Source organism: Candoia aspera, chromosome 5 (genome assembly GCF_035149785.1).
Source record: "Candoia aspera isolate rCanAsp1 chromosome 5, rCanAsp1.hap2, whole genome shotgun sequence".
NCBI classification, from domain to species: domain Eukaryota; kingdom Metazoa; phylum Chordata; class Lepidosauria; order Squamata; family Boidae; genus Candoia; species Candoia aspera.
The window spans coordinates 6,419,387-6,491,475 of NC_086157.1; positions in this window are offsets into that span (position 1 = coordinate 6,419,387).

Genomic DNA, 72,089 nt, shown 5'->3' on the forward strand with positions numbered 1-72,089 from the left:
CTTAATTATGTCATGTCATGCTGTACTGTCAATGTGATTCTAAGATATACTGTCTAAAACTCTTTTTCAGCTGAACTTCTGCCCTTTCTCCATTCCTTTTCTTCTATCAGCACTGCATAGCAGACCTCCATTCTGTAAAATAATGGCCTTTCCTTTTACAAACTACTACTGCATGCCTCACCAAATGCCAGTCGTAGCCTGAAGGAAAACAGAGCATGTGCTTTTATGTATATTGCCCAAAGCCTTTTGCTTAGGGCCCAGCTATCAAAGATGCCTACAGAAGAACCTGGAAACATAGAGGCTTAAATCCAACTCAAAGGGGTGGAACTTAAAACCTGGCAAGGAGAGAGGAGGTGGGGGTGGGAAGGGATATGCCATTAAGCTTCCCACATTTGTTTGGGAAACCAGCAACCACCCCAATTCCTGAAATGCACTGTTCCACCAGTTCAGGACACTTCTATATAAAAGTATACATAGGTTCACAGTCAGCTGTGGGTCTATCTATTCATTCACAAACATTCAACATGTTCAATAGCTGTGTTGATTTATTTCTGGCTTAGCAATGACTGTTCAAAATTGTAGCAGAAGTGAAGTTTCTTCTTGAATCACCTCTACTGATCTTGAAATATAGCACTTTCCCACAGCAAGGACTCTTAGTTCATCCTGCTTCTTAGCTCTTATTTCACAGGATCTTTTAAGTGCCACATAGAATAGTGGCTTGGGGGCTTAGCAGCTACCCCTCACGGCAATTGTTCAATGAGTTTTTTTTTTTTTTTAATCACAGTGAAAATAAAATGTAATGCAAACCAGCATACTGTGCTGACATATGAGGTTTTAAAGTCTGATTTTCTGAAAAGGATCCTCTCCCTCTCCACATTCACAACCTCCCAATTAAAATTAGAGACTTACCATTTTAAACTGGTCTGAGATAGATAGATAGATAGATAGATAGATAGATAGATAGATGATAGAAAGATAAGATAGAAAGATAGAAAAAAAATACAAAAATAGTTAAAGTGTATTGCATTGGTTATATATGAACTTTTCTTTTTTTAAAAAAAAATCTAGATTTCCTTTTATGGTTGCATTTGGCAATATTTTCACTTTTCAGACATTGACTATTTTTTTATGGAACAGGAAGCCATTTCACAATTCCATTCCCCTGGTCTTTTTTGTTTGCATGGTCAAGAGGCATTGATGATGATTTAAAGTTATGTAAATGTTCTCTTTAGTGGCAAACCAAGATATTTTAATTGGCACAACAATCAATTCATATGCTCATGTTTGTTCAGAAAATGTATGATTTGTACAGTATTGATTTATATCAGCAATTCTAAACAGGATGGTGATTATGTGGTAGTTTAAATCAAACTCTTTAAATCATCTTGATTAAATCAATCTACCATGTTAATTGTTCTCCCTATAACTTTACAATATCCAAATAACTCAGCACTGATAACACCTACAGTATACTATAACCTGGGCTGAGGGACCACCATTGTCTACAGTGAACTTACAGCAAGTTTGATGCTTTCCTAGAAGATTCCTGCCAGCAAAAGTGGAGTGTGAGAGCAGGTGAGGGAAGAAAGAACACAAAACTCAGAAACAACACAACAATGATACCATTAGGACTAAATTTCAGGATCAAAGTGAAAGCTTCTCCAGAGCTTTCTTTTTCCAGTGAGGGATTGGCACCAATGGTGATTAAATTGCGACAGTTTCAGACTCAACTTTTGCTCAAGATAGGGAAGAACTTTGGAACTTTTTTGCTGTTTAAGGTATTAGACTTGGCTGTGATGTCTGGCACGCCTCCTCCCTTCCACTCCACAGCTCATCCTGGGATTCAACCTGAAAATGAGGGGGAATTTCCTGACAGTGAGAACTATTCAGCAGTGGAACAGCTTGCTTCCCGGAGTTGTGGGTGCTCCATCACTGGAGGTTTTCAAGAAACGATTGGACAACCATTTTTCTGAGATGGTATGAGGATTCCTGCCTTGAGCAGGGGGTTGGACTAGAAATCCTTCAAGGTCCCTTCCAACCCTATGACTCTATGACTCTATGTTGGGCTACTATGATCTCTGCTAGTCAGCAGTTTTCTTCTTCTTTTTAAAATAATATTTTGATTGAGAGAATAATGGCCCATTAGGTCAATGAACTATCCTAAGCCATAGAAGCACATGCTCACTCAGCCCTTACATCTCCCTGTAGGCACCAGGTATTGCAGAACTAATCTTCCCATTCCTTTTTATTCTTTTGAAAATGTATTTAAGTTGCAATGTAGGAACATTGGTGTTTTGTTTGTTTGAAGGTGAATTCTTGCTACAAAGTTTTCATGGACCTATAGAGGAGAAAGAACAAAATAACAACTGATTCCCTATTGCTTTGATTACTGTATAATTGGAATGATAATGATACCATAATGGGAGGGAGGGAAGGGAAGGAGGAAGGGAGGGAGGGGTCTGCATTATTTTTAAAGGAAATATGTGGGAAGAGGAAGTGAAGAAGTCCATTGTGCAAACATCTGGGAAAGCAAAGCAAAGGCCATAGTCCAGAATAAACAGCCTGTTGCCAACCCACTGCAATCCAGACTTCTGAAATTGGCTTAAAATGTTCTCCATGAAGTAAGCTCAGTTAATGAAATAGGATTTCTTTCCAGACAGGTGCATATACTTACCCAAGAACATGTTTTCTTGAAACCAATGGCATGTGTGAAGCTTGCTTCTGACTAGAAATGCATAAGATTGTCCAAGACCTGATTGATCATCTACACAGTTCTCCTTTTCCTGTTAAAAAAAAAAAAAATACAATCTAAATGCTTCCAAAGACAGCACCACTTCATTATTGCAACTGAAGTTGTTTGTAAACATTTAGAGTTCCTAAGCATAACGTATTCTGTAACAATGTGTTGATTGAACAGCAGAAGACAATGAGTTTTGATTAGATTGCAATCTCTTATTAATAAACAGAGATTTGTACTCATTTGTATATTGCAGCTTGAGAAAGGGAAAATCCACTCCCTCCTTTCATTCTTCTTTCTTCGGACTGACTCCAAACTGCAAATATCTATACCCTTCTTCCTCCTGCTCTGTGCAAAGCAGTGACTATGTTAAGGCATTTAATAGTAGGGCAGGACAGAGTTTCAAAGAGATCCTTCTAGCTGATGAAGCTGTAACTGAAGTGTCCCTTCAAACCTGCACCACAAGAAGAAGGGCTACATCCCTCTGAAGCACCATATTTGAGTGACTGCTATGCCTCAATCCTTACACAATCAGAGGCAGTTTCCAAAAATGTCCTCTCCTTCTACCAAAGTCCATTTTAAACCTGAGGAATCCAGCATGATGTGCCTTCTTCAGATTTAATTGCTCCACCAACACTGTCTCTACAGAGTCCCATGACATGTGGAAGGATGCCAATTCTTGACCACTGTAAGGATTGCCTATTCTAAAACACCATCAGACTCATAAACAGGATCATAAAGATATCTGATTTATTGAAGAATAGTATGCAGGATCACAAAGAAAGCTTAGAATGGAAAAAGCACATCAAATGCAAACTAGAAAACCCTCAGTACAAACGAAATCCCTCCCCCCGTAGAATCTTCCCAGGCTCACAATCCCAGGTGCTCCTAATGGCTTCTGATGGTTCGCAGGAAAAGACCTTGAGCAGAGCACATAACCCAAACACATTCCATTGAAATGAACATAGATACAGAGCTTGGCACAAGGTTTCACAGCAGCTCCCTCCCAACAGAAATGCGCGTCAGCACCATGGCATGTGAAACATTACGATGTACAATGCACATTGAAACAGTGAACATGACAACCACTGCCTTAGCTAATTCCTTGTCCTTGAGGGTGAGAGACACACTTTGGATTTTGGAGGAATCTCAGTTCTGGAAGCAAGGTTGGGGTGATGGTACAAATCTGTAGGATTTCTTTTCCCTGCTAGGTTGGGCTGTACACTTCCAGGTGACCTCTAAATGGCAGCAAAGGGACAGAGACCACTTTAACTCTTTGCTGCTTTCTCGTGGTCATCCAAGATTTAAGTTCTGCTACTCTTCCTTTTCACTTTTCCCTCCCTTAAAATATCAAGAAATCATGCCACCAATTTTCAGTTGCAAGAACAATGCTTGGGTGCTCCATAGCATCTTTACCTTTGTCTTAAAAGTAACAGAAGTAAGGTACCAAAAAGAGCAATGGTCTGGATCCTTGCTTAGTCAAGCTTAGAGATGGATGCAGTTGAAAAAGCAGGCCAAACTTTTTCGAACATAAGGAAGCCTCCAATTTAGACATTTTCTGGATTCTTTTTTGCTTAAATGTGTTAATGTTGGCCACTCATGTAAAGAGGCTGCATAAGCTGGGAAAAAGTTGCAGTTGCTTTAAAGAGTTGCAGACAGTATGTGGCCATAGGTCATTAAGAGGACAGTCAAGTGTGTCATTCTTGAAGCCTTTAAGCCAATGGGTTTCTCCTAGGTTTTGGAAGTATTGCCTCCTCCATGTTCTGAGGGGTATCATACATTTTCACTTATCTCACCTCTGAAAGAAAAAAAAAGTGAACTTCTGGTCTAACTTGATCCAGATGTTTCAAAAGAATATAGTAAGAGGTCCCTCTAAGCAGTAATGTACCCAAACTGGACAGTGGAAATGGCTGGAGTGATCTCCATTGTGCAGAATTTGATCACTGACATTGTAATCATGGAAAATCCCAAAAGGTAGCTGTTGAAAGCTGAATTGTGGCCTTGAAAGAGAACATTCTGGTATTTAGTTCTCTGTAGAGCTATTCATAGAACAGTGGAAGAAACTTTCCCCATATAACTGCTTAGAATTTAGCACGTTCCACCCAACCTAGTGCAGAATTCCATGTTCTTTTCTAACCAACCTGACCAGACAGGGATGCATGCCAACAATACAAAGGGAACTATGGGGAATGGATGGACTCTATGTACTTCCATAAATTGTCTTGGACACTTTGCATGTATTTTTGTAAACTCTTACTGAGTCGAAGTTGAACTGCTGCTCAGCTATAGATAATCCATGAACAGGACTACAGAAATTCTGCATGCTTCCTTTCCTTGTCACCTCCAACCTTCCCCACCCACATTGGTTTAAATTGTGTAATTTTGCTACTCTTTATGAGGCAACAAGAGAAAGTAAATGTTGTCTATAACATCTGTTGCTCCTGCTGTCCAAAATTAAGCTAACTCACTTTAATCATTTCATAAAAGCAATTGCGCTACCTTTCCAGGTAGAATACTGACATTTAAAATAATATTTTGATTTGCTGTTGCAGTAGATTCGAACACACACACACACACAGAGTACATACGAATCAAATTATATTTGTGAATGAAGCACATGGAGTGGCAGATGTAGTTGTGTCTGCTTTTACTCCCACTTGACCTACAAGAAGTAAAAATAGATGAGCTTCTAGGTGATGTATCTGTCATGGTATGCCCACACTGCAAAGTGGGCAGAAGCATGCTTTTATACACAGTCATTTTTGTTTCTAAATAAATATATAGTGCAATGGATTTGTTGATAGGTATTAACTAATATTTGCTTTAAAGGTCTCAGCCAACAGAACAACATTGTCTCCATACACCCAGGTTCTGAGAGAACACATCTCTATCAGTACCTAAACTTGTGCTGCTCAGTCTTAGTGATTTCCAGGTGTGTGACTTCAACTCCCAGAATTCCCCAGCCAGCATAGCCACTGTTGAGAATTCTGGGAGTTGGAGTCAACACATCTGGAACTTGCCCAGGCTGAGAAATGCTGACCTAAGTCGTTTCTTATATGCTGATCCATAACTGCACCAAACAACAAAGGAGAAATCATCCATCCTTGTCTTACTTCCTCAGTGTGAGCTGTTTCATTTAGCACTTCCAGAAGATAAAGGGCTTTTGCTTTTATTTTTGGTGTTCATGCTGCCTTTTCTTGCTGGGAAATCCTCGAAAGGTCCAGCAGCCAGATGTGTAGACTATTTAGCCATGACAAGTCACGTTGCCTGGAGTGCACCATGAGGAGGCTAGTCTACGTTGCACATTGCTAGTCTACGTTGCTTTTGTTAACGTACCACCTCCACACCTTAGAAGACAACTAGCCTTAAAAAGGGAGTGGCAGAAATGCAAGGCAAACCAACTACTACCTATACACAAGTATTGCCAAGATCAAATATTTAGACTTAAATCTCAGAACCTGCCATGGAAACTTGGACAGTACTTAGTCAGAGAAGACTTTGACATTGAGACAGCATGATGCCAGGAGTGGGCAACTTCTAATCCAGTTCTGTTTAACTTAGTGTCTGATCCAGCACAACGCCCCTATGGCTTTGGTCTCCCAAGGAAAAACTGAACTGCGCTTAACCGGATTCTAACTAATCATGGCAGGTGCCGATATTGGAAACATAAATGGGGGCTGGTCGATAATTCTAGCTGTGACCGTGGGAACGTCCCTCAAACTTTACATTGAGTCACGATGGAATGCCCCCTCAGAAGGTTCCCTGGCTCCCTGCAAGAACTATATCATCTTGAGGACACTGCTGTCCAATGGCTAAATGATCTAGATATTCGGCCATAGTCTTAGCCACTTTAGTAACTGCTCATACATAACTTAATTCTATTTATAATTTTACTCAGTATTGAATTTTTTAAAATAATCTACTGTCCCAATGTTTTATATTTTATACACATTTTATATATTCTGTGAACTTTTATGCAATAGCTGCATTCTACGCCATACAAAATAAATAGATAGATAGATAGATAGATAGATAGATAGATAGATAGATAGATAGATAGATAGAAGGGCTTTTGTTCCAAGTTGTGGATATAGCCTGATTCACATTAATAAGAAGTATTAGTACTTTACATTAAACAGTTGTCCTAAGATTTCCTAGTTGAGACCACAGCATTGTGACCACTGCTGTTTGCTTGTCATATTTTCTACTACAATGATATCTCATCAGTTCAAAGTAGTGTACATTCCAGAACTCAATTCTGTTACATCAGATTTTTTTTTATTGTGTTTTGGCTGTCTTTTTGTCTCAACAGCTGTTTTTTTGCAAAAAGACAGCTTTTCCATTTAGAAGCATCCTGGAGAAGTAATTAACACAAATATAAAGCAAAATGAGGAACAATATTTGTATCTGTTGATTGATTCTCTGCAATAAAAAATGATTGGGAGGGGGAAAAAACAGATTTCTGGTTAAAAAAACCCCCACAAGGGCCACTTTTAAATAAAAGGAAATATCTATATCTATATCTATCTATCTATACTATGTATGTGTGTGTATTATACACAGAGAGAAATATTATATACAGTATATTATACAGAGAGAGAATATATCTGTATCTGTATCTATATCTGTGTCTAATCTCTCTCTCCCTCTCTGAAAATTGTTGGCTCAAGTTGTGTTTTAAGCAATTGTTACCATTATTGCAATGGCATACTACTATGAAAAATGCTATAGTCAAATTGGAATGTGCTTCTGTTTAGGCCAGTCATTCTCTCTCGAAGCCCAGCCTACCTCGCTGGCATGTTATGGGGAAAATAGGAGGAGAGGGCATTATGTTTGCTGCCTTAAATTGCACAAAATACAGGCAGGATATAAACAAACAAACAAACAAACAAATACAGTTCTCATAACCTTGATGTCTGGTTTTATACTGTAGGGAAATTGGTTATCATTTTATAAGGTATGTTCCTCTACTTCTTGTCACTTCATTGTTCCTCACCTTGTTTTCATTTTATGCTGCTGGAAAGCTTTTATATCACACCAGATCTTGCAGATTCACATCCATGCATGCATGCAATTATCATAGCCCAGATAGCAGCAGCAGCAACAAGTGGAGAAGCATCATCATATCAATCAGGTTTTCTCTTTGTCTTCTGAAAAGTCAGTGAAGCAGGATGGCCTATGGAATGTCAGCACAAGGAATATTTCCTTTCTGCCAGCACATAAAGAAAACAGTTTATCTCCTAGGCTAGGAGTAGGCAGAAGGTAGTGCTGGATCAAGTGCTAGCCTACAGGTGATTTTCAGGAGATTGCTAAGAACTTCTGAATTTCAATTTCAAATTTTCTGCAGATACATCAGTGACCAGGGCTGGTAGAATTTATACGTCTCTGCCCATGCACATCAAAAAGTGTTCATCTTGACTTTCCATTTATCTTCTGGCAGACATTCTATCTAAGGAAAAAGAAATCTAGACAGAGCTTGCTGAGTAAAATGACTAAGGTTTATTCCATTCTGGAACAACATCTTTCACAGTGAAATTCTCTGGCATCCGAACCACCAGATAGTTTACACTGCACCTAGGAGCGAGATGGGTTACTGCTGAATCAATACAGGACAGGACACATGCTATGAATAAAGAAGATCCAAGAATCAGTGAGTCCGTGGAATCTCCAGGTTGAACTGCTGAAGACACCTGATTAAAACAAAAGACACCCACAGCCATCACTATGGACAATCTTATGCTAAATATATATGTGGTTTCACAAGATATAAGAAATTCCCCATGTTTCTATTTGAGTTCAGAGCTTTGGAATCAGAGGGCAGAAAATCCAGGGCACAGCATCTTTTATAAGTAATGAGGGCCTTTCTAGCTTTACAGCAGCCCTTGTGGGATTAAAGCTACCAGCCTTGGAAAATTTCAAATCCCCATATTGGCCCCCTTAGCTGAAAACAACACATTGCATGTCCTTGAACTAATAAAGTCTCTGAAATGGGTCAGCTTCTGTGACATTGCTTCCCCCTCCTCCTCTTTGTGACATAGCTTTAATTGTGCAGGATGGACAGCCAATGGGTATAGTTTAGAAAGCAGAATCAGTATGCCTTTGAGGATCTGCACTCTTGTCTCTGATGCAGAAACCGTTTCTTAAAGCAGAGAAGTTTGAATCCAGGTCCAGCCATGTTTCTCTGTGCTTTGATGATTAACTGCATGTTTACAGTTTGTCAAAATCCCCGAAGACACTTTATTCTAGCTCTAAGGTTTTGAAGTAGATCTGAACTCCAAGACCACTCTCTTTCATTCATACGGGAAATCCTGAATGAGTTAACTGTCAACATATTCCGCTTTTTTCCCCTTAAAGTGCCATTCTCAAAGTAATTACTTTGAGCAGAAACGAACAGCAGGATTTTGGTATGTTATAGAGGCATAGCCCCTATTGTAACACAAAAGCTGGGCCCGAGTCTGAGAGTTGATTTCCCTAAAGAATCTCCCAAACACGGTCTTTTCCAGCTCTTACGGAATTTGTTCTTGCTGAAAAACCCTTCCAGCACCAGAGAGGCTTGATGGGAAAAGTACTCTCCTATCTGGGGCTTCCTCCTAAAAAAAACCCCCTCATAGTGAAGATTTTGACAGTATACTTAATGTTGCTGCCAAGAAATCTAGACTGATGTGAACATGAGGTCACCAATGGTCCAGCTGATCTGGAGGAGAACTTATCTTTCTCCCAGCAAGTTGATTGATCTTGTCAGGGCTCAGAAGCCAAACATGGGTGGGCCTGGTTCATTACTAGATGGATGATTCAGAGAATTTCAGCTATTGGCTAGACTGGGAAGAGAAACTAGAAATTGGTGGTTACCATTTCTGTATTGCTTCTAAGAAAACCACATACAACATGTCTGTGGAAGCACCAGGAGCTAAGGTGAACTTAAAAGAGAGGATGTTTTACTATAACATCTGTAACTGAGCTCAGTTTTACAAAAGAAATGCAAGCTACTTGGACAAGGCATAGAATGACTTGGTTCTGGCAAAGAAAATGTTGTCTTAACATTTGGGATATATTTATGAAGTCTATCCATCACCTCAGGCTGAAAAGGGCCAGGTTAATCTCAGACAATAGCTTCCACGTTTGTAGAATGTGGAAGATTTTTATTTTTATTTTTTAAACCAAGCCATTAAAACAATAGAAACATTAATTCTTAGCTTCTTTTAGCTTGTCATATGCATCAGAGGTGCTTGCAAAAGATTTTCCCCCTTTTTATTAAAAAAATAAATAAAAATGATAATGGAAGCAGAGACATTCTGCCTCATTTTTCATGGCTTCAATACCCTCACGCAGTTCTTTTCACCACCTTGACTACCTCAGATACCAAAAGCGATTGCAGTAAAATTTCTAAAGCATGGCTTGGCAATTCTCTGGTCTCCAAAGCAGGATCAAAGAATGAAAGTGAACTTGAGGGGCAGGGGGAGGGTTAGTGTTATTATTATTGTTTTGTATCTGCTCAAAGGAATGACCTTTTGATGGTTGGCGTTCAGCTACCATTGTGATGAGGGCCATAGAAATGCCCATAAATAGATAGATAGATAGATAGATAGATAGATGATAAATAAATGGGAATAAATAAATCAGAGGTCTGTGAGAAAGCAAGCCTTTGCCATTTTTTCCCCCTTCTCTCTTTTCTCACTTGAAAATGTTGTGTTTTCAGCTGAGAGATGAACTATATACCTTTGAAGAGCAAACGAACAACAGTAACTGAGAGCTGATTCTCACACCCACAGAATTTTCTATTGTTCCAAACAATGCAACATTTTAAAGAAAAAAAATAGCTGCTGTTTTTGGTCTGCTGTGGGAATTGGCTACTTATTTACAGTATTTTTATCTGCTCACAGCTAAAGTGGATATATAATTAAATCCGTGGAATGACTGATATGAAAGATTGTCTGCTTGTTAAAATCAACCTATGGGAGCTGAAGAGAGTCTCCCCACAACACATACACACACACACATGCACATTCACAGGCACACACACAAAGGTTTTTGCAAGAGGAGATTGAAGACTTCTGTTCCTATAGTTGAGGGTTCCCAGTTCTAGGCCACCCTTTTAGTCTTCCAGAATGCCATAAAGAGTTGGCTTTTCCCCTAGATGCTGAGATAGGGAAGGGTAGAGCCCAGGGATTGCATAGATTGCTGGACTGGAGATGATAGCTTTTTGTGGTTTCCTTGTTTTGCTGTTTGTGGTTTTATTCTTGTTGTGAGCTGCCCAGAGTTGTGTTTCACAAGCTGGCTGGCCATATACTGTAAATCTTTTCAATAAATAAAACAGGGGAGGGGAGGGGAGGGGAGGGGAGGGGAGGGGAGGGGAGGGGAGGGGGAAGGAAGGAAGGAAGGAAGGAAGGAAGGAAGGAAGGAAGGAAGGAAGGAAGGAAGGAAGGAAGGAAGGAAGGAAGGAACTCTCTGGTCAACCACATGATGCCAACGAAGTAATACAGAAAACTTTCTGCTGCCATCTGGTGCTCATCCAAATCTGCAGCCCAGATCTGGCAGTTATAATGTAGGCTATGTTTATATGATACACTTATCCTGGTTTTTGAATTTGGGTTTTTTTTTTGGTGCTGGTAGGGAGAGATTCACACAATGCAACTGACTGTATGAATTGAAAGAAAAATGTACCCAGTGTGCCAAGGCATTAAGGAAACCACATGATTAAGATTAACCAACGTTAAGTCATTCAATGCCAGGTTTTTAACAGACCTGCTTAAGTGTGTAATAACCAGCTTTACTCTGATTTTAACTAAACCATGATGGAGCCAGGAAAAAGGCAGTGATAGTAACAACACTTGGCTCTCAAAATCAAATTGCATGGACCTGGAGCTAGTTCTGGACCTGTGTAAAGGTTTGGTCTAGTGGTAAAGGCACCAGGCTAGAAACCAGGAGCCCATTAGTCCTTGCCCCCCTGAGGCATGAAAGCCGGCTGGGTGACCTTGGGCCAGTCCCTCCCTCTCAGCCCAAGAACCAATCAGGCGTGGTAGAAGAGTTCTAGTCCCGCCTTAGGCATGAAAGCTGGCTGGGTGACCTTGGGCCAGTCCCTCTCTCAGCCCAACTCACCTCACAAGGTTGTTGTTGTGGGGAAAATAGGAGGAGGAAGGAGCATTAGGTATGTTCCCTGCCTTGAATTACTTATAAAAATAATAAAGGCAGGATGGAAAATAAATAAATAAAAAAAAATATGGAAGTTTCCTGAACAAAATTAGGTCCTGGGGAGAAATGTGTGCTTCCTGAATCGATGCAGGAACATGCAAACATATACCAATATTAGAGTTTTGGGGAATCCATGATGCAATTGGCATCTAAGAAAAGTATGAAAATGCCCATGTTAGGGGAAAATGTTCTCCTGGCCTTGCTCCAGGCACCCTGCTGCTGGTGCTGAACATTTCTTTACGTGGACCACTCCCTCCCTTGTTTTTGGCCATGCTGGCTGAAGCTGACAGGAGTTGAATCAGAAACCATTTGGAGACACCAAGTTGACAATCCCTGCCCCAACCCACTTGTCATTTATTACTTCATTCAGACTAGGCTCATCCATTTCATTCAGCTTCTTTTCCCCCACTGAAATAACTGCTTCTTGTATCACCATCACTGCCTTTGTGGAGACAAAAAAGTGTGATACTGGATACAATAGGAGTTGGCCTTGGATGTGCACAACATATGCCATTTTACATTCTTCACTAAATAGGGATGAAGCATGCTAAACTACAACAGTGATAGCAACAGATCCATGGTCTGAAAAATAATGTCAAGGATACCTACATATCTCTCCTGTTAGATTTCCGAGCGATAGAAATACAACTGGGGTTGGCAAACAATGGCTCTTGAAGTTCTCATCCATTCTGCTTCTCACTGTGCTTAATTGTATTCTCCATTAAACCTCTGCCTTATTACCATAATATGCCAAAATGCTAAGTAGAAAATCCACAGTAGTAACTTGGGCTGATGTTTGACTCTCATTATTAAATACTATTAGCAGCGTGTTCTTCAAAGATGTTCATGAATCCTATACCTGTCCTCTGACAAATTAGGCATGTGGATTGCACGGTTGGCCATTTCTCCCAGATGATTAGTTTCAGAGTTTGACATTTCTGTTTGTTTTAAGGCCATTACTTTCCATTATAGGAGGAGATATAGAAAGCATTGTCCTCCAATTAATAGCAGCATTGTGCAGAATGCAGCTCGTCAACCAAGCAGAGAACTCTTAAAGGTGAAAATGAAAGGCAGGGAGGTGGAAGAAGATGACAAAATAGTTTTGCCCTTTGGTGATAATTTATGGAACATAAAAGTAATCTAAAAACACATTTTTTCTTCTGAGGCCCAGAAATCAAAAATTGTCACAGTGTTTTGTTTGTTGGGATCTCCAGAGAACTCACTTAGTGATATTCCATGGAATTTTAATTTTACTTGTAGCTTTCCCACCTAAGCTGATTATTGATTTTAGATAAACTCACTTTTGGGACATCTTTTATTTCTCTCTTCACTCCATCATCTTCACTTAAAAAAATACAATAAGCTTCCTTTCGGCCCTTCGGATCCCTCTTCAGAGTCAGAGGCACAGAATTAAGACAAACATTTTTGAATCAGAATCACAGGCTGGTTCAGCCCCAATAGCAATAAGGCAGAAGTTCCAGCCAACAGTTTTCTTTTTTAAAAGTATTTATAAACGGTTCTGGCTGTAAAAAAATCTTACCCAAATTTCATGCTATAGTGATTTCCGGGAAGAAAATATATTCCTACTGGTAAAATAGATTGTATGATGCTGATTGAATATTACAGAGGGTTGCAATGTTACTGTTTAGGAATAGGATTGTCCTGCTCAGCACAAAACTGACCATGGAATTCTCTGAGTGTTTGCCTTATCAATAAGCCACGTTATTAACTTTAGATGTCTTGATGATGGGCAGCCCTTATTGCAATTCATGGAGTATTAGGCTTTCACATGCTATCAGATGCTGCATACATTTGTTTTATGGGCTTGTCTTGTTCAGCAGTACCTGTTCTGAAAATTGTTCCTAGGATGACTCTGCATATCAGCCAATTTACTGGTAAATATTATTAGTAATTCCTGAATTGATTTCCAAGTGGCTGCATGCTATTTTCATTATAGCAAGGGTTCACAAGGGAAAGCATGGTTCCCCATCCTGGTCTAGGATAGCCAAGATAGTGCAATGGTTAAAATATTAGGCTGGGGCTCGGCTTTCCCCAATGAAAGTATTCCCTTCACCATGGAATTCCCTGGGTGACTTTGGGGCAGTTACTCTTTCTTTCCAAAGTACTTTTGGAGGATGTTGGTAATTATCTGGCTGGATTACTCTAATGCTTTTTATTACCCTTTGGAAATAACCCAGAAGCTACAACTGGTCCAGAGACTACTGGTGGGTCAATCCATCATTGTAGAAAAACAGGCTTCCTCAAGTCCCTTGACTGGTTACCAGTAGTCTTCTGGGTCCAGTTCAAAGTGCTGGTAATGAAGATAAATGCATAGAACTGGGTTACATCAGGCAGTGCCTTACCAGAATTAAATATACTGAGAACATCTAGAAGACCCTCATTTTGTGTATGTTGCTGAATCCACTTTATACTGTTTTAATCATTTTGATGTTATAGATTCTTTCCAGCTGTTTGTTAATATTTGACCATTCAAGAGATCAAAAGGAATGGTGGGAAGGAAAACAACATAAATGTGTTTTAAAATATTTACTGTATTTTTTTCCACTTCTGCATACCACCATGATTTTAATAAGTGTGAACATTTCTGGTAGACTGGTTCCATCTGAAATCCAGTACCTGAATGAGTTAATGTATTGTATCAGGTGGTGAAAAGACGTTTTAGCATGGTGAGCACATTGTGAACCACGCCAGAATCCTAGACCACTTTCTGCATAATTTGGTAGCATCAATGGCTAATATGGAGGCAATTCTGCTTGTGCAGACATCCTCTGCAGACAACTTCCTCTATAGGTTCTTAGTCCACAACTAAGTCCTTAACCAAAAGGAAAGAACAGGGTCCAGTTCATCACTACTAACAATAGCTCTTCAAGGTCTATATGTGAAATATATGGCATTAGGAGGACCAACTAATTTTAGACAATAAGGTAATATCCTCTCTTGAGAACTCCACAGCAGTTCAAAACATGCTAGTTTGGCACATAGTCTGCCGCTTCCCCACTTTTGGAATCTATTTGGTAATTACTTCTGCATGTTAACATTTGTTAGCATCTCTAGCATTGCTTTTTAAGCTTAATCAGGATGAGTTCAGCTTAACCAAGATGTGGCTGTTTCTTGCACACCAAAGCCCTCTAATAGAATTACATGGAAATACTTCACTTGCTATGATCACTTGCTATGATCACTTTTCAGAGATCCAATTAATACATATCAAGATTTGTCCTAATGTGAGTACAAATTAGTAATATAAGACAAATACACTTTTTTTTTCATTTATGCAGACATTATTTTACAACTTACCCTTTTCTCTGTGTTTTCTTTGAATTTGTTTCTTTTTGTCCGAATCTCAACTGGAAACTTTTCTTTGCTTCCTTATGTTGTTGCCGTGTTGTTTCCTTATTTTGGAAAGATATCCAAATATCCAGATATCAAGAGGAAACACTATATTTTTCTTTTATCCCTATCCTGTTAGATGATACCATGCTAAATTGTTTTTTTTTTTTAAATCCATTAAATCCGATTCTCAAAGACTGCCTGGATAAGTCCCTGCAGTTTTCTTGGCAAGGTTTTTCAGAAGTGGTTTGCCATTGCCTCCTTCCCAGGGCTGAGAGGGCATGACTGGCCCAAGGTCACTCAGCTGGCTTTGTGCCTAAGGCGGGACTAGAACTCACAGTCTCCCAGTTTCTAGCCTGGTTCCTTAACCACTACCCCAAACTGGCTCTCATGCTAAGGTGACAGACCTGTTCAGATAATGAAGCTGGCCAAAAATGGTACCTTTAATTTAACTTGTGAGTCCATGGTTACTACAGTCCTCCAGGCTTTTCTCCTGCTACTTACACCTTCTCTCTCTCTCTCTCTCTCTTTTAAATGCCTTCTGCAAAACTGAATAAATCCTACCATTGCTAATATTTGAAGGCAGGGCCATAACAAAGCAAACAAAAAACTGCTGGTAAAAAAAATCTCCATATCAGAGGCAATGTTTAATTGTAAAGTTGTCAGTATGTTTTTGTTCCTGGAGAAAATCTATTTATGAGGTCCAAGGGTATCCACAGAGAGGGGGTCAAAAACGTCAAGATGGCAGCCACAGCCAGTTGAAAGCCCACTCTTTTTTTACTTGTGTACGTATGTAGAAGGAGGGGGGGCTTTGATTGCATGGCTTCCTTTTTTGACCCCTCTGCAGACACTCCTGATGTGGTTGCTAGGAGTCATCTCTTTTTTTAAAATTATTTTTATTGCTTTTTAAAATAATAACAGAAAAAGAAAACAAAAAAAGAAACAATGCACAAAAATACATACATACATTTACTTTTTCTGTTATATTTTTCTTACTCTTTAAAGCACCTGTTATGAATTTCTTGGTTTTTTTTCCTTTTTGCTAAGAGTCATTCCTGTCCTGATGACACATTAGCAATCAATCAATGTTTGTGTGCATGAATATGAGACATGATTCATGTGCTTACTCCCTTCCCCATGCAGTGTGAAGTGCATACTCTAGGAACAGACAGGACATTTGGTCTGCTGATCATGTAGCTCCAATCAGAGTTATTCAAATAAAAGCCTCATTTCAAATAATTATGGCATGGACGGGAAGGGACTTCAAGATGCTTCATCAATAACTCTCCACTCATCACAGTTAAAGTAACATTGTCTTTTGTTAGGATAAATTGATTGGCAGTAAAGTACAGATGACAGCAGAGAGCTGATGGACTATCATGGTGGTTGACTAAAGATAGACAACAGAGAAGAAGAAATAGGCAGTAGATTGCAAATGGTGGGAGATGGGCTACCATGACAAAAAAGAGGCAATAGGCATTTCAAATACCAATATTTGGTACACTAGCCCCACAGTAGATCATAAGTGGCTGGTTCCTGCATTAAGCAAGAGGCGTCACAATCACAGGAGGTGATCAGTTATTACAATGGGCTTCCAAATGATGCATCTTCATGTATTGTGATGGAACCTGCAGACTACAGGTTGTTCTCTCAATGCTACCAAAACACTTTGGAGAAAGTACAGGAAAAAATGCAGCCTTTGCCTATTTTTTCTTTTTTTGTGGTAATTGCAAGAGCTTTTCGAAATGTGGGATTTCTTGCTAATATACTGTCTCACTCCCCCACCTCCATAAAAATACAACACTTATATTGTCTCTGAACTATGTTCAATTTTTTATACTGTTGTTTAATGAAGCTTAATAAATTTTCTCCCTCTTTTTTTTCCCCCAAGTTTTTCAAGCTTTTTTGGCCTCTTTTGGCAGCCTGGTTTAATTAGCTGATATTCCCCTTTTTCTTTCTAATCCCATCGACAATTCAGAGGCACGTAAAACCACAAAGCAGGATAACAAGCAATAAATGGAATAATTAATTCAATGTGCTGAAACTAATTTTAGTTTATATTTCTCAAAGATTCTCAGTAGGGAGTGAGAACCTGGGCTTTTTCATTTCTGATGGGACTCTATGGTGGACAAGAATGGACAACATTATTCAAGGTTGGAACTAGCAAAAATATAAATTGGAGATGAAGAAGGAAGGAAGGAAGGAAGGAAGGAAGGAAGGGAGGGAGGGAGGGAGGGAGGGAGGGAGGGAGGGAGGGAGGGAGGAAGAAAGGGAGGGAGGGAGGGAGGGAGGGAGGAAGGAAGGAAGGAAGGAAGGAAGGAAGGGAGGGAGGGAGGGAGGGAGGAAGAAAGGGAGGGAGGGAGGAAGAAAGGGAGGGAGGGAGGGAGGGAGGGAGGAATAGGGGAATGGGGAGTGGGGAAATAAAAGCCTGTAATTAAAAATAATAATAATTAGAAGAGAAAAAGTTCAAAAAGTTTTGGAATTTCAGCTTGCAAAACCTGGTAATGGGAGCCTATGTGCTTTCTAGCCATCTATTCTATAACATGGAAAGAGGTTGTCTGTATGCCAGCTGGACAGTCTGCCAGACAAAGCTGCCTTCAACAGCTCTCTATTCCAAAAAGTGAAGCAATTGTTCCACTTTATCTAAGGTAATTTTGATGCATTCTGATATAATACCAAGGAGTTTTAGAGCCAGCAAGTGTGGGGGACTTGGAATGTGGGTATCCACAACACACAGGAGCAGAAACATCACTGGATAAGAAAGAGAAAGATTGCTAGAACACTGAGTCACAGTGGTTCTCCTAGCATCGTTGTGACAAATAAACTCATTTTAATTTGGCTTTTTTTGTTTATTGTTGCAGAAAAATCTTAGTATGGCAGCTACACTTCTTATGACCTTCTCGTTTAGAGATTGAATTTGGCTTTCAATTCTGAGATCCTCTGTAGCGAGTTATTCACCTGGTCCAACCCTGGTTTGCTTCTTGGTTATTCATTTAGTCACTTCCAACTCTTCGTGACTTCATGGATCAGCCCACGCCAGAGCTTCCTGACAGTCATTGCCACCCCCAGACCCCCTAAGGTCGGATCCGTCACCTCTAGAATGTCATCCATCCATCTTGCCCTTGGTTGGCCCCTCTTCCTTTTGCCTTCCACTGTCCCTAGCATCAGCATCTTCTCCAGGGTGTCCTGTCTTCTCATTATGTGGCCAAAGTATTTCAGTTATGATTCAAGTATTCAGAATGATTTTAATATCATTCCCTCAAGTGAGAAGTCTGGCTTTATTTCCTGGAGTATGGACTGGTTTGATCTTCTGGCAGTCCAAGGCACTCTCAGAATTTTCCTCCAACACCACAGTCCCAAAGCATCTATCTTCCTTCTCTCAGCCTTCCTTATGGTCCAGCTCTCTCAGCCATATGTTTCTACTGGGAATACTATTGCTTTAACTATGTGGACCTTTGTTGTCAGTGTGATGTCTCTGCTCTTAACTATTTGATCGAGATTTGTCATTGCTCTTCTCCCAAGGATTAAGCGTCTTCTGATTTCCTGACTGCAGTCAGCATCTGCAGTAATCTTTGCACCTAGGAATACAAAGTCTCTCACTGCTTCTACATTTTCTCCCTCTATTTGCCAGTTATCAATCAAGCTGGTTGCCATAATCTTGGTTTTTTTGAGGTTTAGCTGCAAGCCAGCTCTTGCACTTTCTTCTTTCACCTTCATCATAAGGTTCCTCAGTTACTCTTTGCTTTCAGCCATCAAAGTGGTATCATCTGCATATCTGAGATCGTTAATGTTTCTTCCAGCGATTTTAACCCCAGCCTTGGATTCCTCAAGCCCAGCATGTCGCATGATGTGTTCTGCGTACAAGTTGAATAGGTAGGGTGAGCGTATACAGCCCTGCCATACTCCTTTCCCAATCTTAAATCTGTCCATTGTTCCGTGGTCTGTTCTTACCGTTGCTACTTGGTTGTTATACAGATTCCTCAGGAGGCAGACAAGATGACTTGGTAGGTTTGCTTCTAAGCCTAAGCAAAGGCAACTAGATGTTGTTACCTGCTTGGCTGCTTAGCTAGCTAGCCAGCTAGGCAGACAGATAAATAAATAGTTCTATCTCAGATTTGAAGGTTGCCTTTAAATCAATCTAGGGATGGTTTGTGATCATTTATAGCATCAAGAGACAGGAAAGCTCTGTAATTTTTGTTTATGCTCCCTTCTTCAAAGACACAAGTACATCATTTTTAAATGCGAAAACCACCAATTTGTCTTTATTGTGTCATTTTTTAAAGATAAAAGATCTACTGTAATGGTGAAATTTCACTGCTTGTGAAATCCTTACGGATACAAATTATTTCACGTACTAATTCAAAAATACTGGATTTTCAATATAAAAGCAAAACAAATGTGGGGACAGAAAGGAAAGGAAAAGCTACTAGAAATTTGTTTAAAGGAAAGGAAAATAGTGACAAGGAAAATGTTATCTAAAAGATTGCATGTGAGCCTCCTACTTTTATAAGGATTCATGTAAGTTTTAAATTTTCATCATGGAGTGGAAAAAAAGTTGGTTTAACAATAATTTTCTGAAATGGGAAATAAATTTGCCATGCTAATGGAAGGTAAAATCATGCAAAGGTTTTAAGTATATATTATTATAGTTAATAGTACTGAATTTAGAAAATACATTTATTTAGTCTGGGAGTCATTCCACACATGCAGAGAAGTCAGTCCCATGGTGCTGCAATTGCCATACAATTTCCATTTTAAAAAATACATGCAAATATATATATATATCCCCACACAGACACACACACACATACACACACACACACACTGTATATACATCCCAAATGCATATATTAATGAAAAGTAAACCAAAGTACAGTAATTATGTTATGGTAGATTGTGTTTTAAATGCCTATATTAGGCATCCAAAACCCATATCTCTATCTGGGCTAGAAATAGGGGTGTCTGCAGGGTATGGGCAAAAATATCAAAAGGAGAGTTGCAGGGATGTGACCAAAGCTCTGCCTGTTTTTACGAGATGCACTTTCATGGCCATCGTCTTGAGTTTTTTACCACTCTCTGTGGAAACTCTTTGTCGGGAAAGCTAAGCAAGGTCAGGCTTGGTTAATACTTGAACAGGAGGCCCCAGAGTAGATCTCAGGTCTATAAGCTAGGCTAGATATGGAGGTTGAAAACAAAATAATGTGGAATGCATACATAGCTGTAGAATTCCATAGGAGTGAAGCTCAATCCAATTGTATCTCCAGAAAGGTAGCATCTGACCAACTTTAATCATTTCGTAAGGGCAATTTACACCAACTTCTTTCTGAGTAACTGTGCCTGCAGTTGCACTCTCTCCATTAAATTGACATTTTCTAGCCCCTGGTTTTACATCTGTCCAAAAATGTTATCATTTATTTGCCTGAGAAGTTTTGCTGTCTTCAATTTTTCAACCCACCTCTTTTGGGCTTATTGATGTTTGCTGACAATAATGCCTTTTACCGCTGTACATAAACATTGTTAATTTATCTTTAATTTATTACTTTAACTGGTTAGAGCTGTTTCAAAGGTACTTCTTTGAGTTGGGGGAAGACATGACCACAGGGAGTTTATTATTTTGGCACTCGGCTGTCTGCACTGACTTTTAGCTTCATCTCAGAAACTTTGAATCAATACAATCCTCCATTGTCTGCAGTGTTGTTCATTTTTAAATCCTCCATTTCTGCTGCACAATTACAGCATTTACGATCAGCCAAAGAGTTCTGGAGCAAATGAATATAGTATCTGGAATAATGTAGTAATATTTACCCATCCAGGCTTCTGGGAAAAGACTGGAAACATGTGTGATAGTTTAAGATAACAGTTGACTTACTAGTCTTTAAATATTGCTGTATTTGGAACAACACTTTGTTAAACCTGCAAGAAAGGGATGTATTAATCAGTAGATAAGAATTGTAAGTCAGTACTCCACTTGATCTACAATGTATACACTGTGCAGATGTGGGAGGATGTGATTGTTTGGGAAGATCTACAGGTAATTGGCTGAGGTTCATATTGCTTTTTTTGGAGAATCCAAAGAGGGAGACCACTTTGGAATTCTTATGAGGGTAAGATATTGGACTGCTCCATACTGTATGCTAAATAATGGCCAGTGGGTTCGTACAGTAAGTTAACAGAAATGTGGATGCAAGAAAGCATTAAAATGTGCTCTACTTTATATACTATATTCCACTTGATTGTTCTGAGTGACCACATGTAAAATCTTAGGAAAGCTGGTGGCACTGATTCAATAGGGCCAGGAATACTGTAAAACACATTGTTAGGGTAATATTATATACTTATAATTGATTGCTTATGTAGTATGTTTCTTGCCTTCTGCTATGCATAATATCATAATGCAAGGAACATACTTCATTATATGTATTTATATTGTATTTTATAGCTGTAACTTGTTTTTATTTTTATAGGATTTTAATTGTTTATTATTATAGGATTAATTTTATTGTAAACCTCCCAGAGTCCCTCTTTTGGGGGCGATGGGGAGTAACAAAATTTGAATAATAAATAAATGAATGAATGAATGAATAAATAAAATAATCACAAAATGTAAAGTATAGATTTAAATGGACCTTATAATTGTTTTCTAACCTTAAGAGGTAATTCCTAGAAATTTGCATCAGAATTCTCAGCTTCTACATCATCATTCTTTAATTCTCAAGACAATCTGGAGGAAGAAATTTAAACTAAATGGACCCAGCAGTCAATTGATTAAATTGATACTGTAGTTAGAACTGCCCCGAGTGTTCACACTGGCCTTTATAAGTTATTCAAGTCAGCTCAGTTAAACTCAATTCCATAAATCAATAACCTAGTTCTCCCCCTATCTAAAAGAAACTGATTTTCCCATCTTTTCTGAAAACACCTGGCAATTCAGATTCCAAATCTGAATAGCGTTTGGGGTTGAAAACCATCTTTTCTCACCATGTACAGTATACTGACTCGTTATTTAGTGCAAAGTCTGGCCAAAAATCCTCCACAACTTGTATCAAAGCACCCAGTTTTGAATGTAGCAAACAACAAATGGCAAGGTCTCATCAACTGAAGTGACTTTTATTGCTACAGTGAATAATTTCTGCTCATGCCTTCAGAATAAAGTGCTTTTATTTTATTCACGCGCAGGGGTCTTTTCAATCCTCAAGCAGTCTTACAGATTTAGACTGTTACTCTTAGTTTTTTTTCCTTTTTTAAATAAACTAATTTGTAAGTAGACTAGCACCTGAGGTCCTTACTTATTCACCTTATTCAGATTCTTCCTCTGCCAATACTCTGCCTGCCTTCTACAGCTGCTGACATTGGGAAGGTCCTGGCTTCTATTGTATACCATTTGCTCCATCCATTCTCTCTGAATTCCATCAAGGTCTTCTGCACAAACTTCTGCTTGTGACAGTCTTGCTTCTAATTTGCCCCATTACATTCTGCCAGAATATACTCTCTCCTACTGTCTCAGCTTCCTCCATTCTGCTGTGTGCATGGATAACAAAGATATTTTTCAAAAAAAAACAAAACAACCCTCAGTATTGGCTGCTTTCGATCTTATCTGCTATCCTTAGTTAAAAACTGCCATTTAGCATACTAGCTTTATTATCATTAATGACAAAAGCAATCAGTCTTATTTTCCTAGCAGGAACTTGGCAAGAGACAGCAATAAGCAACAATGATACATTTTACCTCTGTACACAAATTCCACAATAGAATGTACGGATAAAATAACACTCCTTCCTGATGAGACCAAATATCTGTCTACTTCTGCTTTTCCCCAGTGACTAGCTAGACCTCTGAGATCATGCCTGCAATAGAAGCACTATTTTGGGCATGTTCTTCAGCAATGGAAGGGGATAACATTCACTGATAGCTTTATTCCCCACAAATTTGTTTCATTTAAAGACAAGAGATTGGCAGCCATCATTACATCTTCTGGGATCTTCTGTAGTTGAATTATATAGTGTCTGAAGTACTATCTCTTATTTCTGCTGAAACTCCAACTATCCAGCTTAATTGGCAACTCCAGAGAAGAAATGTACCGTAGACCTCTTTCTTTATCATTTTGCTCCACCCCCCTCATAATTCCCCAGCTTCTGCAATTTTCCCCTTTACATTTTTCTAAACTGAAGCATCTGAAATGATGTAATGCTTGGGGAGTTTATTTACTATTTGTTATAATTTATATCAGTTGGATAATTAGCCTAACAAACTATGCAACAGAATATATAAGAAAGTCATTCCAGCAGAAGATGTATAATTATCTATATAAATATCAAATCAGAGTCCAAGCAATTTAAAGATGAGGCTTCATAGCGAAGACTATCCTCTTTTTTTGTGACCACTTACTAATTTCATTCAGCAAATGAATTGAGATAAGGGTCTCTGAAGATTTTGTAAAGATCAAGGGAAATACAAAAACATCAAGACATGTTTTTCATGTCCTTTCAAGCTATAAAAATCAATGCCACCATATTTACTTGGACCTGAAAATCGACTGAATGCTTTGGGAAGCTCCTTCTTTGCTGCAACTAGCTCTATGATTTAATTTTGCAGATGCAGAGATTAGGACAGTGCATGGTATATATTCAGCCATGTCCCTTGAACTGTACATCCCAAAATATTTCTTTGCTGGCCAAAGAGGAAAACCTTCTTCAGCAATGGAGAACTTGGTTAGTGCTTCAAATCTCATCAGTTGGAGAGGTGTAGGTGCTGGTCCTTCAAGATATGGTGGGAACCTTTACAGCCAGCAATACTTTTTCATGCTCTTAGCAAAATACATTGTGGCTTATGGGTCTTCTGCAAGCCAGTTAGAGAATAGCCAGCTGTGAAGATTTGGCTAGCTCCCCAAGAGTCCTTTTCATGAGCTGGGCTACAAAAAAGATCTTCAAGGAGATAATACTGATTTCATTTCAACTAACTGACACACTGATAAATCTGACACATCTTTCCGCTTGCAGACTTTCCATCAAGGACATTTGTTGGTGTCCATATGGCAACCTCTGATTTGGGTATTTAAATCTCATTAAGAGGAAGGAAAAAGAGAGAGAAGAAACGGCATGTTTCAGAAATAGAGTTTACAAAAACATTGCTATAATTTTATCCAGGAGGTGTCTAACACCTCTTTGCTTAGATTTTCCCTGAATGAATGCTACAGTGTATGTGAATGCTTCTTCTTTCTCACCATACTTTCCCCCCGCCCTGCTTTAAAAGTCTATTTTATAATTTAACTAGCATGATTTCACATGCTTATGTGTTAATGAATATTCCTTTATTTAACTGAGATCCATGAACTTGTCTTAGAGGTGTTTTAATAGAGAAATATGGGGCATTTGTCAGGCAAAGTATGGGCCAAACTGTGAGAGAAATCCCCAACTAGTAGTGTTGACCTTAAATGCATTGAGTCATCTCTCTACCTTTCCCCCAGCTCATTTTTATTCCGGTACTGTGTTCTGACTGGGAACGAAAAGAAAGTAAAATATAAAATTAAAAGTAACAGATAGGATCATGAGATATATTCTCCAGAACAATAACAACAACAAAAAAATCTGTTGGCAAATTTGCCATATGGTTTGCAAACTTACAGAAGTACTAGTTTAGTAAGGACTAGTTTGCAAACTTACAGAAGTACTAGTTTAGTAAGGACAGTTGGGCTGCAGATATTTAGATTGCCACTAGATGGCAGGGTTGTCTGTGTTTGCTGCCATCTAGTGGTCATCCCAATGTTTGGAATGCAGATATTGTACTGCCAGTACTGTACTGCCAGTTTAGTCTTGATCTTTGTGTTTGAACTTTAAGCATAACCCTGTATTTTGTGCTTTTTGAAAATGATGCCTTTAGTTTACCTCTAGAATTGATCCAGTTAGAATTACTCTTTCCCTACCAAAAATCTAGAGAGAGATGGAAGGTAGGAGATAGAGAGATGACAGATCAATAGACATAAAGGGTCTACATTTAAATAAAGATACTGTATGGTACTTAAAATTCTGTACAAACCTTGGAAATGATATTGAAAATAAATTTTACACTTTTTTCTATTAAATGCTATCTTCCATGCACCAAAGAATGAAAGCTTTGCAATTTGCCATCGTGCTCAGATTACATTATCAGCCACATGCATTAGGAAAAGATAAGTGGAAATACTCTCCATGTTAAGGGGCATTGACAATATAAACTGTGTCAAACTGTTTCTATTTTCGTTTTTTTATCTCTAAAAATGTTGGAATAGAATTGACAGCAAAATGAATGGATTTTTCCTGATTCACATGTTTGGGAACTGATCATGGTAGATTTGATATGGACCCACCTGGGACAGGCTCTTCTTTGAATCAAGCTTGGCCCCTGTCCATGTTTTTGCTTGGTAACCATACAGAAATGGTTTATCACCACCACCTTCTGGGATGGTTTCTTTCTTTCTTCCCACTCTAGCCTATCTTCCTGGAATTTCCTGGTGTTTTCCAATGTAAGAACAGCCAGGTCCAATCCAGCTTAGCTTTTTGAGATCAACCAAGCTTCAGCAGAAGGCTGATGTAAATGTTCTGAATAATACCAGCATGGTCTAAGGTGAAGAAATACGTAACTCTCAATACTGAGAAGTCTCTGTAGACCAGTGAGAAAAAAGAGGAAGGATGTCTTCTTACCTTTAGAGCTCTCTGTCATGCGCTGCCTGCCTCTGAATAATACTCAGACACTGGTTCGTGGATCAGGCTCTGATTTATTTGCAGGGCAGGTACAGCGTTGGTAGAAAAAAGCTGAGAGTGACAGGAGCGCGCCGGTGCGGGGTTTAAATACCCCGCGCCGGTCAGCGCCCCCTCGCTCGCGGTCACGTCACCCCCCTTTGTCCAATACGTTGCCCTGCCGGTGGGTGAGGGTTTCCGGGATCGCCCATCATCAGGTTTTCCATTCCTCTGCTGATTGCTTTCAGCTGGGCGATCCCCGTTGTATTGGCGCTGATGGCTTGGGTGTGCTCTGTGATCCGTTTAGTTATTGTTTGTTGGCCGTTAGTCGTTGTGGGTTGATGGCTACTTATCTTGCACCCCTTCACCTATTTCCTTGCCATTGTCATGTGTGCCATTGCGCTGATGACTTTAGCTCAACGGCACTCATGACACTCTCTTTCTTCTTGATCCTGTCTGTCCCCCAAAATGAAATGAGAATGCAAGTGGGATCAACCAGAGGCAAACTCAACAATGTCTTAAGGATGTGCAGTAACTCAATACTTTGTAGAATGTCAGGCCTTATTGTCCCCAGAGAAGTAGCATTGTTTTTTTTTTTAAAATGAACATTCCGGACCTAGGCCTGGTATTTTCCTGCCATGGAGTGAGAAAGGTTACTGTATATCTCAGGTTTCTGTTCATTACTGGGTCTGTAGTTAACTCAACACACAAGCCTAATATGACTGCAGGATATGCTACATCAAGATCAGCATCAAAGGATCACTGTAGCCCCTTTCTCTTGCTTTCATAGGCTTACGTGTATCTCCTTCCTTAGAGATTTTAAACTCTGATAACCGTGCTGCAATTGTTACCAGAATATCGTAGGAAACAGCACATAATTTGGATAACTGAAGCTGAGTCACGTTCTGAATTATTTGCCATTTAAAAATAGGGAAGCTTCAAATCCAGGATACACTTTAATATTAAATTTAGTGCTATTCTCCTGTGGTAGCATCTCTTGAATCAAGGCTAACTTTATTTATTTGTTTTTTTTTCCCTTTGAATAATTATATGGGTGATATAATAAACAATACGACACTTCCCCCCCCTAATTCAATTACTTATCTTCCTTTATAACTCTATTTTTATCCCGACACTGTGTACAATTCATTTGTATATACAAAATATGTGGAGTTGACAATGTGAAAGACACCCCTGAGTTCATGCTACCTCCTGGTTACTACATGGACAGTTTTGTGAAAACTTTTATGGCCGCAATAAGGAAGTGGTTTGCCACTGCCTTCTGGAAGTTTTGATTTCGTCTTTTGAGTTTAACCTACAGTTGTGGCATTCCATGATTTTCTCTTAAACTTAGCTTTTTGGGTTTAGACATGATCAGCTAGTTGGGAAGCAAAATTGTAGTCTACTCTTGTGATGGACTTCAGTAACACTGCTTGTTCTCAGGAAAGAGGGAGCATATTCCAAGGAGGGGGGCTAGATAAGAGACAGCATAGCCCAGAGTTGGACTGTGGGAATAATAAAAGATTCAGATTAGCCAAGCCCTAGAACCTTCCAAGGTATATCCATGTAGGTTAGAATAGTATAGGTTTAGTCTGGCAAGATTCTGTCTATACAGAGTAAGCAAATAAAGAACTGAAGTTTGGCTGGATTGATTCTTTGTTGTTCTTGGGCTGGTCCTGACAACTCTAACTAGAGCTCCACTTCCATAAACGTACTGAGAAGCAAACAACTTCAGTGCATGCATAGATGCTCTTTGTTTTCCTGATTAGACCTATGCAACCTAGATGGTGTGAGTTCTATCTAAAGATTTGACTTAATGCATGGATACTTGCCATCCCCTATAGTCCCTCTTCATGCATTTGGTCTGAAAAAGTAGTCTGTTCATAATGCACCTTCTATTTTAGGCAGCCGACCTGAGGGGGGGAGGTCTACCACTTGGGACCTGACCCTTGCCTGATATGTTTTCAAACTTCTTTGAGCATTGCTCACTGCAATGCCGCACTCTGAACCTTGCTGTGGAAAAAGCCATTTGGTTGGAAATCAGACTCTTAGCACTAGGCATGGTGTTCCCTTGATGCCTTGTTCTCAGGCCACTGTCTGTTTCTGGAGTTGCCAGATAAATGGCAAAAGAGTTATTCATCCTGCCAGAGAATCGGTACAGTTTTCTATAGATTCAATGGTGAAGTGCAGTAATTTGTTTTACTAATCCTCTACTTTCAATCAAAATTGATGAATAAACACTCAGAATAGATACATGATCAATCAAGATGGGTTGGTACTAGGATTTTTTTCTAGGACTTTTTTTCCTTTAGACAGCTAAATTTGAAGCATGTAGGAATATAGTTCTTCAGCTGCTATTCATAAAATATATTTGTGATCAATGAAATATATTGGCTATTAAGAAAATAATATTGCTATTAAGAAAGGAATGGAATGGGATGGAATTCTCCTCCCCGCTAATCAACTTTGGAATTTGCTACCATAAGATGTTGTGCAGGTTACCAGCTTGGCTGGCTTCAAGATAGGTTTGGGCCAATTCATGAAAGTTGTGAGAATCAGTGGCTATTGGCCTTGATGGCAGTGTGGCTGCCTCTGAAGACCATCTGCTGGGAGACTATTGGGCTTCCTTGTGCAGTTGGTTGGCCAATGTGAGAACAGACTGCTGGACTAGATGGGACTGGGGTTTGATCCAGCAGGGCACTTCTTATATTCCTCTGTTCTCATGACTTTGAAGGACACAGCACATCTAAGACAGATAAAAGAAATCAAGTGCCCTTCAGATATTAACTTCAGGTCTTCTGGACTTTAGCTTCCATAATCTTTTGCCATAAGGATGAGAGCTGATGTCCAAAACATCTGGAGAGCATCAGGTTGTCCAACTCTGATTTAGAATTTAGACTGTCCTTAGCTCAGAACAGATTGTACTCACACTGGATAACTGGACCAACACTTTCTGGATCTCTTAAGGTTAATTCAGGAATTATTGGCCATGATTTCTCAAACCTTTTTCATGCCTGTGTGGTCCATGATTTAGAAGAGGACTAGTTACAATACAATATAATATTACAAAATCACATTTTCTGCACAAAGAATATGTCTCCCTTTCAACAGTTTCCTCCAACCATTATTCTTTTATTGAATTAGTTCCTTTAAAACTGTAATTGTATTTGATAAAATGTAATTGCTTTACATTTATCAAAATAAAATCACCAGCTGCTTATTACTAATCACAGACACCAGAATTAGGGATAATCCCAGAAAATGAGGTATATATTTAGATGGCCTGGCTTCTTTAGTAAAATTAAAGATAAAGGGAGTTTAAATTGTACATTATTTCTCAGTTCAACTAATTTGAATCTTCCTAATCCAATCCAATTCAAATGACGTAATCCAATACTAATCCTATTCATATACATTCACAAAATGCTATATATTTTTGAACAGTCGTAATCATAATATCTGGATTGGAATTCATTCCGACACATATCTATGGTTATAGAGGTCATCATATTAGAAGTAGAAATGTTGGCAATATTCTTGGATCTACTTTTATATGCAGACTGGCCTAATGTATACTTCCTGGGTTTTTATACCAGCAGGAATAAAGCTGTCTTCCAGATCTGCATTCCTCTGTAGTTTGCAATGCACGGCTCAAAAATTGTGGATTAAATGGATAAATAAATAAATAATAAAGCAAATTATTTTTTTAAAAGAAGTTTATCAGGGACAAATGTTGACAAAAGTGCAGCTTTAGAGAACAATGTGAATAAAACATTACAAATAAAAATCAAACATTATTCTGCTTTTTTCTCCCTAGCTTTTACTGGAGAACAATGTAAAAACTGGATGAAGTAGATTTATAGCGGAATACACATAGAACTGAAACTGATGGATACATCCATAATTAGATCACCTTTTCTCGATGCATATCTACAGTATGCTGAACCCCTATTAGAAAAAAATGGAAAGACTGTGTTCCTACAGCCAGTCCCTCTGGTTACATGCAAGTTACTCAAGATAGGATCTAGACAAGTGGGATAACACAAATGTTTTAGCCTCCTAAAGTCTCAGTTGAAGTTTGCAGCTGTGTATTCTTAGCTGGACAAACAACTCAGTGTAAATGGGCTGTAGCTTGATCTCTCTCTCAATTGCTGGTAACGCTAGTCAACAGTATGGGAAATAAATGTTAGATAGTTTAAATACTACCTGGGTTCAGATATTACATAATCTGTATATTTTGATTAGATGAGATGGAATGTAAAGATGTGTGTATCTTTTCTAATGATTCGTGTTTTGTTTTTATAAACTGCTACCATTGAACATAAAATGTACTCCTTTCATCTAGAAACACATAGAACCTCAGATCCCAATATGAGTATTTTACATGAAAAGTGAATCACCTTTCAAATGTCTTTCAAAATTACTTGAAGTTTAGCATAAATGATTATGCCCAATATAGCAACACGTTTTACTTTAGGAAAACAAATCAGCTGTAATTTAAAGAGAAAAATAATCTGATTTTTTTTTTTTTTGGTCTTTTTGCTTTCCTCAGATATTTCACTCAAGCATGAATTTCTTTAATCTCTATATCAAATGAAACAATGATAGAACGTTGCAGCTTTATGAAATAAAACCTTTACATTGGGAATAAATAGTAAAACAATTTAATTTAAAGCCATTTTTCAGTGGGAAAGATGAACCTGCTTAGTTTTACCTAATTCTTGAAATCTGGGTTTTATTTTTGAGATGGCCACTGTCTTTTCTTATTCCATATTTATTTTTGATTGATGATTGTTCTTTATAGCATCACCTTTATAGCAAACCCCATGCCCCCCCGCAATTCCTGATTTTAGTTTTAGTTAGGCCTGGCAGAGTGGGAATAAATTCTGATAGCAATCCAGGTTTGGATGTGCAAGTCATGAAGGATGCCTGTATGCAAATCTGGAGCCCTGTCACTCAGTCTGTCACTCAGTCTGGTCTTTGATTGGACAAGACAGCTAGGGACAAGGCAATACATTAGGTTTTGCATGTAAGGGCACAATCCTGACAGCTTGTTTTCCTCTGTGGTTTGCTTGGATAAGCCAACAGCAGACTTGGACAGGCAAAACACAAGTAAGTAGTAACGGAGATCTAGCTTTCCATATTTGTGGAGGTAAAGCCAGAGACTTGTCCATCTGTTTTCTGGTCTTCCTTCTTCATTTTATTTGGGCAAGCCAACAGCCAGCTTGCTCAGGAAGAGTAGAAGTTAATTCTGACAGGGGTCCAGTTTTACTGTACATACAAATTTGCAACCCACTTCCAATTTGGCCACGTATTCCTATGGTCCACAGACTGAACCTACCCATGAAGTAGGCTATACTGTTTGAAACAAGTTTGAATCATTTGAGGAAGACATGGGTTGTAGGCAGAACATAACATATATTTTGCACATAACCTTAAATATGAAACTAGTTGATTGGAAACCTAACATGTTTTTGTTCAATGGAAAGATGTTTCATAAGGTATTGATTTCTTAATGGATTCAGTTATGCTACTATTGATATGCCAACTGGTTTTGAGAGAGATTAAAATTAAAGAAAGCAGCAGTGGAAGTGAGGGATAATAGATCATACTAGAGCAGGAGGAAAAAGAAAACTTGCTGAATTCACTATCAATACCAGTATAAAGTAAGAAGCAGTATAATGGTGACACTTGAACTCCCTTACACTGTGCTAGGCCAAAGCCTGAATAGAAAATACAGTAGACTTTCAGTTAACCAGCACCCTTGGGGATTGGTAGATGCCAGATAAATGTAGTTTCTGGTTGCTTGAGAGTTTTTATTAAACCCTAATACCCACTAGATGGCAGCAGAGAGATACAGATTTTTCTGTCGGTTGCTTGAGAGTGCCGGTTTTTTGAGTTCCAGTTAACTGAGAGTCGACTGTATAGAAGTTTCTTTAACTGACCTGGTCATAAGAAGCAAAGCTAATCCCTATGTGTTTGGATTATTGTCCCTGTGGAGAATCTAACTCTCTCTATCAGGCTTAAAATTCAAGTCCCATGTTCACTTCATTTTCACTTGGTTTATGAGTATAGCTGAGGAAAAGAATTAAGATTTGGTTTCGGGAAAGGAATTTGTAGAGGAAAATTTGGACTTGACTATATTTAGGGATTGACATCTCCAGCTAACCCAAATTTATCTCTGAATCACACACAGAATTTTGTAAGACGAGTGTGTTTAGTTTAAACATGAAGGGAGGGAGGGAGGGAAGCTGATCTGAGTTTTTGATCTCTTTCCTGTTCTTGAACATTTCACTCTACATGTGAACGACTATAAGAAATAAAACAGTGATAGAACTTTACAACTTTATGAAATGAAACCTTGAAATTAAATGAAAATGACACTGGAAATAAACAATAAAACAATAATATTTATTTAGGTAGCAACACATCTCCATCTCAAATTTCTCTTTCAATCACACATAGAGTTTTGTACAACTAAGTTTTGTACAACAAAAATACAACTAAGTATTTTTGGGTTAAAAGGTGACATTTTATGTAATCTTTTGAATCCTATATTAGATTTATTTTCCTTTCTAATATATGCACTAAAACACTACTGGAAATTATAAACAGTACATTTTTGGTCCCTTTTTCTTAAAAGAAACAATAATGGCAGTGAATATCGGTGAATAACAAAAATATTGGTGAATAACAAAAAAGTAATGGTGTACATATTCCAGATGGAATAGAAGCATAAATATAAAACTGGTTGATTTGAAACCTAACATGTTTTCGTTCAATGGAAAGATGTCTCAAAAGGCATTGATTTCTTAATGGATTTAGTTATACCATTATTGATATGGCATATTTTCTAGGTTCCAATTTTTTTTTTTTGAGGGTTTCTTTTGTTTTGAAGGAAGCTGGACATACCTTAGAAATTAGTTATAGTCCCAGATCATGACAGAGAACACACAGGGGTCAGGAACAACTCCTTCTGCAGATATGCTCAACTAAACCTTGAATGCTAATGGAAGACATAAAACTATTGTCTTGAAAGATAGAGCGAACCTCATATCACTCCCCAGTGCATTGTTATTTTACTTCTATTTTCCTAAAATGAGAATCACAGTAGGATGTAATGCATCTGGAGGTCATTAAAATGAGACGTTGTAATTCCTGAGTACAGAGAAGGTAACAAGTTTGACTTGTTATGTGCAAAGTGTGCAACGTAATTGCCCAGTTACTATAGATGGATTTCTAAAAAGCCAGGAGTGTTTTACATTGTGTGAAGCAAAGAAAGATAGAAGATGCATATCGAACAATCTAACATCCAGAAATGATGATTGAAAACCACAGTACCATTGTGTCTTTTGAACCATAATGTTTTCAGATGACATGTAGCATTATTAGCACAACTTATGTGCTATGTGTTGCTTGGCTGAGACATTGGTATCCAATGGATAACATTTGACTTCTATCTGGAAAGACCAGATTTATTTTTCTGCTCAGTGATAATGCTCAGTCTATAAAGGTGATTCATGTGATATGCTACAGGCCAAATCCAACTTAAAGTTCATACAATCATAACTTCCTAGTCTACTGAGACTATATATGTGTTTATTCCTGTGTTCACAGTTTAACATGTTCTAGGAATGCATCTAAGTGTATAATATGTGAAGAAATCCATAATCCATGAGCTACTGTGCTTGCCGTTGCACCTGCATATTTATAGTATTAAATATTGTATAGTGTGAAGAGGACCCATTCGCTAATGGTTGGTGACATTCAGGAGTTCACTATGTGGCCATGTACCAACGAAAATCAAGTTTCTGCATGCTATATTTTGTGCTGAAAATATTCTGTAGGCCAACTTGGGAAGTTAAAAATAATTCCAGAAGGAAGTAATGACAAACTGTTTTAGTATCAGTTAGGAAGTGTCCATGAAGCCATCAGAGACTGAGCTTAGTCCAGTTATTTTCTTACTGAATGGTGTGTTAACCACATCTCAACTTTAGTGTGAATGTGATGAATAAATGGAAACCTGGAACAACAGCAAGAACACTGAACTCCACAATTAAAGTCAGCAAAGCTAATGTGAATATATGTTGCAATGAATGAACCAAATGCGTCAAGACGAAGATATTCTGGCCCTTGAGATGCTGTAGTGTAATGCTGAGTCATGGATGTTCTATATTTGATTTCTGAATTTTCCAAATATTCCATATCCAATTTCTGAAATTCCCAAATGTATCTAGGGAAGGACCTTGTTTAGAACTTCAGAAAGCAGCAGCCTACCAAGCAAATGATTCCTATCATCCATTTATAATACACAGATATTTGCACACTACCAGCATCAAACCTTGCACCCACAGTGGAATGCACATGTAGCATGTAGAGCATGAACATGCTGACGGATGGATTGTAAATGGGTTCTGAGAATCAAAATGCATACCCCACTATGAATACTCTACCTAAAATGTGTCATCGTTTTTCCCTGCTCGCCTTTATGCCTAGGAACATCCTCTTAAGGCTATGAATTGCTCCACCAGAAAAAAACAGCCGAGATGTCCTCATGAACTTATGCTTGTTCATCAACTCTGTGTTTCTATATGACATGTAGTGTAATGGCTGCCATAGGTAGAGAGGAAGTATCCTGATGTGATGATGCCACGGAACCGGATTAGCACTCCCAGATCTTTTAGCACAGAGAGGAAGGAACTCTCAGCATGGGGGTTAGATTTTCTTCCAGTTGGACACAATGATTTCCACAACAGAACCTGTGTGTACTAATGTTCCTCCAATCATTGGATTATGAGAGGAAAAAAATAATGAAGTCAACGCATTAAATGGATCTAACCTAATTTGCTTAGTGTACACAATATTACATAATTTGATGTAGGATACTGGGGTTAGTGATGTTTCCATACAAGGAAAAACCTTGTCATCATTCCATTATACTTAAGTAAAATGTAACCAATACATTTTACCTAATATGAAGCAGCATGTCATTTGCTGGTGGTGAACTTTCCAGATCTGTCTGTAGCTGTCATGATATTCTTCACTGAGCTAAAAAAAAAAAAAAAAAGGAAACAAAAATGTCAGTGAAATGGTGTCCATCAATCTAAGCATTTAAGCAACAGTAGGACATGATCTTAAAGATAAGGTGTGTATCTGTGTCCTCCTTTGTCTTTGAGATGTGAAAACTAAGCTGACAATATTTGGTTCAAACAAGAAGCTGGCAGAGAAGCATTCCTCTTTTTTTAGCTGTTTGTACTTTCTAGCAAAATGTGAAAATGTGTTACAATGACAAAGTCAAAAAAGGACTTTATTTCAATAGTTGACCAGCCATGCATAATATAAAACATGCAAATAAAATATAAGATAAAATAAGATAAATTAAACAAAACAAAGTGATGGATAAATTGAACACAACCCCCATTTTCTGAGCTCAGGCAAACCACTGTTAGAATTGGCTACTATGGATGAATTGTTGGGTTTCTCTAGCCATCATCTTTTTGTCTGGCATGAAGAATTAATTTCAGACATGTCTGATGTAGAAATCAGGAGGAGACAAAGAAGTTTTGAAGGATATCTTGACATTCCATTTGAGCTGGCATGCACCTATCTAGTAGTGCTGTCTGTGGTGCTTCGCACTAAAATATCCAAGGGGGGAGCCCGATCTTGAAATGCCTGCAAACCATATACAGTATTTTGAGTTCCTCTGTAGATCTGGACTGCAAAAACCCAGATGACTACTACTTGCTAACCCTTTGCCACCACTTAGTGGTCATCAGTTTTTTTGTATCCAAGATCTGGTAGCCAGTCCAGCGGACACAAGCTTCTCTCTGCTGCTGCTGTCTTTGTTACTTCTTACCTCTGGTGACAGATAAAGGAAGCAAAGGGGAGGCAAAGATATTTCACCTGTAAATATTTCAAGCTACCTTTTCACTAGTGAAGCCCTGGTCCATGGGCATTCTGATAGGAAACCATTCTGACCTCAGTAGTTCTGCTATTCACTGCCCAATGAACTCTTCATTTGCCTTCCAAATGTACAGAAATGGATTCTCTAGGTGATACTTATTTCAAGTTATGAGGTATTCGCCTTTCCTTGCTACAAAACCCTAATTTCTTTTTAAAATGCTGAATACTGCTTTCTCTGTTCACTGTATGCCTTTCTGAGGATTACAAAGGTGACTGAACTCCCTGAGAGGATGTAGAATACCATCAGTGGCAGAGCTGTTCCAAGGTAAAAAGACTCAGGAGCATAGACGTTGCAATAAATGTAACTGACAACCAGCAGATTTTCATTTGTGTTGACTACTAAACTGTGAAAATTGTGCACTGTTTATGCAAAACTGCTTGTTTAAGACAGATGAACTGCCAAAGTCACTAGTCTTTAGATGCCTGGGAATGCCAATTCTGTGTCTAAAAACATGGCAATAAGACAGCAAGGACTGCCACATTACTGGCTGTTTGACTTTCAAATTATCCCCAACACCCCTTAACACTGCCATGCTTTCCCCCTCCTTTGTTTTCAACATGTGCGATGCAACTCTCAAATGTCTTTACGGATTCTCCCTGGTCTGGGCTGCAAAATGAATGCTCGGAGGCAGTAGGCAGAGCAAACAGTCTCTGCAGTGTAACTTTCACAAGCACAGGAGGTATGTTCCATATGAATCTGAAGCAAATTAAAAACAAATTAAGGACAGTGTGCAAGGAAGGGCTTCTGGAATTCTTTCCATACATTGAACAGAGAAAACAGTTTCCTTAATTTACCATCAGTGGCTGCAGGGGGCCTTATATTTTCCTCTGTGTAAAGAAGAAACGAATTGCCTCTGTCTGTGTGGTGTCTGTGTCTATGTTTGCTGTCTCCCCAGGGATTAATTAGGGAGTGTGTATATATGTTGCCTGTAAAAGAGAGAGGGGGAGAGAGAGGCTATTCCGAACAGTGTGTATTTGTTCCATCTTTGTATACATGCTTCTGCTGTCTTCTCACATTGCATCTGTGGATGTTGATGCAAGTGCTGGGAATCACAAGACAAGCAATATGTTCTGCCTGTCACATGACTAGAGGGAGGGGCTTAGAATGGAATAGTCAGCAACAGTTGAGGCCGCTGGAATGTTTCAGAGAATTTGGGGAGGGGGGATATTTTTCTTTGCAATCCCCAGCTGAATCTGGTCCGTTTCTGAAGTTGATCTTTACTTTGCTGGCTCTTCCCCAGTCTGAACAATTTCAACTGATAAATCAATAAAAGAGTCCTGAGCCTTTTTATGTGCTACTCAGTATGCTACTGCATATAAACAGGCAGCAAACCCCACACTCCCTCTCACAGATGATATTACCTAGTTGGGTCATGGAACGTCTGCCAGCAAACAACCAAACTCAGGGAGCACCAAAGACTCCACCCTTTTAGGTAATTTGTTTCCAACATTCTGTTGGGTGGGGGAAAATTAAAACAAACAGACTTTTTCTGTAGGGCTGGACAGAGACCAGAGAGAGAGATAGACTGCAGATGGCAGAATGTCAATCACGCAGTGGCCAAATGTCCCAGCAGATACAGATACAATCCTCATGCACATTGAATCAACAGGGTTAAGTTCCATTTCACACAGCGTGTGAGGAATAAAGGTGCAGAAGATAATTACAGCTGTATTTGACAACAGTGAGGCTGGAAGAGGGAAGAAAAAGAAATCCAAATATGCAAACTTCACATTGGTAAGAAATCTTTTCTGCTTTAAAAGACATAATGTTAAAGAAAGTTCTTGAATCTTAACTCCCCCCCCCCCTCTTCAAGCTATGGGTGGGTGAGAATATGTTTCAGAAACCCTCCTGGTGGGTTTCTCCAAATTCCGTGCACCAAGAAAAAGAACACAAGGAATGCTGGTTTGACTCCTATAGCATGACACACTAGACACTTCAAGAAGGATATTAATATTTTTAAGAGAAAAGTCAACCTGTGGTCACTCCACTTGCAATCTGATGGGTTATGAGACAGAAAAAGATCTGTTTAACTCACATAGGAGCATCAGTCAGGCCTTAGTTGTGATGAATGTTTTGGTGACTTCTGAGACAAGTAGAGTTGACATCTGTGCCCCAAATATCATCTTACATGTATTGATTAAGTAGTTCTGTCATTAATGTGAGTCTGTGGGAAAAATGTCTACTGCTACAAGTCAAGGTCATATGCAGCTGACCCCAGATCTCTAAGCTTCGGATACTCTGATGTAGTTTCAGCAGAGGCATTAAAATGAACATCAGATCTGGAGGCTACTCTATACCTTTCCATGTCTTTAACTATATCTCCTGTTATCAGAGTTTTGATATATTGTGAGAGAGATTATTATAAACCAGCCATTATTCTGAGTTATATTTCAATATTTTGAATGTGGCTGGACCTGGTCTGTAGCTGGGAACAACAGGGATCATCAGGTTTGTTTGGAATCTGTTTTAGACAGCAAATGTAGATTTTAAAAGGGATACCAGGTCTTGAATGCAGGATTCTAGGTCATCATTAGATGGCAGTAAATATGGAAACAGCCAACATTTTGCTGCCATCTAGTGTTCATCTCTTTTTTTCCAGTTTAGATTTGACAGCCGTACTTCTTAATGCTCTTTAAGATCATCTCTCCTGCAAGATCTATATATGTAGGAAGTACCTAGGATTTGTGTAAGCAGTGTGATAGAAGGAGCTACACTTTTAGCAGAAATTAAAACAACACTGTGGAAATTATATAATAACTAATACAATAATAAAGTGGTACTAATCACATAAAATCCAAATTATCTCCCCCTCCTCTCATTCTATGCCATTTTTATGTCTTTTAGGAAGAGATTTAGGGGAGTGGTCTTTAAAACTCATATCTGTATGCAGGCAATCGCAGTACATCATTAACCTACTTCCAGAGCTGCCTATCTATATGAGGAGATACAATTGAATTTGTCTGTTCTACAATAAACACAACCAAACCTATTGTGTGAGATTAAATGTTCCATTAGACTTTGATTTTGTTTTGTTTTCTGTTTATAAGATAGCTACATTAGTTTCATAATTGCCCTGCTTCATCTGTGCATAATGGGGGGAGTGATTATGACATTTAGTCATCTGGAGTCTTTGAAATAAAAATAGCAGGGTAACAAAGTAACAAGAAATCCATTTTCAATCTTGGAAATGATAGTTGCAGCAGATCCTTCATGTGTTTTCTGATGCCCAGATCCATCCCTGGGCTCATTTTCTCAAACCTTCTAGCAATGGTGGTGTTTCTCCTTTTGTTCCCTAGGAATGAGCAGTGAGGTAGATATTAATTCTTTTCTTGGATGTTTGATTTCTTTACAATAATCTGAACAGAAAGGTGGGCTTTTATCCCTTGAATATGTTGGATGAACCAAACTACAGTATATTGAATAAAACCATTTTTGTCCCCTATAGCAATGAATGTACTTTCTTCCCATCTCCTCAATATATATATATATATATATATATATATATATATATATATATATATATATATATATAATATAGCATAGCTCTAGTCTAATTTTCTTAAATTTATGCATGGAAGCAGAACAGTAATATATTTAGAGGTTTGGATTGGTTATTTAGCATTTATCCTGGCATAAAACATTAATACCAGAGCCTGTGCATGAAATTTCCAAATTAAGAAATAAATGTCGTATTCATCCTAGTGCATAAAACTAAAGCCATCTACTCCAACATGCTCTACTCCAAGATGTAGCTGCAGACTGTCTTCTGCAGTGGTGTCTGCAGGGTGAGGTCAAAAAACAGGTGGAGTTTTAATTACACTCTTGGGGGCCATCATCTTGATTTTTTTGACCATACCCTAAGGATAGCCCTGGCTCATGCCTTTTCACAGGCAACATTGTTATATTTACCTTTATTATTATTATTAATTGAAAAGAGCAAAGGGGATCCCTGTGTTCCTTGTTATTAATGCTATTTTGTGAAAACAATGTAAAAGGTTTAGAGTAATTCATTTCTCATCCTTTATAAGATAAGTGATTTTTTTATTTTTATTTATTTATTTTGAAGCTGCAGTGGACCATACTTTGGTTTCTCTTTTTCAGATCCTTAATATGTTTAGACATTACTGAAAGAGAGAGAGAGAGAGAGGCCTGAACAAGTTCCCTACCCTACTGAAAATCTTGATTTGTTGCTGCACTTGATGACTTGACTTGCTTATAGGAGTCATAACAGCCAGGCTGTAGGACCATGGACCCATCCTTACTAGATATTATTTGTTAATCTTTAAGCTGATTCTTGTAAATAAGGTATCATTACCACTTATGTGTTATTCACTCACTCACTCACTCACTCACTCATTCACTGGGTTTATTAGTTGCGTCAAACATAATAGATTCCGAACACACATACTGTATAATTGCAGACATATATGCACACATGTGCACACACACATGCAGAGAGAGAGAGAGAGAGAGAGAGAGAGAGAGAGAGAGAGAGAGAGAGAGAGAGAGAGAGAGAGAGAGAGAGAGAGATATTCCTGCAGGGATACCAGGAAAGCCAGACCTTTACAGCTTTCCAAAAACTGAGAACCATGGGCATGGGTGAGGGAAATCTAATCTCTGGGGGTAATGATGTGCCTGAGAAGGGGACAGCATCAGAAAAGACTCAAACCAAGGATTCCTGCCAATGATATCACATCAAGTTCTCCACATCTTAAAGGATGGGCAGAAACCACTGGGAGAAGGTGGCCCTACAGATACCATGGTCCTAAAGCATGAACAGCTTTAAAGGTGACATCCAGAACCTGCACTTGGAAGCACACCAGGAAACAGTGTAGCTCGTAAAGTGGTAGTGTTATATGGGTAAACTGACCTGATCCACTGCATTGTTTCCTTGCTGAAGCTCAGAAGTGTTCTTCAAGGGTGGTCTTCATCTCACTGAGAAATAGATTTCTATCCACCACTGCCACAGTGGAACTCAGCACTGCATATATGAAATTATTATCCTTTTCTCTCCCTTCATATCAATTCATTTATCCAGATCCAGATTGACCAATGGGGTGACAAGGACTGAAAGTTCCCTTCATTGCACTAGGGGTGTATCCACTTGGATTTTTTCCCCCTTTTTGCAACCTTCCAACTTGTCCAGTAGAAAAAGCAAGTCCCTTCTCTGCCAGGAGTACAGAAAGAAAAGGCCCCCAAGCATTTTCTGAAAGAAGGGGCTAATGAAAATTAGCATTCCGAAAGGATCTCCAGCAGCTGCCATCATAAAAAGAAACTGATTAGTGGTTTGGGCAGAGCTAACTCTGTAAATTATCAAACAAAATTCTGCCGAAGCATCCATTTGTGTATATGAAAATTACAATTTGAACATCACACTTAGAGCGCATTAATCAACTTCATTCTTTGTTTTTATGGGTAATGAGGCTTTGCAGAAAGGTAAGCAGCTTTCTAAATAAAGTTGCTTTGGCAAAATGAATTAAACACATTCACACAGTTTTCTTTCCTTCCCTTTCCTCCCTTTTTTAAATATAATTCACCGACAGGTGGCTGAGCAGACAGCAGAGCTAAGCTGCAGTTTCATGAAATGTAGCATCAATCAGGACAGGAGTAAATGCAGTCCCTGTTAGTTTTCTTGACTTTTTTTTTTAATTATTGATTTTTAACTCATTCACAGGGATCCTGCCTTGTAATTGTGAAAGTGTGAGATGCTGCAGACTTCCTAATGCTTGTATCTTGCCATCTTTTGTCTCTGCTATCCTCCTTTAAAGCTTTTTATAGCATTGATTGTGAAAAGGACATCTTTCGCCTGATTTCAGCTGTGAGGTGGTTCAGGTGGATAACAGCTATGTGTTACTGTGTGTGTGTTCTCCCCTGTGCAGAGACTATTAAACATTAGGGAGAACTGGGGATTGGAATTTGCTTCTGTTAGAATTGCTGGAATGAAGGAGAAACAACATTTTAAGGCATTGATCCAAGTGACAGTTCCCCTTGATTGGTTTAGGGGTTCAGTATGCTTTTATTTATTTACAATTTAATGCATATTTCTGTCTTTTGACTAGATAGAGGAGTAGAGATGAGGCAGAGAGGGATGGGAGGGGGCCAGGTTGCAAGCCACTTTTCAGCTGCAGAGTTTGTATGTGTGTATATGTAGATATAGTGTCCTCAATGGGCAGAGTAAAACAGAAAACCCTGCCCACAAATGCTTACAAACAATATTGTCATAATGTGGCAATAGGAAAGGGAAAGAGATGGGAAGGTTCCGTGAAGTCACCAGGAGCTGAGCAATACTTGAGTGAGATGTTATCTTACCTGGTCCCATTTGCATTGGCTTTCATGGGGGGGGGGGGGAAATCTGCAATAGGAAAACTCACAAAATCCATGCTATTCTGCAGTATCTGTAAGGGAACGGTGAGGGGGCAAACAGTGAAAACAGCATCACAGTGATGCAATGCAAGTATCCCCCTATTGGAGTCTGTGCTGTGACACTGCATGCATGCACTAAAGGGGCAGAGTGCACATTTCAATGGCACAGGGCTGCTTTTGTTCTTTTGATGAATCAGGTGTGGGTTGTGGAAATGCCTATGATGCCATTCACTACACTCGCTTGGTTGAATGGGACTTGAAAGCCATCACCATGGACAGCGCCAGGTTGCCAGTGTCTGCTGGGATTAATGCAGAGAAGCAGTGGACCAGCCTTTCTCAACCATTTGACCCTGGAGGAACCCCTGAAATATTCAGGCTCAAATATAGGCCAGAAGTTGGAAAATTATATTTGTTTCATGGGTAGGCCTGTAGGTATGCATGAACAGTGTTCTTAAATTAAAAATAATGAAACTGACCTCTTTAATGTGAAGTTGCCTGCATTTGAAATATTTTTTTTAAAATAAATCGTGATCTCCCAGGGATCCCCTAGTGACCTCTTACTGAACCATAGGCTTCCATGGTTTCAAGGGTCAAAAAGATTGAGAAGGCTGGTCTACATGCAGAAAAGGGACAGTGGAGAAATAAGGTGAAAGGATTCTTATAGGCAGAATACTGAGAGAAGTGAATGCCCAGTAATAATACAGTTTCAGATGGATGGCACGTTTTTGTATCTGACCACAGTTGGGGTCCCAAGAAGGTGCCATATTTTATTATTGAAGCTGTTCCCATGAAGATTTATCTACTTTATATATCTGTGCCCAACTTCATATATGTGTGTCTACTTTATATATGTGTTATCCAAATGATTGTGGGTGATTTGTGTTACTTTCATTTGTTAGATTAATATCCCAGCTTTCTCCCAGGGACTCAGGATGGTGTATGTATTAACTTAATGCCTGTCTGAAGGCATCTAGTGACTTTACAGGGCTGACTATGGTTTGTTCTACATCAACCATCCCTCTATACTAGTTTTATAATCCCTAGAAAAACAAATCTTTTTCCCTCTTCTCCTCTACAACCTCCGGTATCCCATTTTTTCCTTAAAGAAAACTTCATAGATTCAGTGGCTTACTGAAAATTATGGGCTGTGGGGCCAAAGGTTGCGTGGAGCAGGACTGTACTCCAGGAACAATCATTTATGAGGAACCTGCTGAGAACTGTGTCATGACTTTCAGAAAGGTATACAACATGGTAGATTTATAAATTCCAGTTTGCACCGCTGTCTGAGAATTGTGGATCTGGTCTTTTTCAACACAAACAGTACAGTTGCTGCACAGTTGCTGGATCTTTGAAAGCCCCAAAACTGTTTCTACCAGTCGAAAGCCATTCCAACAAGTGCCAATCTATTTCTTCTTTCTTTGGCTTTGAACACATACTTAAGTTGCCTGAATGAGTTTCTTAATCTCCAGCCATCTGATTACAAGGACTTTCCTGAACAAGGAAAGTCTGATTGCCCATTCACTAATATTCATTTTCCATGGCCAAATTATGACTAAAAATTCCCAAAAAACGAAAGTCCAGTTCTTAACTTCTTCTTTCAGCCCCCCACCCCACCCCCAGTTTTATAACATGGGTGATATTCCATGGTCTGTTTATTATTTGAGAAAAAGATAGAGATGCATCATGCACACTTAAGTAACTTTAGGTTGTTAAATGGTGCTGATGTTATAATAAAGTATTTGTTGCAACTATCTCAAATCACTTTGGTTCCTAATTTAAGAGAGCATTTTCCTGCACTCATACAGCTATAAAACCTTCCTTCCTTCCTTCCTTCTTCCCTCCCTCCCTCCCTCCCTCCCTCCCTCCCTCCCTTCCTTCCTTCCTTCCTTCCTTCCTTCCTTCCTTCCTTCCTACCTACCTTCCCCTCTTTTTCTTTACAACAAACCCACAAGTAAATTAATTGAGCCAAGATCTTAGGGGAAAGCCTGAGGCTGCACATGCATTTTTGTTTGTTGAAGCTGAGCAGAAATTTAAACCCAGATCTTTTCCTGCTCAAGACCAAAAAATTGCAAACAACTTTGAGATCACTTTATTGACTGAATCAATTTAATGTGCTTCTAAAAACCCTGAATTTCATAACACAAAGAATTTTTGCCAGAAATAGCATCATATATGCTTGAAACCTCACTAAGCAGCCATAAAAATAATTAAATGCACCATGTATTTATTTATACATACATAGAGAAAAACAAATCTTGTTGACTCCAGTGGAACCTATTTTTAGATTTTTTAGATTGAGAGAAAGATTTAAATCTATTTTAAAGAGAATTCATTTAGAGAATTTTAAGATTTAGAGACTTAAACAGATCAACATGGACTAAAATACAGTGGCAGCAGTAAGTCCTAAAAATATAAAGAAGAACTTGACTAAAAAATATGCAGCTTTATATTCCCTAAAGATTATTTGAAGTCAGGCTTGAAGAAATTATTATTATTATGTTTTTCATTTTGAGAGCAGCCATTTATAGTCATTTTTGAAAAGTCAGATAGATAAATGTTTGTAGTTTAATGATGCAGCCCTATAAGTTATCTCTATAGATCTCCATTCAATGTTCATGTAAAGGCATCTGGGACTGTTGCCTAACTATACAATGTTACATCTTGTTATCTGATAGAACTTAGTGGAACTGCCTTCTAAGAAGATTGCATTAGATCACACAATTACAGTGTCTACAGTTATATCATTTATTTTTTTCTAGGGATTCTGAAACCTTGGCGGCACTCATAGTTAGAAGGTGGAGCATCACACTATCTCTTACAAGACTTGTTTTCCCATCCCTCCTAAACTAGTTTCCAGAACACTCCATGGAGGCCATGTTTAGAAATTTACATGAATTACGTACAGTAGTTTTTAAAACCAAAAAACTGCCTGGAATTAGTGTTTGTTATATTATCAAATGCATGCGTAAAATGAGAGAAATCACCTATGCAAAGTATACTTTTAGGGTAGATATGTGTTTATCTGGAACAGTTCCTCATACCAATAACTGTACAAACATCATTTTCGCTGATTAAAAGGCAGCAAAGTAACTGAATTATATCCCTGTTACTGTCATCTGGAATGTCCACAGGGATTCCAATGCCAAAATGGAGGGTGAGATTGGGCAGTTGAAGCCCTACCCCTTGTCATTCATTGGGTTGCCTTCCAAGCTCTGCATTTTTGTTGCAGTTGCCTTTTGAAATGAGTGCTGTGAGCATTTTACTCATTTCTGTGTGCCTAATGTGGTCCTCCTAGGTGAAGCTGGTGTGATTAGAGTGGAGACCAGCATGTTGTTGTTTATTCGTTCAGTCGCTTCCGACTCTTTGTGACTTCATGAACCAGCCCACGCCAGAGCTTCCTGTCAGTTGTCAACACCCCCAGCTCCCCCGGGGACGAGTCTGTCACCTCTAGAATGTCATCCATCCATCTTGCCCTTGGTCGGCCCCTCTTCCTTTTGCCTTCCACTCTCCCTAGCATCAGCATCTTCTCCAGGGTGTCCTGTCTTCTCATGATGTGGCCAAAGTACTTCAGTTTTGCCTTTAATATCATTCCCTCAAATGAGCAGTCTGGCTTTATTTCCTGGAGGGTGGACTGGTTTGATCTTGCAGTCCAAGGCACTCTCAGAATTTTCCTCCAGCACCACAGTTCCAAAGCATCGATCTTCCTTCGCTCAGCCTTCCTTCCTTATGGTCCAGCTCTCGCAGCCATATGTTACTACTGGGAATACCATTGCTTTAACTATGTGGACCTTTGTTGTCAGGGAGACCAGCATAGGGCTATGTATATTTTCATCCTGGTTGAAATACTGCTTTTCTCTTGATATTGGCTAATAACTTTGAATTGACTTGGAGAAGACTAGTTGGAAACTGTGGAGTTTTGGCTTTTCATGAGATGTATTACTGATGATAGTCTCTAAGCAGGAAGGATCAAGCCTTAAAAAAACTCATTATGGATGTTGAAAGGCAATTAAACTTGTCAAGCTGTCCCTAAGGGAAAAAACTTGAACAACCCTAGATGTTTTAACCACACCTCCAACAGCTGTCCTTGAAGAAATGTTCAGGAAAATCTCTCCCTGTTTAAGACTTTCTCCTTGTGGGGAAGGAAGAGTTGAGTATATGTATGTATGCATGTGTTTTCATTTCTACATTCTTTAAATGGAATCCTGGTCACTGATAGCATTGACTCATCTCTGCCACAAGGAACATAATTACCTGTTCCTCCACAAGACTGCCTCTTTATTGCAGAGAAGGCACAGGCAGCTTTAAAAGCGAAGTGAAAAACATCATGGAATGAGACACTTAATCTGCTCCTCACACCCAAGATTTTGGACTTCTGCATTTCAGCATATGAGCCTTTAGAGGCAGCTGGGAAGCTTGAACAAGCTGTCGCTGAAATCTCTCCTACACTTTTCTCCTGCCAGACCAGAAGTATCTCTTTTGATCTCCCATTCCCATGGTGCTTTTGAATTGCACTGGATTGTGCCTTACAGACTTCTTACTGTAAGTCATCATTTTGTAAGGTACCTTTTCTTCTTTTTATCACATCTTTACATCCCCTGGCACCCTCCTTAGCAGCCTATACTTCCTGACTGGAAAATATCTTATGACATTTTCCCTGGGGTTTTAGTCAAAGCAAGGAAGCTAGAACACTGCAGACAATGTCGATGGACAACGAGAGGCAGGACAGAGACAGCAGCCCTCAAACACCTAAAGGTGGACCAAACCATCATCATTCTCCCAGCGGACAAAGGTCACACCACCGTCATTATGGACAGATCACAATATATACAAAAGGCCAAAGAATTACTTGAGGACAAAGAAACCTACACCTCAGTGAACACCAATCCCATACAGAAACTGGACAACCAGGTAAAAAGAATTCTGAACAACCTCTCCAAGAAATGCCAAATTACACAAGAAGAACAGAGGCAGATGAAAAGATGTGGACCTGTCCTCCCATGTTTCTATGGACACCCCAAGATACACAAGCTGGGCATACCACTTCGGCCCATTATATCATTACCAGGGACTCCCACATATAACATAGCTAAAGAGCTTACAAAGAAACTCAGACACCTCACAGAGGAGAGTGAACATTCAATCAACTCCCCACTACAGTGCCTCCAGAAAATCAAAAACATAAAAATAGAAGAAGATGAGATCATGGTATCATTCGACGTCACAGCTCTCTTCACATCCATAGACCTGGCACTAGTGAAAGAATCTATGGCTGCAGTTCTGCGCAACACGCCAGACCTAGCCAAATACACCAAAATAGAAATGCCCAGGATAATGGACCTCATCAACCTCTGCCTTGTAACCTACCTTCAGTCTGATGGAGAAATATACCAACAGATCAAAGGAACACCCATGGTATCACCGATCTCAGGACTTACAGCAGAGATCGTAATGCAGCATCTGGAAAGGATAGCAGTCCCACACATACAACCCAGAGTATGGATCCAGTATGTAGATGACGCTTTTGTCATAATACAAAAGAAACAACTGGAAGAAACCCACAAAACCATCTCTCTCTCTTTCTCTCTCTCTCTCAAAGTCAAGTTGTCAGGGTGTGAGATTATAGGTGCAAGATTTTATACTACTGTAAATTGGAAATATAGCAAGATGTTTATTGGTTTTACAGTGCTGGTGTACTTTAACTGACTCATGTGATGACTCCATGGCCACATCCTTGCTGTTTCTAGCCAACTCCCATACGTACAACCCAGAGTATGGATCCAGTATGTAGATGACACTTTTGTCATAATACAAAAGAAACAACTGGAAGAAACCCACAAAACCATCAATAACATATTTAAAGGAATAGAATTCACAAGGGAGGAAGAAAACAACAACTCACTACCATTCCTGGACATCCTCATCAGTAGAGGAAATGATGGTAAGTTAGAAACACAAGTCTACAGGAAAGCTACTCACACCAACCAAGGGCTCCACTACCAAAGTAGCAATCCAACCTCCCACAAGAGAAGCTGTGTAAGAAGATTATTCAGATGAGTACGTACACATGGCAGCAACCCAGAACACTAGAAAAAAGAAAAAGAACATCTGCACAGCATCTTCCAACAAAATGGATACCCACTCAACTTTAACAAAAAGTGCCTCACCACCCAACCCACTACAACCCAACCAATGGAAACTATGAAAAGGATAACACTGCCATACATCAGAAACATCTCAGAAACCACCAACAGACTGTTACAACCACATGGCATCACCGTAGCACATAAACCAACTAAAACTCTTCAAAACATATTAAGCAACCCAAAAGACCCAATAGCCCAAGAAGAAAAAGCAGGAGTTATTTACAACATACGATGCAAAGACTGTAACAGCCACTATGTAGGACAGACAGGCAGAAGACTAGCAGAGCACATCCATGAACACCAGCTAGCAGTCAGAAGACACAATGAGAACTCCTTAATCTCACAACACATGGACAGACTCAACCACAGTTTCAACTGGGAAACTGTGAGCATCCTAAACCAAGCCAAATCCAGAAATGCCAGAGAATTCCTGGCACTCAGACCAAGCAGCCATCAACAGACACATAGAGGTAAACAACATTTACATACTGTTCAAATGAGACAATAGAAAAGCCAAAAGACCAGGACACTCCCTTGCCAGCAATCAACACCCAGATATGCAAAAATCAACACTAGGATTAACACTAGATGAACCATCAAACAGCACAATACATCCTAATCAAGGAACTATTAACTCAGGCAATCAACCCAGCAGCAAACAACAGCCCAATCAGAACTCCCAAGGAGAGAACAACACCTCTACCAACACAAGCAAGGCAAGCCATGGTATATAAACTGAGAGCAAGGCCCACTCCCTCTTTGCACTGAAGATGTTGCCTAGTCTGGCAGTGAAACGTCTGCAAGAAAACAACAAGGCTCAGAGAGCACCAGGGACTTCACCTTCTTTATGTAGCCTCTTGCAGCAGAAGCTCAGGAATATTCTTTCTGTGAGCATTTTATTGCCATGTACTTCTTCTATGTCAGAATCAATCAATCAAAACATGAATGCATTCTTTTACCTCAAAATAATAAGGATTTTTTTTGCTCAGCCCTAGTTAGAATCTGCAATGATATTCTCTTTGTACAGCCCATGGATGAGGAGAAAGGATTCTGTTTGTGATCTACCTTCCTGGATGTGGCTGATCAAAAAGGCTAAGTGGGGTCAGAAGCAGTTCTACTTGAATGGGAGAGCCCCAGGGTATCTCAGGACTGTAAGCTGTCTGAGATGTTGGAAGAACATCTTGGAAGAAACCACAGTGCTCAGTTATTCATACTACTATCAAGAAAGCCACCTAGATGTGTGTCCATGTTGTTACCAGAGATCGACATAAGGGACTCTCCACCAATCTGGTATCTGTCAGGCAAGGATTTTTCATGTTCTTCCTTTTCCTTTGTTCTATCCATCTCCTCTCCCTCCATTCTCTTCCTTCTCTTCTCTTTATTTTATTTCATTATTTCTCTCTCCCCATTTTTTTTTTTTTTTTATACCATGGAGTTGGGAATGTATATGGCTTCTTTCAAAATAGACTTCTTTTCCCCACATAAATTCCTGAAACCTTTCAAAATCAGCCTCTGAAAGCTTTATCTGAAGGAGCAGCATAACACAACTATTAACCTGCTTACAAAAAGAAGAAAATAGCAAAAATAAGAATCATGATTACAACAAATTAAAATAGCAACAAAACAGCAGGAACTCAATAGCAGACCTAAGATTAAATAAAAATACAGCAGCATTGCGTGCAAAAAAACCCAGAAACATTAAAGGCAGAGTTTGCTGAATTGGATTCCTGATGGCACTGCTGTGCAGCCATTGTTTCCTGTTACAGCAGCCACCTGCATTGGATCCTTCCAAGAAAAAGGGACCTTCTAAATAATAGAAGTTGGGATTCCTATACGGAATTGTGGAAAGGAAGGAGGATCTGGTGAACCATCTGGTTACAAATGTGATTACTAGTAGAGGAGTGGAGGACCATCCAGGAGGAGGACAAAAAGATCAAAACAACAGCTGCAAGACATGTTAAAAAAGGCATGGCTTTTGATTGCATTGTTGTAGCCACCATCTTGACTGTTTTGACACCCCCCCCCCAGACACTCTTGCAACAGGGCAAAAGCAATTCATTTATATTGGCCAGGAGCTTCTAAGAAGCTGAAATTAGGCGTTGCATTGCTGGCGTCTAGACCTAATTTCCATGCCATCCATAATCCCTTTGGAAGTCTGTGACTTGAGTCATAGTCTTCCTGCCCTACAGAGATTTACAACTGAGATTGATAACTACGTGGTCACAGTGTGCAAATGAGTTCATCATACATTCCAAATATATTTGTAACTGTCTTTCGAGCCTTCCCTTTCTATAGCCAACAAGCCAAAATTGTTTCAGGGAGTGTGCCAGGTTATTTGTAGGCAATATTTCATACTGAATATGTGGAATTAAGAAATCAACACTTTTCAGGCTTGATTTTTGTGATTCAAAATGCAAAGCAATTGTGAGCTCTCACCCTGGCTATACCTTCTCACATCCTGAAAACGAAAGGAAATGAATTGTTAAACTTGAGTGAGAGTGATTTAAATGGTCTATTTATTCATTTTTGTTCTGTCTTTCATGACTTGCTCTTCAAGTTGCCCTCTTTGATAGCACACAACGCTTGAAGAACATTCAGGGGAGATTGGCAGTGTTTCATTCTGTAATGTGTTCAGTGTGTGTGTGTGTGTTTGTGTGCATGCAAAAATAATAGTGAAGAAATCTTCACTTGCATAGATTCCCAGGGCAATAAGAATGTGACAAGCCCATTTACGAAACAATAATATGGAAGTATAAAATGCAGTTGTGCTCACTGATTTATGATATTTAATCAGCCTCTCCACCTAAAGCTTAGATCTGGACGAGATGGGAAAGCGTTATTGAAAGGAAAGAATTAAAAGGGGATAGCATGAAACATAGTGAAAGAAAAGCAAGAATCAGAAAACAGATCTTTTTATTTCTTTTTCTCAAACTCTTATATCTTTCACAAGGCTGTGGAAAACTTTGAAAACTGTGGAATGGGTGTGTCCCAAAGCTGCGAGTTCTTGGGAAGTGATTAGACCACTCCAGACACACAGACCTTCTGGTGAATACTTTTATTAATACAAAACATACATTTATATATCCAGTCTTTCATTAGGTGATAAGCTTCTTCTTAGTCTGTGACATACTAAGGATTTTAAAAAAGCACTCCTCTTTTACTTTCATCTTTTGATCTCTCCAGTTATGGAATTCTCCTCTTCTTCTGCGCTGGCCCCAAACATCTTTGAATGTATTTAAGGGTAATGAAATATTATCTATTAAATTGGCTTTTTAATAATTCAGGCTAATTGGTGGAAGTGCTTGGAAGTAGATGTTGAGAATTAGTAACATTAGATGGTAAATCGTACTATTTGAAGACATTATGTGAAGATGCAGTTCTCTGGAGAAGTCTACAATGCTGGGAAAAGTGGAAGGAAAGAGAGGAAGACGACAATCAGCCACAAGGTGGATGGACTTATTTACAGCAGTAGTAGATGCACCATTGGAAGTCCTGAAGGGCCAGGTCAGAGATAGATCATCCTGGGGGAAAAAAAAAAAAAATCTATAGGGCTACTAGGAATCAATCTCAACTTAATGACCTCTCTCTCTCTTTCTCTCTCTCGCAAAGTCAAGTTGTCAGGGTGTGAGATTATAGGTGCAAGATTTTATACTACTGTAAGTTGGAAATATAGCAAGATGTTTATTGGTTTTACAGTGCTGGTGTACTTTAACTGACTCATGTTCAGTTTGTGATGACTCCATGGCCACATCCTTGCTGTTTCTAGCCAACGTTGCCTGGTGGTTTTTCAATGCTTTCTTCTGGGATATATATATATTTTCCTGCTTGGCAATCTAGCTTCCTACTCTGGAAGATGGTGCCCCTTCCAAATACTAACCAGGACTGACCTTGCTTGATTTCTAAAACCAGACAAGGTTGGTCAGATGTTGCCACTGCTGGGACTTTTCTGGGATAGTGTTTTCCTTTCTGCCTACAGTCCACAGGACTTGGAGGAGTCAGGTGCTTTTCCATCCCAAAATTCAATGATTCAGTATGGATGTCCCCGAATATGCATGGCTGACTAGAGAAGAGGGATCAGCAGGTCTATACACTTTTCTGGAAACATGATGGAGCTACCAAAACCTTTTTTTTTTTCTTTTGCACATAGTGCAGTGGAATTAAAATACTCCACTTATTTATTTATTTGTTTGTTTATTCCATTGGCATCTTCATACTAACCCAGTTGCTCAAGGCAGTATACCTGGATCTCAATAGGTGATGAGGAGCGGCAGATGCCTCTCACTAAATTCAGAATGCTATTTCAAAGCTAAATACGATTGAAACTGAGCTGGTCAGCAAGCAAGCCAATCGCATGTCCTAATTCTGTTGAAATCATTCCTGTATATTCTTCCTTAGAAAAACTTGTAAGGTTGCTGATGCGAGGCAAGAAAAAAATTATGTGTGTGAGAGAAAGAAAGAGTGACACAAGACAGCAGACTGTTACAAGTTTCAGACATCACTCACAATTAACACAGTTTCATTAGAACTTGGTGATTGCTCCCTTTGGGTGAGTAGACAGAAAGGGAAGCAGGCAAGGGGCTGTCTTTAAAACTAATGACAAAGCTGCTTTGTTAATTAGCCAGCAGGGGGTGGATAATTTCCTATCTGCCCATAAACCAGAATCAGGGAGCATCATTTCTGTAAAGTGCACAACCTTTAATGTCTTGGATATTTGAAGAACTATGGATTTTCAGACTAGGGACTTTTCTTTCTCTCAGTCATGACTGCTGTTGCATTTGCAGATGATTTTCTTCCTATTCAATCAATAATTAAAGGGCAAAGAAGGAGTATTTTTAGGGTCACGTCAATGTAAGACACTCTATAAATGCTTTTTTTTTTTTACAAGGATGTGGTTTTTTCATTGCTGCAGAAGTGAGTGGAGAGAGAGAGAGAGCAAGGCTGCTTGTTCTCTCTCCCATCTTTTTTTTTTAACTTTTTATGAATAAAAATCTAACACACTTTTAGAAGTAAAAGGCAACTCATCCAGATAGACCAATTTCTTTCCCCTTTGCAGTCCATTCAATCAGTTCCTTAACTCTTTTAAACTCAGGTACTATTTCTTCACTTATAAAGAGAACTTGAAATCTCTTTTTTTTCCCTAAGAAAAAGGTGGGGAGAGACAGTCAAAGGATACTGTACATAAAAGAGACCAATCAGAAGGCCAAAAAGAAATGTCTTTGGTGATTTGTCAGCTAAAAGCATCTATTTTCATTCTAAGCAAGCATGGTTTCTGTAAAGAAAGGCCATCACTAACCTCAAAGTATCAACCAGTTGTATGAAGAGGAGGAACGAAACAAAGAAACAACCCAAACTACTTAGCAATTTAGTTTTATCTCAGAAGAAAAGAGCAGGATGGCCTCAGAATTCAAGCATCCCCCACCTTTTGTTGACCATCTGTCTTTATGAGAACCCCAGCAGAGAAGCCACTCACTTGGGCAAAAAAGAACAGAAGGGCACCACCATCTCTATGAGGGAAGGAGGGATGCCCAAAGCCACACTAATCACCATCAGTTAAAATTTATTTGTCCAGAAGGAATGGCCTTTTGAGCATGCACAGATGCTGCAATTATAAGTGCAGCACCAGCAGTCAGACAGCAAAGGGAGAGTGACTCTACAGCTGATGAGAAGGAATCTTTCTGCACTTGCTTTAGCTTTTATGAACCTTCTGTTTCCATCAACTTTCATCGGCTTTGACAAGTAGGGCTGAACCAACACTTTTTACAACATGTCATCCTAGGTGGGTGTATCAAAGAGCTATTCAGTGTTAATCATAACAATGTTTCTGGTCAAATACTGTCAAAGTTTTCCTTCTTTGTTGTCATAACCTTCAGTCCCATTTCTCCATCCTACTGTTTAAACATTGACCGGAGCAACCCATGTTACATATTTGATGGCACTGAGCATCTGCAGTATGTCAAACAGATTGTCCAAAGGAGGGATCCAGAATCAGCCTGGAGGACAAACTGACCCACTTGCAGCAAATCAGAGAGAAACAGCAAAGATAAATACTTGCAGAGCCTGCAGTACATCTGGGGATTCATACAGGATTCATCTTTGGGTGAGAAGTTTGTAAAAGGAGCCATAAGAGATATTATCAAATATGTTTCTTCTGAATCAAAGTATGAATGGAAAATGGAGCGAATGAATGAATGGTTGTGATTTTATTTGGAACTTGCCTATCACAACTGGGTTTATGCTATTTTTAATACTTCTATATTTTAAGTTGCTCTTACTCTAGATTGCATGCCAACTCTGAAAGAGACTGGGTCTGAAAAGTGAACAGCAGACAAGATAGATACTGTAGATAGATAGATAGATAGATAGATAGATAGATAGATAGATAGATAGATAGATAGATAGATAGATAGATACTGTAGATAGATGATAGACAGATGATTGAAGCCGTAGATAGATCATAGACAGACAGACAGACAGATAGATAGATAGAAAGATAGATGATAGAGAACATTTGCGGCATTGAAAGTGCAGCTCAAGCCAGAGGAAATACTTTATATAACAAGTTCCAGACCTGTAGCCTCCTAATTAGGCTTAAGACACATAACAAAAATCAATGAACTTGATTGCATGGGAAGAGAGGCATCAGGTGATTATAAATACATTTAGTTATGATAGATGTCAATATGTGATGAGGTTTGAGGAGGTCCAACGTATTCTAATGCATTTTCATGTGGGCTGTATTATTTGAACGATGGCTTTTCTTTGGTAATACATCTGCAATGCCACAACCTGCTATCTTCAGGCAAGCTAGTAGTAGAGAGCATTTTGCAAGAGAAAGGAAAACAAAACAAAACAGGGATTTTGGATTAAACGTGATAAAACACTGTAGTTAACAGACATGGTGATAATATATTATTGTGACAATAGAAGACGAATATGGTTACAATATTACTTTCATTGTTGATTCCCAGGGAGACTGGCAAGGGGAATCAATCAGTATGAAACCTTAAACAACTTGTCTCTCTCTAAAATAAATGTTCTCATATCAGGAAGTGACAAATATGTGTAGCACTTCCCTTTTGGACACCTTGCAAACTCAACAGGTTTCTCCAAACTCATGAGTGACTTGTCCCTGCTACCTTCTCCTATACCCTCTGCTAGTGTCATTTTTGGGAATGTTTATTAACAGCCTTTCAACATTTTCCATGCAGCTTATAGGAAGAGAAACTGGGTAGACTTTTTCTCCTAAGCTCTTTGGTGGAAGGAGAAATTCCCCAACCATTTCTCAGAGGCAGGATTGCAGTAGCACTGCTACTGAAAAAGCTCAGTGAGAGCTGTCTCATGATGATGACTTTCTTTGGGATTTAAATAAGGCATGGGAAATCCATGGGGGATGACTGTGCAATGAAAGACTGGACAGTCACATTCCACCCATGAAAATTTTATCAAAATTCTCCTCTTCTTTCAAATAAATTCCGAAAGCAAATTCTCTTTCATCCAATTGAATGAGAACCAGTGGAAACAAACATATGGTATTTCTGCACATGCACCTTGATCTTTCTTGCAAACCAACAAGCATTATAAAAGAACAAAACTAGTAATTAACAAAACAGCCACATTCAGTCAATTAACAGATTACAACTAAAGTCTATGTAGAAGAAAGCACACTCAAGGAGATGAAAGAGATGGATGAGCAGAAAGATAAAATCCATCTAATGATTTTATACAAAACTGAAAATCACATTACATTTTTTCAGACTTGTCAATATGAAACTTGGGAGACTCGTTTGTGTGCATTAAAGGCAAACACCTTTATTCCTCTACCCTTGCTAGAGCACTGGAGGGTATACTAATCCACTGATGTCAACTTAGTAAGACCTTGACACACTTTTTTTTTTTAAAAAATGCATATAATTCTGCTGGAGAACAATTCTTAGCTGAACTACCTTTAAAATACATGAAACAATTCCCTTTAAAATTACACTTTGATTGAACTGCACAAGTTCAGAGCCAAAATGAGCTAAATATATAGTGGAAAAAAATAGCATGCATTTCTTAGTAATGAAAAGCACAGCAATTTATCACCTGCTACATTCATCTCATTTGCCTTAAAAAGAAGAGAAAAAAATATATAAAGACATATTTCAGTTAAAAATAAGGAATTCCTAAAGAAAGACTCATTGCAAAACCTTGTGTTACATGTGAAATGGAGAAGGAAGGGTCATGATTTTCAAAGAGCAAGGATGAATAATGATAAGTGAGAGTGCCAGATATTATTTAAGCCACAATACCTTAACTTTGTTCATACTTGAAGGTAAAGCAATTATTACAAAGGTGCTCTGATAATACACAGAATAATATTTTGCATCAACCCTAAAGGATATGTTTCTTGGCAGTGATACAACTTAAAAACTCTAAGGCATAATCCACTGGGAGGTTGTCCTGTGCATATCCCATTGAAATGAATGCAAGATTTAACTTTAAATTGAAAGGGATCCAATAGAGTTCAAAGCTACAGTATTTCAATTAGAAAGGTCTACTGGATGCCTTAATTATTAGAAAGGTTAGCATTTATTTTTCTTATGCTTAAGACACAAGGGAAAAAAGAAGTATTTAAGGTCAATTCAATACAACAATCCTTATCAATTAAAAGCCTGTAAAATAGGTCTAGTTTGGCCACCTTCTTAAATGTTAGCAGAGAAGACACCATCTGGATCTCTAGAGAAATCACATCATATCTATTTAATTATTAAACTTCTCTGACCAAGTTTTATACTGTTGTGATTTTAAAAAAATCTATGTTTGTTTTGTATACAACTTTCCCAACTAAGGCATGGTGAACAGTACTTTCCCCAAGACTTGCACGTTTGTTCACAATTTAGCCAGTTTTGGATCTGGGGATATTTGAGACAGACAGTACCAGACTCCAAGCATTATGTGCTAGGGGTACATGGGGCTTTGAAGGGGACAGTTGTTTTGATGAAGTTTTGGACAAGGCACACCTTGGAACAAATTGTGAAGCCAAGTGCTAGCCCCACTTCTAAACAGTGGAATGGTAAATCACAAACTACTCCAGAGACGGCAGTTGGTCAAGATAGATCAGATCTATTTCAATGTTCTATTGGTGGTGTGGCTCTTCTTCACTCTTTGAAGTGATGTTTCATGGTAGAACATGCCCACTTTTCACACCTTTATTACATGCCTGTTTGTGGCATGACTCGGTTTTGAGAATAAGTCCGTTTCACTTGAAAAGAAAATGCATAGGATATTCTTAGCTATCTGGGACTGCACTGCTATTCCCACTTTAAAATTTAAGCAGACATCAGATTTCATTTGGCTTTATATAACAAATCCGTAAGTTTGGGAAACTTTGTAAAGGTGGAGGGAGTAAGATGGAAACAAGCACATTTTTGTTTCTTTTTCCTCTTGAATGTCACTAATGACTAATTAAAGCTTACTAAACCACAAGCATTGGCCAGTTGGCTACTTTTTGTTTCCACTGGGTTATTTCAGCCTCACATGTCTGATAACTCTTTTAAACAATACTGTTAAGATTGTTGTGGTTGTATCGTTCAATATAATGGGCTCCTGTAACATTTTTTTCAAACTACTTTTTTTTGGGGGGGCGGTCTGCTTAATATACCAGATAGGAGAAACTTTGTTAATAAAGAAATGGAGAAATAATGTCTTTAGTTTGAATATACAGGTAATATCAATGCAGCAGCTGATTTTAGATCAAGCCATTCCTTCATTAGAGGCTGTCTTACTCTTCTGGTGGAAATCTTACCCTTTTTTCCTGAGATATACAGTATTTGCAAATATGGTATTCTCATATATTCATATGAGCTGGTGAAAATGGTGGATGTCAGACAACATTTCGTAGTTCTTTCTCTAAATCATCAGCAGAGATGTATGTGATACATTCCTCATGGAAATGTGGAGGGTGGGGAAGGACCCAAGATGGTAATCAAATAACAGCTCCTGACTTGTCACCAGCCTTACCCGTTTTGTGTCCTAAACATGCCATCCAGAGGCAAGAGAAGAACCCAGTCCAGTCCAGTAATTATACTGGGGTCCATAAATCCAACAAAACAGAGAAACAGATGAGGATCAACTCCTGTCTTCTACCACAGAGACAGCACGAACCATGAGAAATAAATTTATGGCTTATGGCTTCTTCTCCAAAGAATATCTCAACACAATAACAAGACAGGCTGTCTCCCTGACTCTTAAAAGATTCAACCCAAGTACTCTCTAGAGCAGGGTGATAATTGAAATAACTCCCTGAAACAAGTCTCCTGCATCCCCGACAATCCCATTATCCAACATTTTCATGATGTCTGCTTATTGTCAGCAGAAACTCTGATCTTTATATTGCAAGCTAAAAGACATTGCAGTCAAGGTGGATAGCTTCCAACAAGCCTTTGATTACACAACCTTCATAGTACTCCAGAGGCTAAAATTCCAGCAGAAGCTGGCCATGTTAAAATGTAGAGTTCAAGGCAACAGTTATCAAATGGTATTCTGGTCTGATAGGAAAGAAGAAGTCCAGTCCATATAAATGTTAGTTCTAGACAAAGTATATATATATATATATATTGTTGTTTATTCATTCAGTCGCTTCTGACTCTTTGCGACTTCATGGACCAGCCCACACTAGAGCTTTCTGTCAGTGGTCAAGACCTCCAGCTCCCCCAGGGATGAGTCCGTCACCTCTAGAATATCAACCATCCATCTTGCCCTTGGTCGGCCCTTCTTCCTTTTGCCCTCCACTCTCCCTAGCATCAGCATCTTCTCCAGGATGTCCTGTCTTCTCATGATGTGGCCAAAGTATTTCAGTTTTGCCTTTAATATCATTCCCTCAAGTGAGCAGTCTGGCTTTATTTCCAGGAGGATGGACTGGTTTGATCTTCTTGCAGTCCAAGGCACTCTCAGAATTTTCCTCCAACACCACAGTTCCAAAGCATCGATCTTCCTTCTCTCAGCCTTCCTTATGGTCCAGCTCTCGCAGTGATATGTTACTACTGGGAATACCATTGCTTTAACTATGCGGACCTTTGTTGTCAGTGTGATGTCTCTGCTCTTAACTATTGTATCGAGATTTGTCATTGCTCTTCTCCCAAGGATTGAACGTCTTCTGATTTCCTGACTGCAGTCAGCATCTGCAGTAATCTTTGCATGTAGAAATAAAAAGTCTTTCACTGCTTCTACATTTTCTCCCTCTAATTTGCCAGTTATCAATCAAGCCCTGCTGTACTCCTTTCCCAGTCTTAAATGAGTCTGTTGTTCCGTGGTCTGTTCTTACTGTTGCTACTTGGTTGTTATACAGATTCTTCAGGAGGGAGACAAGATGACTTGGTATCCCCATACCACTAAGAACATGCCACAATTTGTTATGGTCCACACAGTCAAAGTCTTTAGAATAGTCAATAAAACAGAAATAGATGTTTTTCTGAAACTCCCTGGCTTTTTCCATTATCCAGCAGATATTGGAAATTTGGTCCCTACTTCCTCTGCCTTTTCTAAACCCAGCTTGTACATCTGGCAATTCTCGCTCCATGAATTGCTGAAGTCTACCTTGCAGGATCTTGTGCATTACCTTACTGGCATGTGAGATGAGTGCCACTGTTCGATAGTTTGAACATTCTTTAGTGTTTCCCTTTTTTGGTATGGGGATGTAAGTTGATTTTTTCCAATCGGATGGCCATTCCTGTGTTTTCCAAATTTGCTGGCATATAGCATGCATTACCTTGATAGCATCACCTTGCAAGATTTTGAACAGTTCAGCTGGGATGCCATTGTCTCCTGCTGCCTTGTTATTAGCAATGCTTCTCAAGGCCCATTCAACCTCACTCTTCAGGATGTCTGGCTCTAGCTCACTGACCACACCGTCAAAGCTATCCCCAATATTGTTATCCTTCCTATACAGGTCTTCCATATATTCTTGACATCTTTTCTTGATCTCTTCTTCTTATGATAGGTCCTTGCCATCTTTGTTTTTGATCATATCCATTTTTGCCTGGAATTTACCTCCCATGTTTCTAATTTTCTGGAAGAGGTCTCTTGTCCTTCCTATTCTATTGTCTTCTTTCACTTCCGCACATTGCTTGTTTAAAACTAATTCCTTGTCTCTTCTGGCTAACCTCTGGAAATTTGCATTTAATTGGGCATATCTCCCCCTATCACTGTTGCCTTTTGCTTGCCTTCTTTCTTGGGCTACTTCTAGTGTCTCAGCAGACAGCCATTTTGCCTTCTTGGTTTTCTCTTTCTTTGGGATGTATTTTGTTGCCGCCTCCTGAACAATGTTGCGAACGTCTGTCCATAGTTCTTCCGGGACCCTATCTACTAAGTCCAGTCCCTTGAATCTATTTTTCACCTCCGCTGCATATTCCTTAGGAATATTAGTGAGCTCATATCTAGCTGATCTGTGGGTCTTCCCTAATCTCTTTAGTCTGATCCTAAATTGTGCAAGAAGAAGTTCGTGATCGGAACTACAATCAGCTCCAGGTCTTGTTTTTACCGACTGTATAGATGTCTGCCACCTTTGGCTGCAAAGGATGTAGTCAATCTGATTTTGGTGTTGTCCATCTGGTGAAGTCCACGTATAAAGTCATCTCTTAGGTTGTTGGAAGAGAGTGTTTGTTATTCAGAGTGAGTTGTCTTGGCAAAATTCTGTTAGGCTATGTCCTGCTTCATTTTGTTCTCCCAGGCCATGCTTACCTGTAATTCCAGGTGTCATTTGACTGCCCACCTTAGCATTCCAGTCTCCTGTGATGAAAATAACATCTCTTTTATGCGTGTTGTCCAGTAGGTGCTGCAGATCCTCATTGAACTGATCTACTTCAGCTTCTTCAGCATTTGTGGTTGGGGCATATATGTGGATCACTGTGATGTTAGATGGCTTGCCCTGAATTTGAATTGAGATCATTCTATCATTTTTTGGATTGTATCCAAGCACTGCTTTAGCCACTTTACTATTAATTATGAAGGCTACTCCATTTCTTCTGTGGTCTTCTTGTCCACAGTAGTAGATCTGGTGGTCATTTGATGTGAAGTGGCCCATTCCAGTCCATTTCAGTTCACTGTTGCCCAAAATGTCTATCTTTAATCTTGACACCTCGCCAATAACCACATCCAATTTGCCCTGGCTCATAGATCTTACATTCCAGGTTCCAATGGTGATTTGATCCTTAGAACATCGGATTCGCCGTTCACCACCAGCACTGTCGGCCACTAGCCGTCCTTTCGGCTTTGAGCTAGCTGTGTCATCACGTCTGGGGCTAGTTGAACTCATCCTCTGTTCTCCCCCAGTAGCATTTTGACCATCTTCCGACCTGGGGGTCTCATCTTCCGATGGTATACCGACATATCTCTGGTTGTACTGATCCATCTAGTTTTCACAGCAAGAATACTGGGGTGGGTTGGCATTACCTTCCCCAGGGATCACATTTAGTCTGACCTCTCTGTCATGATCTTCCTGTCTTGGGTGGCCCTTCATGGTTTAGCTCATGGCATCATTGAGGTGCTCAAGCTCCAGCACTACGACAAGGTAATGATCCTTTGCTGAAGAAAGTATAATTAGAGGCCAGCTATTTTGCACATTTAATTTTCACTAAATTCATCAGTTATGATTATACAAAACTCACATTTTACAGGGTATTTTTTTATATATACAAAACAAAACATGCATGCTGGAAGGTGGATGGATATTGAAGAAGGGAGCCACACTAATTTTTTTTCATCAGTTCAGTTTATATGAGTCTTCTCCAACGATCCAATGCCTGGATTCCCAATACTTTGCCTCACTAGATGCTTGCAAATTGTAGAAATTGCTTAGATGAACTCTACACCAAACAACGACGATATTCTCCTGCTTCATCTCAGAATGGTTCAGTGAACTGAAGAACCAGTAGGATCCCACTGTAATTGACTTTGCCCTTCTGTCTCATGGTAAGCAACAGTTTGCTATGCAGAGGCAGAGGTGTTTATGACCTTGTTTCCCAATTTAATGGAGTTTCTCAGTTTTTCTCAATATTCTTGCTATAACACAGTAGGATGTTTTTATTTGCCTAGACTTAATGATTAGAAAGGGCTTTGTAGATCACTGAAAGTGGTGTGAGTGAAGTGACAGTTGTGTAATCATTGAAGTACTGAGCTTACGCACTTCCACTGACCAAGTCTTATATATGTCACTGGCTTTATATTTACTCAAGACATGCTGTGAAAGATAGCTCTATATTGTTCCTTCTGTGCATCCTACTCTAAGATTTCTTGTAGCACTTACCCAGGATTCCCTGTCTTTAAAAAATGACTGATGGAGTTAAAGTGATACATTTTTCCCCTTCCCTTCCCTTCCCTTCCCTTCCCTTCCCTTCCCTTCCCTTCCCATTCCTCTCCTCCCCACCCTCCCCTCTCTTTGTTTTTCCCTCAGTTTCTCCCATGCATCAGTCATAAGTTGACCTGAGAGCTTCCACAGCTGAGAGTGGACTTGAACACCAGACTGGCTTTCCAATATTTCCCATTATTTTTTATACACAATACATGTACAGGGCAGGTGAGCTCACATTCCAATGACTTCTGTTCCACATCATATTTCTGTGAGAAGGAGATCACCCCGTAGGAACAAACTGAACTCTGAGAACATTCTAACTTCTTGCCACGCTTAGAAACACCACATATTGTACTCACTTCTCCTCCTACCCACCCACCCCAATTAGAGAAAAAGGATGGATCTATCTCCATCCATCACTTCTGCTGCCTTGGGCAATCTTAATTCCAACTTAAACACATAATCAGCTCTCAACTGCATTTTATCAGCTTTCAAAGAATACGGCCTTGGGCGTAACACCAATCATCTGAATGACAGAAATCTTAGATTTCCAAGAACCACTGAGGTGGAACAGATCTTGACCATAAAAACACGTCTCTGGATTAGGCTATTACAGCAGGAAGGGCTACTTTGCATTTCAGAGCATCCTCTTTTGACTGCATGAAGTCATTGGAGTGAAGACTTTTCAAGGAGGCCAATTCCATTACTGTATTGAAGGAGCATCGCCTTCACAATGCAAAATGCATGTCAAGGCAAATTGTGGCCACCTCACACAGGTTTCTTAGGTCATGTGGAACTTCTGTCCTTTGCTACTACATTGTCCCTGACGCTTTGCTCCCTGATGGAATCAGGCTGCAAACTGAGTAGATCACATCTCACATAGGTACTTTAGGCCAATTTCCATAGTGTTTAAATTTCAGCGTATTGCCTAAGAAGAGAAAGAAAATAAATATATTTTTAAAAATCTTCCCTTACTTACTCACTCACTCCTTTTGTTTCAAGAAAAGAGGAATCTGTAGGGTAAACATGCAATTATATCCTCTTATTGTGAGCTGATGTGCTTCTCTTCTTCCTCAGTTCCCTTCCAGTGTGTTGTTGGTTCAGCATTTTTATATATACATATTTTAGCAAAGTTCATTGAGCTTCATTAGCTTATCTAAAGAAAATGTGGTGGGTACTTTTCAGACAGCCTCTCAGTGAATTTTCTAATTAAATCCCTTCCAACAGATGACAAGTCACCCTTTTTGTTTGGCAAACATTTGGTCTCCCATGGCCTTGGTCAGGATTTGCTGTTCTTTAACTAGCCTTCAGGCCCTCTCTATTCACCCCACACTTTAAGTCCATTCCACCCCATTAAACAGCATCTGCTCCTCAAAGGGATCCCACAGGCTGACATTTACTCTCTATGTGCTTGCTTATTAAAATACTCTGATGCAAGATAAATTTATTGGCTGAACAGAAGTTATATTCCATCCAGAACAGAGGATCTGAAGGGCTGTTTTGTCTGTGGGTGTGAGATTAGCTTATTGATTTTTTTTATAAAGTCAGTGCAAGTAATAGCATTTAAGAAAAGCTATACACACTTCACTTTAAACCATTTAAGTAAAAACTATATAGGTAAGAAAACAAAGCAGTACCATTCAAAAGAAAATTAAAATAAAGCCATAAAAAATAATGCAATTATAAATGTCACAACTTTTGTACTATTTCTTGACAATAATTATATCTTGATGCATTTTGTTATAATTCCATTTTTAAATAACACTACTTTAAACCCACAATACAGAGAACCATATCATCTGAACTTGCCTCTCGGCCAATACAATGCCAGTTCAAAGACTGAGAATCATAGCTTTTTGCTGAGCTTAATGGACAAGCATCCTTCCAGGAATACAAAATCATCCCTGGAGTAGCACTCCAGGCACGATATATCTAACCCCCTTCAAAAATAGACAGATTCCAGATTTTTGAAATGTAATTTACAACATATTAGCAGACTTTAAACCTTAATTTCCTGGTTGAGCACAGCAACACCATTTAACCAATAAAGAACTACCACAAGTAAGAAAGAAGGAATCTCTGTCTTAGGAATGTTAGATACTTGGAATGTGGGGAACGATGCTACTCTGACATAAATATGGATCCTCCCAAGCAAAATTTGTGGGGAATGTTGACTGTCACTGACTGTGATTTTGCAGACAAATTATTAAGGTGTGAGGACGGGGCATCCAAAAACATGTAGCAGTTTTACATATAAAGCGAAAGCCACCATTTTTTGGACAAGAACCCATCTCTGGACACCCCATGGAAGGATACAGAGAAGGAACAGAAAGCAAGCAGGAAAAAGAGAACCGTCAAAACCACTATACTAAATGCACATAATCGTAATACTTCCAATACCAACTAACTATTTAATACAGTACAGCTGAAAACCGTCCTGATAGGGGTAAGCATATTTATTTTAGATTAAACACAAGGCAGTTCATTAAGGAATGCAAATGTAAAGTGATAAGTTTAAGAAGCAACTGTGAAAACTGTCTCACTGTGTCCTTTGTGTGTTTCTGTTTTGTTGGAGTAAGCCACTGTTTCACTGATTGATGTGAGAGTCCTTCTGGGGCAAGACTTCCTTTGCTTTGAACAATAACTGATTTACTGAATTTTATCACATTATGACTATCCAAATAATAATATAATATAATATAATATAATATAATATAATATAATATAATATAATATAATATAATATAATATAATATAATATAATATAATATAATATATAGATGATGATGTAGTGTTCACAGCTCTACAGTTAAGGGCTCTGGCTAAGGATCATAATGCATACCAGCAGTAGAAAAGGTTGGATAAATTAATTTCCACCAGGGCATTTGGCAGATATGTGCAGTCATTGAGAAGTTTTGCGGCAGTACTGTGCTTGTACATTATTATATCTGAACCTGCTCCAGAGTGATTAGCTCTTCAGCCATGTAGTCCACAAGCAATAAGCTGTAAGCATTGTACATTGAATGTAATTCACACCATTTCCAGTTACTTATTTCATCAAGGCAACTGCTAGATGTCTAGAAACATTTTCTTACTTTATTGGTAATCTTGACATCTCTTTTTAAAACAAACTGCCTTTGCCATAGATTTCTCTCTCTCTCTCTCTCTCTCTCTCTCCCGCTTCAAAATAGAAATAATAAAAATTCTCTCTCTCTCTCTTTCTGTCTTGCACGGACTTCACTAGTTTCCATAACTTTCAATGGATTTCTCTTGGTAGATATATAGCTCAGTTCAGTTGCAGGCCCTTCTAGTTAGCTGCAAGACCTTCAGATGTTATTGGAGAATATTTTTCCATGTGGCTCTGCTTAAAATGATGTTTCTTTAGGGACTGCAGAGTGAAATATGAAGTTATCTGGGATGGTAAATCTGAGATGTTGGACAGATGGTGAAGCATCGTTGCACCCACAGAAATGCACTTCATCTCTTCATTTTTATTTGGGGGATGTGTTTGCTCAATTTGAGCTTGCAGAACAAAGAAATACGGTTGCTGTTCCTATATTCCCCCCCTCCTTTTTTCACAGATCAATAACTCAGTCAATATAACCATAATAGATTTACAGCAAATTCATTAACAGTCTGATTTGATGAAAATTAGCACAAAAGAAAAGAGATATAAAAGCTATTGGAAAGGAACAAATGCTTCTGCAATGAAGTCCAAACTTCACTAAAACAGGATAATAGATTGCATCTCAGCTCAGGATTCTTTCTCACGTTACATAAACAAACAAACAAACAAACAAACAAACAAATACAAGCCTGTTGCTTCATTATAAAGGGGTTTACCTCTCTGCCACTGCTGCAAATTGTTTGAAGCAAACCCACCTCTGTCACTGGGGGATGCATTAAAAGCTATAGCAAGAATGCAACCTAGGCCTTGACCAATCTTGAAAAAGCTAAGCAGGATGAGTGGTAGTTGACACTTGGATGGGAGACTACTTGGAGTGCCCCAGCTGTAGACTAGACCAGAAGTTGAGAAAACATTCCAGAAGAAGGGGCAATGGCAAATCCTATATGGGCACATCTATGAAGTAATAAGGAATCAAGCTCGATTGGTGGGAGACTTGCCTGCTAATGTATGAAAGGCCCTCACTTCAGTTTGGTCTAATTTCTTGAAGTCAAATGCTATTCAGAGTCCCAAATACTCACTCAAAATCTGGAAAAAAGGAAGATTATGTTATAGTTTCTCAGGGATGACCCATGACAGTGGGTCTATTAACAACCTAGTTGTTGAATTAATCCATTTTATGTATTTGCACAATATAATGAATGAAAGATTATCCAGTAGGGCTTGGTTCATGCAAAGGTGGAAAGGAGAGGAGAGGAGAGGAGAGGAGAGGAGAGGAGAGGAGAGGAGAGGAGAGGAGAGATGCGACTAACCACACTTTGTGTGCTTGCTTCTCTCCTTTGTGCACATTTTCAGCTTCTGAAAGCTTGTAAAAACTTTAGCTTGACAGAGCTACCTCTTGTTCTTACTGAAGTCAGCCACTATGGGAAACAATAATTGTCTGAAAAGTGGGATAAAAATAGTGTAAGAATAATAATAAAAATTGAGAGCTTGTTTGGAAACACTGAGTGACATGCCATCAATATTGCGATGACAACCTGTTCTGTTTCTAATTTCTTTCTCCACCAGACACAGTATTGTCACTGTGAATGACACCTGGAACTCTGTAATGGGCTGGAAAAAGGATAACACAATAAAATTCAAATCTGAGATTACTATAAAACCGAACTATTGACTATGGAGATAGACAAGTCTGTCCCGTATAGGGACAGATTAGCAGCTTGGAGGAAATCTTCAAACTGGGCTTCTCTCCAGATGTGTGATGAACGCCTACCCAAGTTTCCAACCAGACTCACACAAGAAGCTTATGGATATCTGATTTGTTACGGGATAGTATGCAAGTTCAAGAGCAAAGCTGAGAATGGCAAAAGTGCAGGTCTTTCAAACAATTAAAGCTTAGACAGTTCCAGTCCCTCCATCCAGAGTCAGAAAGAGTCCACTCCCCGCAGCCTGCAGGTGTTCCTAACGGTTCCTTCCGGTCTTTGGGAAAGTGTCCTTGAACAGGCGAGATAACCCAAATAGACATTCCAAAGTCTCTACATCAGTGCCTGGTACAAAGAACAAAGGCAGCACCCTCCCAAACAGTGGCATGTGTCAGCACCAGCATGGCATGGAAACTGGTTACGATGTTTCAGGAGCATTGGAACAGGAAGCATGACATCCTGCCCCCTAGAAAAACAAAACAAAACCACAAAACAGTAAATTACAAAGGAAATTAGGGATGAGGTTCTGCAGGATAAGCAAGATGAAATTGGCAAACTAAATCACAGTTTAGGGGAAATCTTCAAACTGGGCTTCTCTCTAGATGCTCATGTGCAATGTGACCAGGAACATGCTGGGTGACTAGACAGCAACATATTACCAATGTTTCTTAATTTATATCCAGTCGTAAGAGTCCAAATAAGTTAGTGTCCTTAGAAGTCTATATGGACCAGAAACTAAATAAAGACAAAACAAAAGATCACCTTATCAAACATTCATCGACCAATCAAGATCTGCCTTGACGTACATAACAGAAGCAAATTCAAGTGTGAGTTTGCCTCCATAACATCAAGGCATGCCTTGGTCAGCGGACACATATACGATAATTGTCTTTGTGCAACGCAGAAGGAAGAAGTCATAACACGTGATGGGGATTATTAAAAAGGAGCAAAAATAAGAGTAATGTCTTTATTGAAAATTACAGTAGAACCACAAGAAACATATTGTGTAGCATTTTTATTGCCCCATCTTAAATAGATGGTAGAAAAGCATGACCACAGTAACTATTTATAAGAGAAGCAGTCTTTGATTAGACAAATGAGGATATGATGGAAGTTAATAAAATTAGATATGGTGTAGGGAAAGTAAATACTGAGAATGCTTTGCCCTTTTTCAAAGAACTAGGATCTGAGGTTGTCCAGGAAAAAAGACTGACAGCAGTGGCAACCACAGCAAGCTGTGTTTATGTAAAATTAAAGAAAATGTATATGGTGGCATCACGACACAAATCCACCTTTGCGCCTGACGTGTATACTTCTTGGAATTTGCATCAAGATGTCATGACTTGCCTTGTTTTGCCCCCTTCCCCCATTCATGACTGACAATATATTCTGAATAACAGACAAGGGAGAATAGGACTTCTTTAAGAACTCAATGACATGAGAGGAGCAAGTAGCTTATATGGCTACGAATTAGAAAGTAGACTAATATGGGAGTTAGGACCACTGATGACCTTTAGGTATGATGCTTAAGAATGCTTCCACACCACTGCTTGGAATCTTTTCAAGACTGGCTCTGGACATGATTGATCTCATGGTGTCTGTTTTTAGGAAGCAAGGGTTTGAGTTTCTGAAGCTGCTCTGATTTATTTCAAAAGACAGCAAAGCTGGTGTTTTCCTTTGAACTGCCTCAGCTCTGAAGATGGGCAGTCCATATTCCCATTCAAGGGAAATCTTACCTAACCAGCTTCCTAACCTGCTTCCACATTCCTGGGTTCAATCCTGGCATTTGTTTCTCTCTCCCCATTATACAAATTCAGGGTCCTGTTCCTGGGGCTTGTTTCTTCTCTCTGTGTTTCAAAGTTATCTCCCCCTACTCAAATCCAGTTGTCATAGCAACCTGCAACTATGGTCACAGCTATAAGGAAATACACCCCATTGCAAAATTGAGCACGTTTCACATCTGTGACTCCCAGGGGCTTTTAAATGAAGTGGAAGAATGGTGGCATGATTCTTTTTCACACAAGCCTAGATGTCTCAGGGATGCCCACCAGCAGGAGGTGGTGGGGACCTCTTCTTCTGCAGCAATTTCCCTACAACTGCTATTTGACAGCCACTTTTCCCAGCCTTGAGGGAACCTTGAATCTTAAGACCAGTTGCCCATGACTTTAAAGACATTCAAGTTAGTCTTCACCATTGTGAAGAATGGATTCCACAGATTAATTACATGCTGGGTGAAGAAATGCTTTCTTTTGTCTGTCCTAAATCTCCTTCCAGTCTTCTTGCAAGGCTGATATACCAGGAAGGAAAAGAAATCAGCCTAACATTTTCTGCAGTCCAATGTCTTATTGCAAAGTCTTAAAGCTTAATACAGGAGCTTTCTTAGACTTCTTACTTCACTTGATCTTCCACTTGACAATAGCAGCAGGACAAACAAATTGATTGTCAGAACATCCCTAGCTGAGACTTTATTCGCCTGTTAAGTGAAGGGCACAAGTTTCCTCAGACAAAGCGGGATTTTTTCCCCCCCTTTGATGGAAAACATTTGCTTCCTTACAACTTCTATCATTCCACTGGGGTTTTCTTTTTAAAATACAAATCCCTGCAACCTGTAACAATGAGATTTGTACACATTTAGTAAGACAATGTCTGAAAGAAGTATTATTGTTAGCTGAGCTGAAGATCCCTTTTTGCCAATGGCATTTATTTCTGGAATGGGCAAAGGGAATAATAAAAAAAAGAAATAAAATCAAAGAAGAAAAAGAGACATGCAATTATATTTGCATGCGGTGAATTTGTACATTTTTAAAGAACTAGCTAAGGGCTGAAGCTTACATTATATACTAGTTTAATTTTAAATACACTGCTTATAGAAAAAACACAAAGGAAAATAATTTCTCTGTGATCATTCATTTGCTACTGCCTTGCTTAAAGAGAAGATTCAATAGGTAAATGTCACTTACAGACTTCATTTTATGGGTTGGAGTAGCGTAAACAGCTGATCTTTTTCATTTCAAAGAGTTTGGTGCTAATAGAGTTTTAAAATACTTCCAGCTTTCACAGCCACTTGAGAAATCCGTTACTGTATGAGGTATCTGTGGAGACATATCAGCATTTTCTCTGATTGGGCCATCACTTGTTTAGTTTCAGGCCAAAGTTTGGTTGATCTAAAGAACAACAAAACTCCTAAACAGAGTTGAACCTTATCGGTTCTTCAATGGGAGACAAGCAGAAAAACACAGTGGTATAAACTAGAGTTGGCAGTTGGAGAAAAAATATATATATTGTGGAAAAAAGTAAAGGTCAAATTGTTTCCACCAAGAAAACGGTATGAGTGTGTCCACAAAGTCATTAGGAGTTGAGCTTGACTCAGATACAGGTCACCTTTTACTTCTTTTGAGAGTAAACTAAGTGCTGGTAATCCATGGCTTGGAGTTGGGGCCCTTCATCATTACCTCTTCTTTCCTTGCCATATTTAGAGTCCCGCATTAAAACTAATGTAAGTGGGAAGGCAGAGAATTTTGTTCTCATTTGTTCCTTAGGAAGCAAACCACCCTCTATGTTATACAGGGCTGTATTTAGCACAATTAAAACAAAAGCACCGCCTTCATCTGCAAATGTGGGTGTTACCATGACAAAAATGGGGACAGAAGAGAAGGTCCTAAGATCACAAGAATGCAACATCAGAGAAGCCCCCACTCCACCATACACACACACACACGCAGCAGGTGGCGGGTAGCTATTTCATGCCCTGAGAGGCAGGAAAAATGATAGAACTTAATATCTGAAGGATGGCTGTTCATACAGTTTCATTTCTGCTAGATGTAACCTGACATCAAATAGTAAAAAAGAAGAATGTTGAGAAACTGCTGCCTTATAAAATGTTTTATATAGGCTGTTTACAAGGTCACCTTAAATTTCACTAGACCTCTGCTGAGATTTCCTGTTCTGCCAAGATCCTGTTACAACTCTTGTTCAAAAGGGTATTTCCACAAAGCTGGCTTCCTAGGACAATTCACGGCTGAGATCATTGTGTTTAATATTGATGCAAATTCCATCTCTTCTTTTTTACAGCCTTGTGCTGTCCTTAATTAGCAATATCCCATCTTTGTCAAAGTAAGCAATTTGATAGGGCCACTTTAGCTTTTATACACTTCCCTTCTCCACTGAATTCCTTGCTCTTTGAGAGGAGAGAAGTCCCTGGCATTGTTATTGACATTGGGGACATATAACAATGACGTTATTGTCTAGCACTGCTATGGTTTTATAGGGGAAAATTTTGATCTTGCCTCCCAATATGCATAAAGTGACTGTTAACTAAAACTGACTACTATGCTAAAAAAGAAAGAAAGAAAGAAAGAAAGAAGGAAAACAAAACTATGTTTTGTTTTCTGCCCTGTCAGTCAGTCTATTATTGAGTCAAATCTAAAGTGATAGTGTTAAGGTGTCAAATATTTATACCTGGACTGCAAAAATCCAT